Source organism: Adiantum capillus-veneris, chromosome 16 (genome assembly GCF_014529385.1).
Source record: "Adiantum capillus-veneris isolate H3 chromosome 16, ASM1452938v2, whole genome shotgun sequence".
NCBI lineage: Eukaryota > Viridiplantae > Streptophyta > Polypodiopsida > Polypodiales > Pteridaceae > Adiantum > Adiantum capillus-veneris.
This window is the reverse complement of record NC_140946.1, coordinates 112,435,149-112,507,237: the sequence shown is the minus strand read 5'-3', so window position 1 is coordinate 112,507,237 and position 72,089 is coordinate 112,435,149. Positions and strand designations below refer to the sequence as shown.

General features: G+C 43.6%; 1 protein-coding gene across 2 annotated transcripts; it reads right to left on the bottom strand.

Annotated features, from left to right (window-relative positions):
* Positions 1–27,028: 27,028 nt before the first annotated feature.
* LOC147439661 (glycoprotein 3-alpha-L-fucosyltransferase FUT11-like) lies at positions 27,029–59,137 on the bottom strand. 2 transcript variants are annotated; one of them, XM_086485482.1, is made up of 7 exons: positions 58,225–59,137; positions 53,980–54,152; positions 53,653–53,894; positions 28,449–28,556; positions 28,205–28,361; positions 27,906–28,124; positions 27,029–27,821 (listed from the first exon to the last, which is right to left on the bottom strand). In XM_086485482.1, the coding sequence occupies exons 1-7, from the start codon at positions 58,588–58,590 to the stop codon at positions 27,566–27,568; spliced, it is 1,521 nt and encodes a 506-aa protein (XP_086341608.1). In that variant the 5' UTR covers positions 58,591–59,137; the 3' UTR covers positions 27,029–27,565. The 2 variants fall into 2 exon arrangements, with proteins under 2 accessions (XP_086341608.1, XP_086341609.1); XM_086485483.1 differs by having other exon boundaries at positions 28,449–28,553; positions 58,225–59,133.
* Positions 59,138–72,089: the final 12,952 nt, after the last annotated feature.

Sequence of the window (72,089 nt, the reverse complement as noted above, 5' to 3'; positions counted from 1 at the left end):
AGCCTCTGGTCTCTATGATCTCGTGGCTCATTAGAGCCAAGGCTTCAGTACCACGTGCCATTATCCGAGCAAAGCTAGCTGGCCCCCCACTAATGGTTGAGACGCTCACCAGATCAGTCTCCTTCATACACCGCATGTGGGAACTTCCCAGAGACAGATACGCCCACTTTGCACTTGAGTCCTCTCGACAGTTAGCCATGCAGGGAGATACAACATGTTGGTATGGGGAGATGATATCATGGTTTTAGGCGCATGGGTTCAGCCTAGACATATTGCCCCCCTTCCCGTACTCACTGGATGCACCCTCTCTGACTCTTTACATAGTCTGAGATCACCAGGCCCATCCGCCAGGACCTGACTCTTGTAGACATGAGGACATGGATACAACTAACACAGCAGCTGGGCACGAAGATGGATTTCTATAGAGAGCATCTTCTCCAGCTTACGGAGGACAGTTTTGTGAGGAGTCATAGATACATGGACACCCACTTGTCTCATGGGATACGATGTGCTATTGGCCAAATAGGCACATCTTCACATCAGTTGCGGATGGAGACTGGGAGATACAATGGAGTACCAGCAGAGACCAGGACATCCCCCTGTGTGACATGGAGCCTAAGAAAGAGTTGCACTACACATCCCACTGCCTTGTCCACTACGAGATTCGAGGCCGCTTCCACTGCTTGTTCAAAGAGGGCTTTGGATCACTCTCCAAAGTCATGAGGTACGAGGATCAGAGATTCCTGTATTTGTTTCTACTCGAGTTGCGCAGACACAAAGAGAGCCTGATGAGAGGAGAGGCTAGCCAGTCTGAGAGACACATCACAGACTTCTTTAGAGCAGACCCTGGACACCTGGAGGAGCTACTACCACAGCAGAGCTTTTCGCCTCACACTAGAGGCACACTAATCGACCGAGCGACTAAGCTGGGGAGATCCAAACACCCACGACTATCAAGGACTACACAACATCGACGGAGGCTACATCAAAGGATTCGGATCACTTTGGCCCGACATGCACGACGCTCGGTCAGACTGCTGACCATGGAGGAGATTGATGAGATCCGCCAGCGATCGATGCTGGATCTCTTGTGATTTAGCTATCCCAGCTAGCTACTTAGTTCACACCTACCAGTTTAGGATTCCATAGTATTTTTATTTTGTCATTTTGTTACTCTGACTTTGTATCAGATCCACCACATTGTAACGTTCTTGTCTCATAGGTCACTTTGGCCTTTTGAAGACGTTACTATAACATTTCTCTCTCTCTCTCTCTCTCTCTCTCTCTCTCTCTCTCTCTCCCAAGTGTAGTAGATTGGTTATGCCATTGCCATCTTGAATAACAAGTCTTGAGCTGAACTCTCGTGGGATATATCGTTGAGGTCTCTTGAGATAGTTTCCCACGACGTTAAAAATTCTCTTCTTCTTGGGTGTGTGTGGGTGTGTGAGTGTGTTAATAAAAAGAGGAAAATGGTATAACCTTTCTTTCACCCAAGCGTGGTAGATTGGTTATGCCATTTCCCTCTTGAATAACAAGTTTTGAGTTCAACTCTCGTCGGATAGATCTTTGAGGTCTCTTGGGATAGTTTCCCACGACGTTAAAAATTCTCTTCTTCTTCTTCTTCTGTGTGTGTGTGTGTGTGTGTGTGTGTGTGTGTGTGTGTGTGTGTGTGTGTGTGTGTGTGTGTGTGTGTGTGTTTTTGCAAAGGACTGTAATGGAAATCTTTGTGTTACAAGCTCTGTGTGTGTGCGCTCGTGCGCAAGGGAGTAATGTCAATCATTTGTTGTGTGTGTGTGTGTAGCTCGGGTTCTCTATTCTAGCTATTTGTCCTCTTTTTGAGTTTGTAAGATGTGGTCGAGCTATAGAGAACAACTTTCTACTGGTTGAAGACTTACCACCATCACAACAAACCTACTATGGCAATCGATTGAGCATGGTAAGTGGAGTGTCGATCGAGGTAATGGAACTCACAACATATCTCAAATTTACTACCCACATTTTTATTTTGTGATTGGAGTTTGTTTTGTGTTTTTGTTTGTAGTCGTCAGCACCAGCTAGCAATAGAAGAACTCTCTTGACAAAGCTGACTTCAAATGCACAATACCCACATGAACATAGCGCTAGTGTCATTAGGTTCGAGAGAGAAAAGAAGAGAAAACTTCGGTAGGGAGGAAAATATAGTGCATGCTTCTGAGACGGTCCTTTAAAGAAGAAGATTGCTTCACAGATTGTGGAGATTTTGAAGAGGAAGATTGTTGGGTTTAATAAAGATGTCAAACAACATATTTGGACTCTAGTTGCTGAAACATCCTTGTCCCTATAGAAAAAGAAGACTTTTCTTTTAGGAAACTTCATAGTGACAGTCATGGAATCGGACCCTATGGTATCCTTGGATAACATCTTCATGCTTGAGTGGAGAGATAAAAAAACCTTCTTTGTCTACATAGCTTTTCACATGGAGCCTTAGCTTCCCAGTCAATGGAGTGGCTAAGGCCTCTTTCCCTTTGGAAGGCTCCATCTTATTTCACCACATCCCCCATCTCAAAGTCATTGATTTCTACCTTGGTAGCTACCTCAATAGAGATAAAAGTTGTGGGTACAGCCAATATCAAAAAGTATGAATGCATCATGCTCTCTTAGTTTTCTCCAAGCATGAAAGAAGGTGCTCCTTTGCAATGGCCTTCCTTTTTTAGAGCTTCCACAAGGGTAGCTTGAGGAGGGTGATTATGTTCACACCTCTTGGGGCATGCCCGTGAAACACATCCTTGCTCCGCACACTTGAGGCACTTGTATCGTTATGATAACACTACCTTTTTAAGTGAAAGTTTGCGTTTTCCTTTGTAGCCTTTATCATTTTCCTTTGTTGTTGTTATTGTTGTTGTTGGCTTTGGAAGAATTTTCCCTCACATTATTCTTCCCTTTTGCTCCAAGTTTGTTTTTTAGCTTCCATAGTCTTGGGGCCCTTCTTATTCCCTTGTTGGAAGTGAATGCTTGAGACAACCAACGTGTGATGTATGATGGATGATATGGTTTTAGGCCATTGTGAGTTGGCATACTCAATCATCTCTTCAGATAGGCTCACACAAAATTGTTGCTTTTGTTCTTCAAAGTCTTATCTTCTTGTAGACAGTGGCTTTGAGATGTAACTCTCAAAGCTTATCTACATATTTTTGAATAGACTCATAAGGTGCCTTCTTCAAGCTTTGCCATTCCATAAGGACTTTATCTTTGGCATCACTTGTGAGAGGAATTGTTTCATAATAGCAATCCTCAAGGCCGTCCATGTCTGTGGGGCTTTACCTTGGGTACGTAGGATTTCCTACCATTGATGGTGGAGAGGGGGAATGTGGGAACACACCCAACACACAACACAAGGCCTCTCTATAGATCAGGGAATTCACAGCACCCTTGTCCTCTCAAAAACACCTTCACTTCACACTTCCACTAGCAGACCTCACAAAGCAACGTGCTCGCTATGAGAAAATCACCAGTCGGTCGCACACCATCAACAGGACACACTCGTTGAGATCAGCTATCCACACACGTTTCATATCTCATTTCAATCCGCACACCGCTATCGCACACAACACCTCTCTCTCACTCTCATTCTGCACACAAAATGGCTTGTGGGCCACATCTGCTCACCCACGCTAGCACCATGACACAAAAGCAGAAGAAGTAGAGAAGGGGACAGGGGGAAATGACAATTGAGAAACGGCTACGAAAGCTCGATCACACTAAAAAAAAACACCATACATAAGCTCTTTTGCAACAAACGGCACACCCACTTGGTTGTGGGGAAAAAAACACACGTAAACTCGCTCTTCTTGGCTTTGCAAGCATACACCTTTGCACAAAGAATCCCCACACACCCACTTGGTTGCAGGGCAAAAAACACACTCAAACTCAGTGTTCTTGGCTTTGCAGGCACACACATCTGCACAAAAAAGCCCCACACAAAACACCCTCTTGGCTCCCTACGAACGTAAAAAATGCCCTTTAACTGGGGGGTTCCATTCATTTCTAGTAGGCGTTCTTTCATTGATTCATGTGGCATCCGACTTTGGCAATTTGTGGATGGTGCCCTTGGATTGATCTTTTTTCATCTACTTCTCCTCTTGAGCCAAGGGAACACTAGTGATTTTGTTAGTGCCCCTTGGAAATTTCCAAGCTTTACTTCGTTTCTCTCTCTCTCTCTCTCTCTCTCTCTCTCTCTCTCTCTCTCTCTAGTGGCCTACTGTGTCTCCGGTCTCCCTTGGGTGAGGGGGCAGCCCTAGGGGAGGCCACAGAGCCCTGCTCCCCATCTCTAGTAGCAACCCCGCCCAGCTCTGCTCACGTGCATTCTCGCTCTCTGTAGAGCTCGTCAGTTTCAGCCCCTGCTCACCCCAGCCTATCTCAGCCTCGCCAGTCTCGGCCCATGCCCAGGCCCGGCCTATCTCAGCCTCGCCAGTCTCGGCCCATGCCCAGGCCCGGCCAATCTCAGCCTCGCCAGTCTCAATCTCAGCCTTGCCCATGTTGAAGCCCGCCAGTCTCAGCCTCGGCTCACCCGAGTCTCGACCTGCTACACAGAGAGAGCTCCTTTAATTAAAGTTGATTATAGGCCTTTGAAGGTGATTTTTTCTCTTGAGAGACTACCCACCATGGCCACTCGGGCCTCTTCTCGCGTGAAGCCCACATTCGCCGGCGTCGTGGCAACACCCCCAAAGGTGGACAGCATGGCCCGGCTTCAACATGAAGTCGAAAGACTTCGCAAGGAAAATGACGCTTTGAAGGAAAGACTCGCAGCCATCGAGTCTCGCCTCACCACAGTGGAGGACTCCAACAAGGGGAAGACGGAACAAAAGGAAATCGAGCTCAATACGAAGACGGAAGTCACCCTCACAGAGAAGGTCAAAACTCAAGTACAGGATGTCATTTTTCACGAAGTCGAAGTTCGTGTGGCGTCTACGCTACGCGAACAACAACGACAAGATGCTATTGCTCTCAATGTCCGCATTGGCGGACTCCCGAGCGATTGGCAAGGAAAAGAGGACCCCAAGTTCCACAAGTCTTTCGATCGCATCCGAACAACAACCCCCATGATACAATGGGATCCAGCAACAATCACCACTCTCGCTCACGAGCATCGCACCAACCATGCAATTCTTACCTTCAAGACCAAAGCGGATCGAGTCAAGCTCCTTGAGCAATCGAAGCTTCTCAAGGACACAAAAATTTGGTTTGCCGAAGATCTCACACCCACCCAACTCAAACAAAAGAAGACCGAACTCCAAAAGATGCGAGAAGCGCGCACAGCAGGGAAATGGGCAGTTTACCGAGGAGGCAAAGCCATCATCCAAGAGTTTCGAACTCCCAAACCGGCCCCCTCCTCCTCACCTACCTCATCTTAGACTTTTGTTCATCCCACCTTATCTTTTTTCTCCCCACTCGATGGACTCTCAGTCCTTAACTGATATGTATGAGACGAAATCCTTTGTACTGTTTTGTTCTGGTCCTATAGGTCATATATGACCTCCATGGACGATAATTCAATCTCTCTCTCTCTCTCTCTCTCTCTCTCTCTCTCTCTCTCTCTCTCTCTCTCTCTCTCTCTCTCTCTCTCTTAACTTGGAACTCCTCTCTTGAACTCACCTCCAACCTCAAGCTTCAAACTCACCCTCTCACCCTCTCTCTCCCTCTCCCTCTCTCTCTCTCTCTCTCTCTCAACTTGGAGACTTTTCAAAGTCACCCTTAGACTGGATTCAAACTTACACTCTCTCTCCCTTGCACTAGCGAGGTCGCTAGTGGGGGAGGGGATTTCGGTTCGCCTTCAAAAAACTTTTGGGGCCCTTAGGGCGCGAAACCGGTCTCTACTAGCACTTGCCATGTCATCATCCATTGTCTACCAACGGTCAATAGTGGATGCCACTTGCTTCGACAAAAACTATGAAAAGCCACCCAACGGGCTGCCCAAGAGCATCGCCTACGGCCACACACAAGACCCTAGGTGCTACAAAGGAGGGAGCTCCTCCCCTCTCTCCATGTTGCTCAATGAAGTGGCACTATCCTCTATGTATGCCATGCACCCCATGTCCCATTGTGTGCATGTGGGGTTATCCCTATGCCACGTGACACCCCCATAATGACCCGCCTCTTGAGGCACTTCTAACAAACCTTCATAGTCAACCAAGAAAACCCACCAAGGTGCCATTTTGAAAATCCTCCAACCTCCTGCTCATCACAGGCCCAATGCTTAAGCTAAAAAGTCCGATTGGAAGCTCTCCCAACTAACTCCAATCCTCGGAATCCCGCCACACTTTGCCATTTCTGCGACCTCGAGCATTGCGTCCCAAAAATGGGAAAAATCATTTGATCCCCTCCTGTTTTGCCGCCAAGCACCATCTTCCATCGAGCATATCTTGGTGCACATGACTCGAACTGAGAAGCTCTAACTTCCTGCTAGCTCCACACAGTATACACTATCCTCTAGAATCCTGGGAAGCCCAAAAAAAATCGAGATTGCATGCCTACCGAGGTGGTCAAATCATACGAGACCTAGCCTCCTTGAAAACTTCAACTGGCCATAACTTGCCCATCTCAGCTCCGATTGTGCTGACACAAAAAGACCGACATGCACCACAACTTGAGAACTTCAAATCTATCCACTGACATCAGCTATATGACAACTCATCCGCACTTGCCCAATCCGTTGGGGTTCTGCAAAGCACTCCCAGCTTTGAATTGCCATAACTTTCATATTGTAGCTCCATTTGAGGACCTGTCTAGACCGGCTTGTAGAGCATCTTGAATATCACGTTCTAAGGCACAATCCCAACACTTTGCATACCTTGCCCTACCAACCTTCTTGGACCACCATGGAGCCCTCTTGGCCTAAAAAACACCTCAAGCATACATTTCTCGATCCCCTTGCCTACTCATGGCGTCCATACCTACTTTAGCATTCTGCCATGAACCTATAGGCATCCATAGCATTGCTTGGCATACTTCACATCACCAACCAACTTTGGTTGAACCAACGGGTTGACTTTTGTAAATGCATGAGATATTTTGTAGCTTTGAAGATTTCAAGAAATCTTTATCTCCAAAAGCACGTCAAATTGTTGGATGAAAGCCAAAACACTTCATCAATTGCTCCAAACATGTTGCGTCATCACTAATGGAAGTGATGTTCTTTTCTCATTCTTTAAATATTTTAAGATTGCATGAACTCTTCAATGCCGCATAGCTTCTTTGTTTACCTCTTCTCTTTGGTTTCTTGCATGGTGAGTCATTGCTATCCTTATCAAAGGATGTTGACGACAAAGAGGAAGAAGGAGAGGATGGTGACCGCTTTCTCTAATTCCCCCTTCTTGATTTTTTTTCTCCCTTCTTGGGATTGGAAAGGAAGGGAGTGTTTGATGACTTCCTCTTCTTCTTAGGAGAGGGTGACTACCGCCTTCTTGGGGCCGCATCACTTCCTGAGGTAATGAGGGTGTCACTTTCATACCTCTCCCTTGAAATTTCTTGACGCATGGCTTCTTCTTGAACAACTTTCCTTGGAGGTCTTTTTGGTATTTCGGCCTCATTACCCAAAGAGATTCCTCATTTGGATGCCTCACTAGGAGGCCTCACAAGAGCTCTCTCTTCTTGCGAACTTGGAGAAACTTGAAGAGCTTGTATTCAGCTTTGAACCTCTAATTGCAAAGTAGGATTTCTCATAGCTTCTTGAAGCTTTCCAACAAGATAGTTGAAAACTCTTTGACCATCATTAGTGGTTACATAATGTGTGAAATCCAGGTTGTCAATATAAATTATATTCCCTTGATGATGTTGTGTCATGATTAGAGTTCATTGTATGTATATGCTCGCTCTTTCCCTAGCATTTTCAAAACCTTGGCTACTACTACTCTTAAACCTTGAAAATAAGCACTCAAGTAATTATACATGTGGTTTAAAATATTGTTAATTTCAAAGACAAGTGCAGAGTGCGTTTAACATTGCCAAGTTGACATTGGTTTCTGTCAAGCGGCTAATAGCTTAATAATAGTTAAGCCACAAGCAAGTCTAAAAATATTCCAGTATTAAGAATAGTTTTTTATTCTATTATTATTAGTGGAGTGGGTTTAACATTGCCAGGTTGACACTAGTTCCTATCAAAGTGACTATTAGCTCAATAATAATTAAGCCACAGGCAAGTCTAAAAATATTTCATTATCAAGACAATAGTTTTCGATGGTATCCCCTGTATCCTTCAAGTAAGCATGCCAATCGAGATAATAAATCCCAATCCCACTTACCCTATTGCAATGAACAACTCCAATCTTTCAAAGATTACTTAAGGACCTCTCTTCGTTGACAAGAAAAGAGAAACCTTGGCTTTGATACCAATGTCAGAGAACCTAGTAATTTCTTTTAATCATAGTGGTAATAGATTATGAAAGGGAATTTTTTCTTAAGAAAGAACCATAAATTTTTTGTTGATTTTATTGCACCAGTTACTCACATTAGAACATTAAATCATGCACATAACTTGAAGAAGATAACACAATTAAAATTGACAACTTGTTGAAGATTGGATTTTCTTAAAGCTGCCCCCCCTTCAGAAGGACTTTGTATTATAGTTCTCTCAAGTCTCAAAGAGAGCTTTGATTACAATACAAGTTTGTGCTCTTGCGTAGCTTTCCAGAAAGCAAGAAGATGATGAGCTTCATGATTTCATGGTGTAACCTCCTTCCCAAGCCCTAAACACCCCAATGGCGAGAAAGAACTGCGGGGTAAGAGATAGATCAGGATTAAAAGAAGTATTTCTTAGCAAAGAAATAGTATTTAGTATATGCTTACTTTATGGGAAAGCTCTTAGCATAGCTATCATAGTAGAGAAGAAGAAGAAGAAGAACTTTCATGCAATCACTTGCTTGGATTTGCATCTACATCCAAGTTCTTGTGCTAGGAAATCCACTCTCGAACTTCCATGTGAGAGGGAGTGTGAAAACGCTTGGTTAACCACCTTGAGCTCTTGATAATGAGAGAAAATGAGAGGGAGAGTGTGAAAATACCCCATGAGCCCACTTCTCAAAAGTGAATTCTTGTTACATGTACCGATCAAAGCGAAGGATTAAAGAGCAATTTTATGCATATACTAATACTTGTCTATTACCCTCCTTGACATTCTTGAAAGACCTCCCCCCCCCTTTTGGAATTTTCTTTAGCTAGGAACACATGCACATATTTGCCTTCGATCCATTAAGCATATGCAAGCTACTTTGGACATGTGGCCTAGCCAAACTTGGTGAAGAAGGATTAGAGCCAACTTTCTAGAAATAGTGGAGCTGATCTAATCTTAGAATTTTAAATTTCCCTTGCATTAATTAAAAACGATAGTCTTACCTTTCATTTACCTAGCTCCTGTGCAAGACCTTTCCAATATCATTTGGAGCCTTTATGAAGTTGACCCAGGCTAGAGCCTGTAATGGAAATGGCCTATGAACTTTGAGAGTAGCGGAATTAGGAAAATTAGAGAAATCACTTTTGTGAGATTACTTTGAGAGCATAGAGGGTGAACTTAATTGATGGTAGCAACATAAACATAATACTTAATTAACTTGGCATGAACAATACTTTTGCAAGAGAGAGAGTTTAGAGAACATGACAACAATTGAGGACCGGATTTATGTGGAGCCGGTCCCCCCTCCAATAGGCATTTGTATCATAGCTTCTCCTCCCATCAAGAGAGACTTGTTACAATACAATCTTTGTGTTCCTTGTGACCTACGTGATGCTATGAAGATGGAAAGATTCACGCATCATGAGCATGACATGAACTTTGCAAAAAGCATTAACTATCCCAAGCCTCAGTCCGAAGGCCTCAAACACCTTCGAAGGTGGAGAGGGTAGGGAAGAGGAAGAAGAAACTTTCCATGGGAGAAAGAAGTAGTTCCTCACTTATTATTACTCTTCTTGCTAGCATACATAATAGAATAGTAATGAAGATGGAGAAGATGGCAAGCTTAAGCATTGAAGCATGGCTCTTGGTTGGATTTGCATTCCTTAGCCAAGAGTGTTGGTGTAGGCTCTCAACTTCTCTACTAGCTTGGAGAAGGAGATGGAGCTCTTGCACTTTGCACTTCACCCAATGAGAGTGTGTGTGAGTGTGTGTGGTAGAGTATACCCCCCAAGCTAGCCCCCTTTTCTTGCTTTGGTCGACCCCCCCTTGTAGCTCAAGCTTGAAGCACATTGAACCCTTGCAAGACTGGCCAATTACATGCAGGATGCATTACAAGCAACAAAGGTAGTCTTGGGACAAGTGTCCCCCATTCCCCTTTAGAGAGAGGACTTGATAAATGCAAAAACAATAATTTAAATCTACTAAATTATCATTGGAACCCTTGGGGGGCAACATGAAGAGGAGCTCGACAAGTGTCCTAAATGCTTTCTTCGTACCAAGCTTGCTTTGTGTGAGGGTGTGTGTGTTCTCTCTCTAGCCCCCTCTTGTAGGGCTCGCCCCCTCCTAGTTGGGACCACCTTACCCTCAAGCACCTTAGTCAGCAAGCATAACAAAGCACCTCAAGCTTGGGTAATGTTCCCAAAAGAATCTCAAGTTCCCTAGTCGGAAAGCACGACAAGCACCTCAAGCATCTTAGTCTTCACAAGCAAGACAAGCACCTTAGTGATCACAAGCACCTCAAGCACCTTAGTGATCACAAGCACAGCAAGCACCTCAAGCTTGGGCCGGGTTCCCACCTCAAGCTCAGTCCTAGCTTATGTTACCATATACATGTGGTAGTGATGTGTGTGAACACACTAGGACCGCCGGGGCATTTTTTCCCCTCTTTAGGAGGTTTTCTCCCCCGAGCATTGTATATATGCCCATCACTCTAGGGCTATCTATCTTTCCATTGCATACTAAGTAACACACTCTCTATTGTGTGCCTTGAGCTTCCTTCGTCTTCTCCAAGCTGTGTGCGTTTCTCTGTAACCCTAAATCCAACAATTGGTATCAGAGCAGGTTGCGTCCTCTCGGGCTTAGTCGACAGCTGCTCCAGCACATGCCTGCTCACTTTCTCCGATTTCAGTGAGCTTTGGCAAGCGTTCGCAAGTCAACAAATATTTCGGGAAAGCTTGTAGAGCTTAGTCTACTCATATTTTTTATTCGGGCTCAATTCGGCCTCCGTTTCCACTACAGGCAGTACTACACAAGCTATTTCGTCATTTTGTGCAAAATTTATGTCAGTGCCGTTTTCTGTATAACATATGCCTCATAGTTTTCTACGGTTTGTGCTATATAGCACGTGTTGTTTCCGCTCCGTTTCTCCTATTTTCAGGCAGCTTTCACATCAGGTGCAACATTTACCATGGCTGACAACAACACAAATGTGTTCAAGATGTTTGCTGCCGAGGACAGGTTGGATGGGGACAACTACCCTATGTGGGCTTATATGATGCAACATGTTCTTGTGTCAAAGGGCTTCTGGAACATTGTGCAGGGCATTGATATACGTCCTAGTTCTGAGGATGTAGGCGATGTTGAGGATGTTGCAGGTCTTGCTGCAAGGATTGCTACTATTAGAGTTGTTTTGCCTACGGCAGAACAAGCTCGTTGGGATGTAAAGGATGCGCAGGCTCATGCATTGATTGCTTTTTCTGTGAAGTGCACCATTGTTCCTCACATTCGTTCAGCAAAATCTGCAAAACAAGCTTGGGATATTCTAGCAGGTCTTTATGCAAGCCGCAATGAGGCTAAAATTGCTTTGCTGCGTAAAGAGCTGGAGTCAAAGATTATGCATGAGGAAGATGATATGGAGACTTTCTTTGCTGGTGTCAAGGATATCAATGAGCAGCAGGTGAAGTCATTTCAGAAAGTTCCCTTCTGCAGACTGCTCTTGATGCCTTACCAGATTCCTACCAGACTTTTGCTAGTACTTGGAGACTGATAACCCAAGGAAATCCTGAAGTTGTCAAGTTTGATGCATTATGCACACTGCTGTTGCAAGAGTCACTTACCAAAAAAAACAAAACTAGGCAGCGTGCAGTTGAACAGGCTTTTATTGCTTCTCAAAGAAAGGGTAGTAACAGCAATGCGGCCACTTCTTATGGTTCGGCTGCGAGTGGCAAAACTTATGTTCCTAATGCTTCTGCAACAATTCGTCTGGAAATTTTGGTGATAAGGGCAAAAAGAAGATGCGTTGCCATTATTGTAAAGCTAATGATCACTTGATCAAGTCGTGTCCTAAGTTGAAGGCCAAAGAGGCTAAGAAGAAAGAGGGTGGTTCCACTGCAAATGCTGGTTCCACTACAAATGCAGCCATTGTTGAGTCTTCTGTGAAAGGAGACTGTTGTTGATGTTGATGCAGAATGGGCTTTTAGCGCAGAGTGCACTTACAATCTTGTTGTCCATGATGCATGCTTATCAGTTGCTGTAGATTCACATGTGTGGTATTTGGACACTGTTACAAAGCACATTACCTCACATTGTCAATTGTTTACCTCTCTAGAGTCTGTCCCTCATGGGAATTTAGTCACTTGTGCCAACAATGCCTCTTATCCGGTTCAGGGAGTTGGAAAGATTGTGCTTACTCCTGCAAATGGCAGTTCCTTCACACTTGTTGATGCACTTTATGTACCTAGGATCAAGAAGAATCTCTTGTCTGTATCCGCACTTGCTAGACTTGGACTTGTAGTCAAATTTGTGGATGACAGATGTACAGTTCATGATCTCAATTTTGGTGATGAAATTGTTGCATTTGGACTTTTGTGTCGTGGGCTGTATAAGCTCACTTTGTATGACAAGTGTGGACAAAATTTTGCAAATGCTATTGTAGATTCAAGGGCTATTTCAAATGCAAAACTTTGGCATGCACGTTTTGGTCATCTGTGCCAGTTTCCTGCGTTTGTAGAAATCTAATATGGTTGCTTCTTTGCCGCCTCTTGAAGCACCTGTCAAACATGTTTGTGAAGGCTGTATTTTGCATAAGATGCAGCTTTTTAAGTTTCCAAAGGATGGTTCAGCTCGGGCCACATGCAGGTTGCAGCTTGTGCATAGTGATGTTTGTGGGCCCATCCGTCCTTGGGCAATTACCTTTACTTCGTGACTTTCATTGATGATTACTCCAGGCATGCATGGGTATTTCCCCTTAAAGCGAAGTCCGAAGTTTTTATGTGCTTCAAACAATTTCTGGCTATGGCTGAAAATGTCTTGAAATGTACTATGGGCACCCTCCGTTCCGATCGAGGGGGGGAGTATATGTCTCATGAATTTAATGCATTTCTGGCTAGTCGTGGGATAAAACACCAATGTACAGTGCCTTATACACCTCAGCAAAATGGTGTTGCTGAGAGGAAAAACAGGTCACTGAAGAAAATGGCACGATGTATGGTCAAATATCAAGCTTTGCCGCATTGTTTTTGGCTTGAGGCCATCATGTGTGCCACTTATGTACTTAACAGGTGTCCTACGAAAGCTTTGCAGTCTATTACTCCAATTAAAACATGGCATGATAGAAAGCCTTCTATCGAGCACATGCGTGTTTTTGGCTGTTTGGCATATGCTTTGGTGCCACAAACACAGCACAGAAAATTGGATGATAAGGCTATCAAATGTATTTTAGTTGGTTATAGTATTGAAAGAAAAGGTCACAGGTTATATCATCCGCAAACAAAGCGTAGTGTTTGTGGACGATTCTGTTCAGCCCTTGCTGTCATGTACTAGAGACAATAATGTAAGCTCACAGGACATTTATGACACTTTATTGCCTCTTTTCAGTGGTGGAAATACGAATGTAAGTTCCAATGAGGCAAATGTACAGCCTATGGGGGTTTATAAAATGTTACAGATCAGCCTATTACTGATGCAGCTGTACATGATGTACTTGATGAGGAAAGGGCTGAAAATGAGTAGGCTAGAGGTATGCCAAAATGGTTGGTGCACACTTTGCGTGACAGTAAATTGGATGCACCTTTGTCTAGTCGTACTCGTTCAGGCTCTCACCATGCATCTTATGCATCAGATTGTTATGCTTTGTCTGTGTCTAGCTTACATGATGTTGAGGAGCCTCTGTCTTTTGATGAAGCATAGAATTCAGAAAATTGGATGGCTCCCATGTAATTAGATTATGATGCACTTATAGAAAATGACACATGGACTTTATGTGATTTTCCTCCTGGCAAAAAGGCCATTGGTACGAAATGGGTTTACAAGTTGAAACGCAAGCCGGATGGTGAGATCGATCGCCATAAGGCTCGAATTGTTGCAATGTGCATTGGCAGCTCATTTTGGTTGGGATGTACATCAATCAGACATTGTTATTGCTTTCTTGAATGGTGACATATTTAGGAAGTTTATGTAACACGGCCTCGCGGTTTTGTCATAAAAGGACAAGAGGACAAAGTGTGCAGATGTAAGAAGGCTTTGTATGGGTTGAAGCAATCTCCTCGTGCTTGGTATGAGAAAGCTGACACTCATTTGGTTAAATGAGGCTTTCATAACAGTCCAACAGAAAGCACATTGTATGTAAAGCGTGAGGGTGATGTACTTCTCATTGTGGTTCTTTATGTCGATGATTTGCTGATCACTGGACCAGATGAGAGACATATTGCTGAACTTAAGGCTGATTTGAATGCTACTTTCAAGATGAAAGATTTGGGGCTGTTGCATCATTACTTGGGTATACAGTTTAAGCAGTGTGGTAGTGGCATTGCCTTGTGTCAGAAATGTTACATAGAGACATTGCTATGTAAGTTTGGACTTGAGGATTGCAAACCTATTGCCACTCCCATGGAAACAGGTTTGAAGTTGAGTCTACATGATGCTGGCGATCCTGCTGATGTCACTCTTTACCAAATTGCCTTATGGCTGATTTGGGTGTTGGACAGGACACTGCCAACACTATCTACATTGACAGTCAGAGCGCATTGGCAGTTGCGAGGAACCCAATTTTTTATGCTCGCATAAAGCACATTGAGGTGCATTACCACTATCTCAAGGAGAGGCTCTCAATAGGAGAGATCAGCTTGGCTTATGTGCCAACACAGGACAACCTTGCAGATCTTTTCACAAAGGCATTGTCTCGTGAGAAGCTTGAAGCTTTCCGCAAAGCTTTGGGCTTACTCCCCTTTGTGGATTGATCATGTCCTCAGGGCTTGGCACTTCCCTTTACTCATGTGCCAGCTCTCGTTCACTGCATCACTCCAGGGGGGATTTGTTACCATATACATGTGGTAGTGATGTGTGTGAACACACTAGGACCTCCGGGGCATTTTTTCCCTCTTTAGGAGGTTTTTTCCCCCGAGCATTGTATATACGCCCATCACTCTAGGGCTATCTATCTTTCCATTGCATACTAAGTAACACGCTCTCTATTGTGTGCCTTGAGCTTCCTTCGTCGTCTCCAAGCTGTGTGCGTTTCTCTGCAACCCTAATTCCAACAGCTTACCTAAGGTCAAAGGACTTTTTAACACTAACCTTTGGAGGTCTTTAATGAAGCTAACCCTAAGTTCTTTTAGCTCCATTGGCTAGCCTTGGTCTTTGACAGATCATCTCTCTTCTGGACCCCTTTACCATTGGCCCCGTGTTGAGATAGACCCGTAAGAACATGTCTATATTCTAGCCCTTGTTCTCGTTTATTCTCCCACATTAAATGATCAGTTTAATATGAGAAAATAATTTGGGTTGGTTAGATATTAGATTTTATGACATTATCTCTCTCTTGAAATCATAGTCGTCCTTGACTATGAGGTAGAAGAATAAATCCTTAGTCATTGGTCAATCTTTCTTAGTAGGTAGAGGATCCCTCTTTACCCTACTACAATTTTCCAAGATGGATGACTAATCCATTTGGTGCTTGGGAGATATAGCTGCCGCAAGCATGTCCACTCTTTAGTCCATTTCATTCTCCCAAGTAGAGTCACAAATTCTACTTGGTGTTTGAGAAACGTCGTCATCATAAACATGATTCTAAGCATGCATACTATTTAAATTTTGCACAATAAAAAGAGAACTAGTCTTATAAGACAAAAACATGGTTCATTTAAAAGAAATTTGTTCATTTGCTTACTCTAATGTAGCATTGTAAGCATTGACAAGGTTCATACTATCCTTAAGCTATATTTCTTTCATCCATCTAGCATCTTCAAGAGGATAATTTTTGAACTTAATAAGATACCGTCGGATAATCTTACCATGTCGTAGTACCTTGTCTTCATGCCGAAGGATAGCTTCGCGTTGTAGCACCTCTTTTTGGTCTTCGATTTTGGGAGGGTCTTTATTAATTGGTTCACTTGGTGGCTCTCCTTTGTAGGGCTCAAGTATACTCACATGAAAAGCATTGTGTATGAGCCAATGGTTGGGCAATTTGAGTTGATAAACCATCTCATTGATTGGCTTCAAGATTTAAAAAGGACCATAGTATCTTTTTGCTAATTTAGCATAATACTTTTGATGGCCCGTAGGATTTTTGCCCGTCGTTTGCTTCAATCGAACCTTGGGAAACTTAAGTAAGACCCAATCATTTTCTTTGAATGTTAAGGTCCTTCTGTGCCTTTGTTGAGAGATGGATATAGCTTCCTTAATCTTTTGAAAATATTCTTGTAGGTTGCGGCTATACTCATCGGCAACGAAGATCTTCTCATGTACCTTAAGTAGCAAGGGACTTTTAGGTCTTCCCTCAATGATTTCGAAAGGTGCTTTACCTGTAAAAGTATGTACAATATTATTGTACACATACTCTACAAGAGGTAAGTACTTTTTCCATTTTGAGCTTTGATCTACTTCTGTAACATAAGTCTTTAGTAGATCGAGTACCAGATTGGTTATCTCACTTTGGCCATCCGTTGGTGGGTGATAGGCTGAAGAGAAATTCAATCTTGTACCTAGATCCTCAAAGAGATCTTTCCAAAAATTAATGGTCATTCTAGGATCTCTATCTCACACAATGAAAGTTGGAAATCCATGGTGTTTGAAAATCTGTGATATGAAAAGAGTTGCCATTTGGTGTGCCTTAATAGTCTTTTTGACATGAATAAAGTGTGCTTGCTTGCTAAACCTGTCGACTATTGTCCATATTCCCGTATTCCCATGGATAGACTTGGGTAATCCAAAGATGAAATCCATGGATATACTCTCCCATGGTGAATTTGGGATAGGAAATGATTGGAGTAATCCAGGTTGCTTCCCTCTATCATACTTGGTCTTTTCGCATACTACACATTTTGAAACATACTCTTGTATGTCCACTTTCATGGTAGGCCAATAGAAGTGTGTTTTTACTCCTCAGAGAGTAGGTTGAATGCCTCTATTCCCCGCATAGGGAGGATCATGGGATTCATACATGACATTCTCATGAAGGGAGTGGGTAACACATAGCCTATTACCATGGAGAAGATAACTATCTTGCAAGGTGAATGATTCCTCTTTCTTCCCCAAAGCAAGGACTGCCATTATGTTTCTAAAGTTAGGGTCAGTAGCATACTCATCTATTATAGAAGATAGATCATTGTGAGTTGCTATAGACACCGCATTAACTTTTGGTTGTCGTGAAAGTGCATCGGCCACTTGATTATGCTTACCAGCAATGTGAGCAATATGAAAATTAAATTGTGAAGAAAATTTTCCCACCTCATTTGTTTGTTGGAAAGCTTCGTTTGCGTCATGAAGTACTTGAGACTTTAATGGTCTGTTCGTAAAATGAATGGATTCCTTAATAAATAGTTATGTGTCTAGGGCATGTAGAACAGCTAAAATCTCTTTCTCATAAATGCCCAAGACGCATTCATCCGTATTGAGACTTCGGCTATCATATGCTATGGCATGCCCTTCTTGAAGCAAGACTGCTCCAAGGCAATCACCACAAGCATCACATTGGACCTCAAATGGCTTTGAGAGATCCGGCCCAGTATGAGGAGTGGCTGGGAGGTAAGCTTCTCTTTGAGCTTGTCAAAAGCATTTTTCTCCTTAGCAGTCCATGAATACTTAATGTTCTTCTTGGTAAGTCATGTAGTGGTCCTGCTATTTGTGAAATTTTTTCTATGAAGCGTCTATAGTTTGCACACATACCAAAAAACCTTCTTAGCTCATGTAGATTAGGCCATGCTTTTATTACCTCTAACTTCAATGGATCCATACCCCATCCATACGTATACCATCTTGAGAGATAGTATGACCTAAGTATTGAATCTCTTGAAGGAAAAGTTTGCTTTTCTTTTTGTTGAGAAAAAGCTTGTTCTCCCTTAGTGCTTGAAAAAATTGTGTTCCTCCAATGACTTGGAGTAGATAATGATATCATCAAAGAACACCCCAGTGAATTTGTGGTAGGGTCTAAAGATTTTTTCCATTAGACGATTGAACGTGGCTGGTGCATTAGTCAAGCCAAAAGGCAGGATATTCATAAAGACCAAACGTTGTACAAAACCTGGTCTTAAGATATCTTCATCTACTATCCTTATTTGATGATTTCCACTTTTAAGGTCAATCCTACTGAAGTAGGTAGAGCTTGGTAGCTTATCAAACCAATCTTCTACCCAAGGATGGGAAACATGTTTTTGATAGTAATATGGTTTAGTGCTTGATAGTCCACACACATGCGGTATGTACCATCTTTTTTTTGCACTAAAAGGACTGGAGAACAAAAGGGAGAGGAGCTAGGCCTCACCATCCCTTTGTCACAACCAATTCTTGTACTTGCCTCATGATCTTCTCTTGTTGAGCTTGGGAAACTCAATAAGGAGGATTGTTAGGCGGTGAGCTTCCTGGTAGGAGCTCAATTCAATGGTCATCATACCCTCGTTTTGGAGGTAAGTCCATGGATAGGGATATCATCGATGAACACATCTTGGAACCCTTTTAGAAAATTAGACAAGTCTAACTCTTCTTGATTCCTATCATTTAAATTTGATGAAACATTAGGACCTTTTAGGGACTCTTTGACAAAAATCATGTACCCAAAAACTAAGCTCTTCATTGATTTATCAAAAGCATGTAAATTTACAAGTGGTATAGTACGACGAGACTCACTAGCATCTATATACATGCTCTTTCCCTTGTAGGTGAAGTAGATTCTCCTTTCACGAAAATTCATGTTGGCAGCCATGCGGTTGAACCATGATGCCCCTAGGATAGCATCGTCATGTTGGAGAGGAGAGATAAAGAAGTCTTCTTTGTCCACATAGCTTTGGACATGAAGTCTCAACTTCCCAATCAAGGGAGTAATAGAGGCTTGTTGTCCCTTGAAAGTTGTGTCAATCGTGATAGTATCTCCCATCTTGAAAGCTTGAATGCCCAACTTGGTGGCCAAGTTCATTGATATGAAGTTGTGAGTAGATCCAGGGTCAAACAAGATGAAGGCATCATGCTCCCTTACATTTCCCCAAGCATAGGAGAGAGGTGATCCTTTGCAATGAGCATCTTCTTTTGGAGCTTTGATGGTAGAAGCTCTAGGAGTCTCATTGCAAGCATTTCTCTTGGGGCAAGAACAATAGCCATGTCCTTGCTCCCCACACTTAAAACATTTATGGTCCTTGCAAAAAGCTTCAAGCTCTTCAGGAGAGGGTTTGTTTTTACCTTTGTAAACTCCCTTCTCCTCGGATCGATTATTGTTGTTGTTGTTGTTGGAATTGCCTTGGGAGGAATTTTGGGCATTGGTTTCCCCCTTTGCATCACTCTTGTCTTTGTTTTCCATGGGCTTGACATTGATTCTAGCCCCTTGTTGGAAATTGATGCGCGAAACAACCATGGTGTGGTAGATTACTTCGATGATAGAACTGGGCCGTTGAGAGTTGACATATTCGGCCATCTCTTCAGGTAATCCCGCACAGAATTGTTGCTTTTGCTCGGTGAAGTCTATCCTTTGGAAGATAGGAGCCTTGAGATGTAAATCCCAAAACATGTCTACATATTTTTAATAGACTCATGAGAGAGAAGCTTCAAACTGCACCATTCAATAAGCACTTTGTCCTTTGCATCGCTTGCAAGGAATTGCTTCATGATGGAAACTCGTAGAGTTTTCCATGTCTTTGGGGCTTCGCTATTGCCACAAAGGCTAGCCCACCATTGACGAGCTGATTTTTGAAAGTGTATAGCTACATGGTGTATCTTGGAGGACTCCGTGAAGCCCTCCTCTCCAAAGGCCGCATCAAATTGTTGGGATAAAGGCCAATACTTTGTCGGTGGCACCAAAGGTGCCATCATAGGTGAGAAAAGAGATAGTCTTTCCTCCCTCTTTGAACTTCTTGAGCTTTTGTGATCTTCGCCATGTAGGGTATGCTTTGCGATGTCCTCCCCTCTTGTATTCTCTAGGAGAATAGCCCTAGCTTTCATTGGAAGAAGGGGACGGTGAAGAAGAAGGATAAGAGGGTGATCTACTTCTTGCCCTTTTCTTACTTTGTTTCCTCTCTTCCCTTTCAGATTGACGAGGAGAAGGACCGTGGGTTGACCGTTCCCTCTTGGGAGGAGTTGGCGATCGTCTAGACCACTGTCTTCATTGCGAGACTTCTTCATAGCAACTTTGGGATTCATTGCTTTCTTGTTCTTTGGATTCCTCCTCTTATATGGGAGAGAGTCTTCTTTTGGGGGTCTCATCAAGAGGCCTCATAACCTCTCTCTCCTCTTGGAGAGGAAGGGAAATCCCATAAGCACGACATTGTTGAGTAACTTCGACTTGGAAAGCAGGGTTTCCCATAGCTTGCTGCAACCTAGTAACATGATAATTGACAAACATGGGGGCATCACCATTAGCACCTTCATGTGAAAAATCAAAGTTGTCAATGTTCATTCTTCTCTCTTGGTTATTGTCAGAGCCATGTTAACCAAATTTGTGTGCTTACTTAGTGTATTCTTTGGCAATTTAAAACCTTAGTTGCGACTCCTTTTAGCCTTTGAAAATTAGCTCTTAAGTATCTACACCCACGGCTCGGATTGGTTAATTATAGAGAGTAGTGGAGTGGGTCTAATTTGCAAAGTTGCCAAGGGATAGCTCCTTTTAGACTTCTTATGGCTCAATAATGGTAAATCCATAGGCAAGTCTAAAAAGAATCCATTATTAAGACCAAAGCTCCCAAGGTGTGCACCATCTCCCACATAGTGGGCTCAACAAAACCAATAATAGATCCCAGTCCCACTTACCCTAATATAATTAAAAAAATAAACCATTAATAGACTACTTAAGGACCTCTCTTCTTAAGCAAGAAAGAGAAACCAAATGCTCTAATACCAATGTAATGGAAATGGCCTATGAACTTTGAGAGTAGCGGAATTAGGAAATTAGAGAAAGCACTTTTGTGAGATTACTTTGAAAGCATAGAGGGTGAACTTAATTGATGGTAGCAACATAAACATAATACTTAATTAACTTGGCATGAACAATACTTTTGCAAGAGAGAGAGTTTAGAGAACATGACAGCAGTTGAGGAGTGGATTTATGTGGAGCCGGTCCCCCCTCCTATAGGCATTTGTATTATAGTTTCTCCCATCAAGAGAGACTTGGTACATTACAATCTTTGTGTTCCTTGTGACCTGACCTAGGTGATGCTAATGGAAAGCTTCATGCATCACGAGCATAACATGAACTTTGCAAAAAGCATTGACTATCCCAAGCCTCAGTCCCAAGGCCTCAAACACCTTCGAAGCAGGGAATGAGGGTAGGGAAGAGGAAGAAGAAACTTTCAATAGGAGAAAGAAGTAGTTCCTCACTTATCACCACTCTTCTTGCTAGCATACATAATAGTATAGTAATGAAGATGGAAAGCTTAATCATTGAAGCATGGCTCTTGGTTGGATTCGCATTCCATATCCAAGAGTGTTGGTGTAGGCTCTCAAATTCTCTACTAGCTTGGAGAAGGAGTTGGAGCTCTTGCACTTTGCACTTCACACAATGAGAGTATGTGTGAGTGTGTGTGGTAGAGTATACCCCCAAAGCTAGTCCCCCTTCTTGCTTTGGTCAACCCCCCGCTCCACCCCCTTGTAGCTCAAGCTTGAAGCTCATTGAACCCCTGCAAGAGTGGCCAATCACATGCAGGATGCATTACAAGCAACAAAGGTAGTCTTGGGATATGTGTCCCCCTTTCCCCTTTGAGAGAGAGGACTTGATAAATGCAAAAACAATAAATCAAATCTACTAAATTATCATTGGAACCCTTGGGGGGCCAACCAATCGGCTTTAGGCACACCATGAGGGCAACATGAAGAGGACCTCGACAAGTGTCCTAAATGATTTCTTTGTACCAAGCTTGCCTTGTGTGAGGGTGTGTGTGTTCTCTCTCTAGCCCCCTCTTGTAGGGCTCGTCCCCTCCTTGTAGGGATAGTTGTTGACTTTGTGGACCACCTTACCCTCAAGCACCTTAGTCAACAAGCATGGCAAAGCACCTCAAGCTTGGGTAATGTTCCCAAAAGAATCTCAAGTTCCCTAGTCGGAAAGCACGACAAGCACCTTAGTGTTCACAAGCAAGACAAGAACCTCAAGCACCTTAGTCATCAAAAACGACAAGCACCTCAAGCTTGGGCCGGGTTCCCACCTCAAGCTCAACCCTAGCTTACCTAAGGTCAAAGGACTTTTTAACAATGACCTTTGGAGGTCTTTAATGAGGCTAACCCTAAGTTATTTTAGCTCCATTGGCTAGCCTTGCTCTTTGACAGATCATCTCTCTTTTGGACCCCTTTACCATTGGCCCCGTGTTGAGATAGACAGTAAGCATATGTCTAATACAGATCAGTCAATTGATTGTTTAGCATTTGGACTTGCCTATGACACATAAAGGTTGGCACTTAGGTTCTAATCTCATGGGTACATTTACCCTCAACATGTGGAGTAAATCCCAGAACTAGTGCTATTCTTTGGAAAATAAGAAGAGCCTTTTGTGGCGTATCTCTGCTTAACTTAATGGGATCCCTAAACTTCTTAACTCCACAATCCGAGGAATAGTATAGTGTGCCCAATCATGGCTACACAATACTTGAACCTACAATCTTGTGTGCCACCTTATGGCTAGGTGTTGCCCCCAATTTGAGGAGCCAAAATTGATCCTAGGTATGAAAATTACACACTAATAGTGTCTTGTGGTAGTTATGATAATAAGAAAACTCAAAATTAGCCGCAAAACTTGTACTTTCTCATAGCCATAAATGCACCTAAATATTTTGAAAGAGAAACATTGACGTGAAGGAAACTAAAGTAGATAAACATCTACTGCACACACATGTAGTGCCTTGATGTAGTGAAAATGATCTTGGTTTGTACATTGCTCAAGATACACTCAACATACATCATATCATCTCATAGTATACTATCCCGTAGATATATGGATAATATTCTGCAATAGAAGTGCTAATAAGTAGAGATAGAAGCACACATTCTAATTGCTCTTAGCCATATAATTAACCCAAATTTATTGGGAAATTGGCAAAGACACTGTAATAGATGTAAGATGCTTATTTTCTCTCCATCTTGGGACATATTGTGACTACCTTGTCCTTAGTCCATAAACTACTATAAAATCAAGAAAAATAAATGCCACTTGATTTGGCTAGTTGTGGTGGATGACTTTATCTTCTACAGATAATAAAAAACATCAATGTTGCATGAATATAGAATAATCAAACCCCACCATAAACGAATCATTGCTCATCCATAGAGGCAAAACAAATGCCTAAAAGAGAATATCCACGTCCAAAACATAATAGAAATTGCGTATAGGCAAAATAAATGCCAATCAAAAATCTTGTGGTCATCTTTAGTAATAATTCCCATAAGTACTCTTGTGCTAAAATTCATAACTGAAAACCTGCGTACTTATGCATCGTTGTTTTTTAAAATGTAAATGATTTTCATTAGGTAGGTATGGCTTTTTCCTACATGGAGAATAAACTAGAAATAATGAATATACTTCATGAAATATAGTGTAAATCAATATTTTGGAGTCCAATTAGTTTACCTTGGTTGGAATTTGCATAAAATATTCAACTAGGGTGTCAAGGAATACCCCTATTCTAGACTAGTTCAACTTGATTATTTTGAGTTGTAGGTTTTACTGACCCGAGAAAGCTCAAAATTGAGTCAGAGATATGTGACTAGCCCTATTTTGGACTAGTTTGACTTAATGATTTTAAGTTGTAGGTCTTACTAATCCAAAAAGGCTCAAAATGTGCAGCTCACATCTTTGGGTTGTGGTACCATATGTCTCTTTACACATAATTGTACACTACTTGGTTGAATTAAATTTGATTATGATTAACTATAAAGGTGGGCTAGCTGCAATTAAAATTGTGGTAATTTGGTGATTGAAACACCACTTGGTAGGAAAGTCTTCTCAAAAAATAATGGATGAATGGTCTATTCATTTCCTCAGGCATTACTCCTATGTTGACAGTTTTTTACTAAACTATAGTATGGTTCCAAGGGATATAGATTGTAGGTAGTCCCTCTTTGGGCTGAAAATTTTTAGATCCAAAGGATGTTAGGTTGTAGAGATGTTTTTTTCTTTTGGATAAGTGTACTACTATACCTAAAAACATTGGTTCAACAGTTGGTATTGATCCCATATGTTGAATGACATCTGTAAATTCATTGGTTTCTTCCTACTGAGAATAGCTTACCTTACTAAATTGGTATATTCTTGTTGTTGAATAGATGCTACATGTGATTGCTTACTAGTCTAAAAAGTTTTAGATTATATTGGCTTGCCTAGGGGCTTTCTGGTGCTGGTACTTTTTGGTATTAGTTCTTGTTGGTAGAGAGAGCAATAGCTAGTGTGGCTTTTTGTCCTGAAGAATTCAACTTGGCCAATTGAATGTTACATATAGAGTATTGTAGGTGGATGATGTAAAAAATAAAGTTATATAGACTAAGAATACTCAGCTTATGAAATCAATTACACATCCTTCAATGGTCTTCAAACATTGGAGCTATACTTGGGGGGACTGACATTATACTGGTGTGGTTATTTTGTAGCATAAAGAAGCCCACTACCTGTTAGCCTTTGGAGCTATACTTGGGGGGACTGACATTATATTGATATGGTTATTTGTAGTAAAAAGAAGACCACTACCTGTTAGCTTCTGGTTTACCAAGATCCCTTTACCTCCTTAAGAGCTCTAACCAAGTTTTCTTGAGTGATTCAATGGAAACTTTACAAATAAATAAATAAAGTGAACAAATCTAATTTCTTAGAGTGCTTCAATGGACACTAAAATGAATAAACATGTACAATAATTTATCTTTTGGTTTAAAAAATGACATGTATAACAAACGGATTGGGTCTATTAACTCATGTCATACACTTCTAAGTCTAACATGATGTTTCATTGTTTAAATGGTATCAGAGATTGGGCTACGCTCTGATTGTTGCTTTCAGAGTCATCCTAGTCAAAGCTCATGCACGTAGATGCCCACACACACACCTCATCGGCAAGGATAATTTCCATGCATTTCCCTTCCTTCAATTGTTGCTTTTGGTTTGAAACTCTCATAGCTTTGGGCTTGGTTGTACGGATGCAAGTGAGGACACTCCTTTTTTTTTAAAGGAGTAGTTGATGTACAGATGTATTTGTTGGATAAATACAAATCTACCTCCTCAACTTTGAATGAGGTTTTGGTTTTGTATAGTCATCATCATTGGCTTTGGTCATTGGTCTCTTAAAACTATTTGGTGATCTTTTGTGTTATTTGTATATATAATTAAAGAGTAGCATGACATGCACGTGCACACACATTAAATTGCAAGATCACCCCTTGATGAACCCAAGGCTTTTCTAATTTAGAAGCACAAAACTCCTTAGAATCAATAAAGGGAAATGCAGAACTGATAAACAAGGCATAATTTTCATTGGAACATTTCTTTCCCCACCTCAAGTTGTATTAGATATTAAATATATGAAATAAAGGGTAGTATTCGTGGTGGAGGATTTGGTCATGATGATAGAATTGGGCCAAAATTGGTATCTTGTGGGTGTCTATAAACAAGTGACACATGTTGTTTCCTCCTTTCTCTATTTCCCTCTTGCTTAGTGTCTTCTTGAAGAATTTCTATCATAGAGCTTCCTCTTGTGGTTGTTTCCACTCCCCTATTTTCAAAGCACACAGAGAGCTTTTTTGTTTTGCCTCACAATTCTTGTGAATCTAAATTTTTTTAGATGTTTTCACTATTTTTTTATAAAATTTAGAACGGTTTTTATTTCTTTTTTAAAAAAAATTAGTTTTTTGAAAATCAAAAAGTTAAAACAAATATATAAATACACACGCCTATGTGCGTGCACATGCATGCACTCGCTGATGCACATTCCCACCGGGCTGGCAGTCCCTTGCCCCCAATCGTACCTAGCTAGGTATGCAGTGCCTCCCTCACAGAAGCTCATGATGTTGAGGTAAGTCACAATGTGGGAATTATTGTGAGAATTTGTCCAAAACTTCTTGTGTTTATAAGGCTTGTACACCGAGTGACCCGCTCTGTACTCTGCCATCTCTCTTGAGGTTCGTGTGCCAATGATATTTTGAGGTCGAAAAATTCAAGCTCATTCAGCATCCCAAGTGTTGGTGTGAATTAAAAAACTGCACAATGAGTTTGTGTGTGTGGAGAAATTCTAGGGGAAATGAAGAGATAACTTTTAGGGATTTGTAAGAGGAGAGAGAGCATGAACTGCCTTTGAGACATACTGCATAGGCCTAGTTTGGCATGCCTGCAAAAGAACTAGGTCTATTGTGAACCCACGTACAATTTTTTAAAAAAATCAAGTCTTAATCTAAATTTGAAGCTAAGAAAAACTGCAAGTCAAGGAAACTTAGTGTTAACCCTTGAAAGTAGAGTCATTTTAACCCTCTCTCTCTAACATACCATTTTTCTTGTGAATCTTCAATAATATAGAGATAGTTAGCCTGTGCACAAAGAGCTTAATAACATATGCACAACAAAGGGAAGTTCAAAATCTGTACTGAAGAGTCTGCTTTGCACGCCAAAAGGCACAATTAAAAGGCAAAATTTTTCGATAAGACAACCAAAGAGATCGAATAGCCAGTCCAAGTGAGCATAACATGGCTTTTTAAAGGAAAATTGTCGCTACATACAAGACATGTCCTGAAGTAATAAACAGTATTTTGATTGACAATAACCATCTTACAAGACATTAGTCTTCAAGAGTCTTTTAGTTACATTCTAGTCACCAAACAATTTAAAGGTGCTCTGTTAACAACTGTATACCACCAAGGCTAAAAACAGCTTTTAGCCGGAACACACACAAACAGATCTCTGAAAATTCTTGCAGACGGGCTTATTTCATGTACTCAGGGCGAAAATTTGATGATCTGATGCATGTGTATCTATGCCCCAAGAATGGGCTGTGGCAAAATTTGCTAGACACTGTCAAATACAATGAATGGTATTGCTACTTGGAGCACATGGGCTGTCCACAGACAATGAATGAGAGAGCCACGGACGCTTTTCAACCAGCTTTGAGCACTCCAAGGTAGATGAATTAGCCATATTGCAGTACACCGCACGGTGGAGGCTGGGAAGGGTCTTTCTTGACAGCTTGGTGTTCTAATGCCAACGGTCAGGGTGATTGCCAAAGATTACTCCAGCTTCTGCCAACAAACAGCTGCTTACAATGTGGAAGCTACACGAAAATAACTTCAAGGTTTGCACATGGACTTTTCTCCACATATGCTTGAAGATGTCTGTTGCTTTCAAATTTCCAAGAGTACAATGCCTGACGTTGAGTCATCCCAACAGGATAGACCTTGTAAAGCTTCAACTTGTCGTCACCTTGGATAGCTTTCGGCCGTCCTGACTTAAAAATGGGCACATAGTTTAAGGATGCAAATTTTGAAAGAATAGCCTCATGAAGCGCAGCCACAGTGAGATTGCTGGACCTGAATACACGCAGAGACCCATCATTGGAAACACATTCGAGGCAAATAACATAGCAAAAAGCAACCAAACAACAATGAACTTGCCTTAAAAACACAGACTCCATCTTGAACTTGCCTCTCTCTCTTACAAAGAGATGGTATGTGGTGACTGATTCACGTTTACATTTACAAGGTCTCTTATGCTGACGGTCTTCTTCCAACCTCAACTTTGTACCTAGATGAATGCATAGACGACATGAAGAGTGCACCACCGCCATATCAACCAAAGCCTTAAATGCATCTGAGGGGCCTTCATATTTCCAACTGCTCCAGATCCATCATTTTGTTGTCAGAAGTTAGGCTTCATTGAATCCTCTTAAAGATAAAATGAAAAAATCTTTTACCTTACAGAAGCATTATATGCATCCTCGTGACTTGCAAGGTGCATAATTTGGTTTGCTACATCCTCAATGTCATTGACACTCTTTATGTGTAGAATTGCTTTCGGAGAGGGTGCAAAATCATAAATATTGGGTGCGCCAATCACAACCGGTATTGATCCTGAAGTGCTACAAAACTATGACTCAGACACGTTCCTTTCTCATAGAGATGGCATAGACTTCACAAGCAAGATAATTATTAGAGTACCTGCTACAAGAGACTGCCAAAACTTCTCCGTAACATAATCATCTTCATTAGAGTTCTCGAACGCCAAACTGAACTTGTAATCACGTAAAGTCTCCAACTTATTGACTGCTAACCATACAAAATGTCTCTCAATTCTCAGACCTCTCTCTCTCTCTCTCTCTCTCTCTCTCTCTCTCTCTCTCTCTCCTCCTTGTCTCCCCCAGCCCCTAGCGGCCCCGCCTATTCAGGGTAGCACACCTGTGTGAAAAGATAGAAGCAAAATGATGGCTTCTCCACATGACAAAACACCCCCTAGGACGCTGAAGGCAACTTTCATGCTCACACACAAACGGCTCACAAAGATGGAAAAGAGATGGAGTGGAAAGCGGAGATGGAAGGTTGCAGGGAGGAAAAGGCAGGTCTCCTCCAAATGCAAGCTAGCAAAGAGGAACAATGGAAAGAGGAGAAAGAGGACATGAGGGCTGAAATCGACGTGCTCAAAGGGGAGGTATTATTGGTCCTTAAAAAAGAGCTGGCTGAAGTTAATACAAGAGGGGCACTCGAAGAAGGAGAACTTCAGCCCTCAGTGATTGAAGAGCTCAAAGTCATCAAGGAGCAAGCGCAGGCGATCAAAGAGGATGAGAATCAACATGAAGCAAAGACATCTACATGGGTGGAGGTGATCACCAAGACGCAAAAGAAGATGGATGAAACAAAGAAGCGGATACAGGTCGCCAAGAAAGGAAAAGGGAAGGAGGCATCAACCCCCACACCAACCATCATTAACATGACACTAGAGGAGGAACAATGGAGATGCTCACGTGCTGTACATGTGAGAGTTAAAGGTCTAAAAGATCGAGATAAACTAGAGCAAGAAGTAAGGGAGCTCATGGAGTTGATGGGAATAGATAAACCAACGCACACAAAAGCATGGAGAGTTGGTAAAAGAAGTGGAGGTGTTGGAGAGACATTTTGCACTTTCCCCACTATTGAGGCGAAGAAAGAGTTTTTGAAGAAAAGGCCCACATTAAAGAAGACTGGCATATTCCTTGTCGATGATCTCACTCTATCACAGCTTGCCTGCATGCAGGAAGTTATGCCAGAGATTAGGGGGGCAGGGGAAAAAGGAAAGATAGCCTTCTATAGAGAAGGGAAGGTGGTTATTATGGAGCGACGCTCCACATGACGGTTGGAGACCTATGGGACCGAACTTAAAATAGCAGTGTGGAACTGCAATGGGTCTCTCAAGCCTGATGTGGGTGCCTAGAGGACACCTTTCGAGACAGGGATATTGTATTCTATTTAGAGACTCACCAAGCCCCGAATATAGATGGGAAATAGCTCATTGAGTACATGTCGGGGGGGAAGGGGGGCGATTAGCAATCCTTTTAAGGGAAATTTGTAGTCACTTGTACATATTGTTCAGAGAGACGATCATGCCATGTACATGTACATGAGATTGAAGGCTGACACAAGTAGATTTCTCTATATTTCCATATGCTACTTTGCTCCAAGTACATCAACCTATGCGTCACCTAAAGGAGAGTCTCCTTTCTCTGTGCTTGATGATGACATATGGGAGTTCTCTAGGGATGGGCTGGATTGCCGCTCACAAGATACAGAATGTACAGATACTTGCTAGATATGGGCACCGCACATGGGTTAGCCATACTTAATGGCTTACAGAGATTCCCATCAACCACCTGGTTTACTTGCTTCCCACATCGTCACGGGGCTAGCACAGTGGATTATATTATGGCCACACCGAGCTTTCTTTCCCATATTGAGGACTTCAAAATTGGACCCCGGCCCATGGGGGTAGCAGTGGACCATGCCCTTTTGACATTAGACATCTCCTTCCAATTCACCAAGATATATTGTCACTTCGGAGACGGACTCTATTTACATGGATGGGATTTATAGACGCCTATACACAGAGGATCCACGGCGACCTTTGGAGGAGCTCACCCATATTCTAATAGAGGCTCTACGGGATGTGGCTAGGGAGGCTAATCCACATACACAGCCCGAGCAGAGACGCCGTTCTGGGACTATGCCCCAGAACAGTTGCTATGATGAGGAGTGCAGAGATTTGAGAGCCCGACTACAAAGACAGGTTTCTCTAGGAGTCATCACTCATAGACAACCACGTATTGCCTTCGGGCGTTTAGTACGTCGAAAGAAGAGGGCCTTTTTGGCTAGCCTTGAGCAGGAGTTATACCAGCTATTTTTGAGTCAGGATTCTAGCGGCTTTTTCATGAATCCTCTCCAGCTCTAGCTATTACTTCTCCGGAGGTGTGGGGCCCATATGCAGCATCCCTATATACAATGTCAGGTCAGCAACCTCTATCGGATACACCAGAGCCATGCCCACATGCATATGTTTTCTTTACAACGGAGATGGAAAAGAAAGCCATTGACAGGATGAAGCATGGGAGGCCTTGTGATCATGAGGGATTAGCGGCCGAGCATTTTATTCATGCCACAGATATGCTTGCAGAGCTTATGGCTATGATGTTCAACCGTGCTATGTGCGAGGGCCTGCCTGAGACTTGAAGTTTGTCTACTATTGTGCCTATCCTAAAGGTAGGAACCCAATGGAGCTTGGGAACTACCGTACTATTATGATCGGTCACACATTAGCATGGTTCTACACATCCATTCTCGAGCAGCAGCTAAGCAGATGGGCAGGAAGACAGGATATATGAGCAGCAGGACAGGCTAGTTTCAGGCACTTGATGCACAACAGAACACCTCAAGAGCCTGCTCACACCTGTGCAGATTGGCCTCCTGGCCCTCCAAGACTCAAGTACAAGGCTAAGTCGTCGGCAAACTCATGGTCAAGAAGCTCATCTGCCCTAATAGGAAGCTTAAGACCATACAAACCAACCTGCTGAGAAGTCAAAAATCTGCTCATTGCCTCAGCATAGAACAGAAAGAGAAAGGGGGCAAGAGGGCAAAAGCACCTGACTGTGTGCACGCCTGTAGAGAGCTCACACACCTCTGATCCAAGCATCTAGAAAACCCATCTAGAAAACCCATCTTACTTAGAGCTCCTTGACAAAACCTGTGTGGGTCCCATGTATAATGCTCTCTAGGAGTGGCTGGATCCTCAACCTCAGAGCCTTTGCTAGAATTTTGTAGGATGAGTTAAGGATAGTAATGGGTCGCCACTATCGAATCTCATCCAAGGAGCCTCCCTCCTTGGGAATCAGGTAGATCAAGCTCTCACTCATGTTGTCAGGCATCTCGCCAGTGTGCAAAACGTACTAGAATGCGCTGCAAAGATCTGAACCAAGCAACTCCCAATACTCCAAGAAAAAGCTCGGAGTCGACCCATCCTCCCCTGGGCAGCTACCTCGGGGGGTGCTTTGAGGGCTTCATGGAGCTCCTCTAGTTGGAGGGGAAGCTCAAGTCTCTATCGCATCTTCTCAGTAACAAGGCAAGGCAGCTGTGCCCAAACTTCCTCTCTGCATGCATCCTGGCGCTCTGACTGAGGCTCAGCTGACAGCAGATTACGATAAAAGTCAGTAGCAACTGCATGCATATCCTCAGGCTTTGAAGCAACTGATCCGTCGGGTCTCCTCAACTGACTAATACTGGTGTGCACATGGTGTGGCCCCACTGTCTCAAAAAACTCCCCAATAACTCTGTCACCCACTTGGGTTCACTATGATGCCCGCTGATGAAAGGCAAACTCATAACGCCACTCCTCAATGCTAGCCAACTCATGTCTAGCCTGCTGCATCTGCTCCTCCAACCAAGCACTGTCTGGATGTTGCTCCTGCATCCTCTACAAGGAAACAATGCCCCGTCGAAGACGCTTCTCCTCCTCCTGGGCTACAGCCAAGCAAGCTGCAAACTCTTGAAGGTAGAAACGGCTAAGCTGTGTTATTCCAGAGGCCACTCTACCAACAGGGGTATCCTGCGTGTCCAGGCTCTCTGTCCAAAGTGCCTCCACCCGCTCTCTAAACTCTAAATCGAGCAAGAACCTCTCGGGGATGCGTAGCGTCGGACACACCTCCCCCCCATATCTGTCTGTCACAGTGAGACTCAACAACATGAGACCAAAACTCTGCTCGTGCACTTGCCACATTGAGCGCATATATGTTCAGGAAACCCATGAGGCAACCCTGAACCTGCATAGTAATCCACTAAGCTCTACCTGGCACAATAATACCTCTGCCCTCAATGGCCTACTGCCAAGAATCCACAATAGCCATACATACCCCTCCCTAGATACCTCTAGGTCCAAATGTAGCTGACCAAAATGTCTCATAGCGACCACGCAAAATCTGATCGTCTAATGCGGCTCTCACAAAGATGATGCTCCTCTAGTATAAAAATATTAATTTCACCACCCACAAGGCATCGTTGAAGCTCTTGACGCAACCGACCCCTCCTTTGACGCTAAAACTGGGGCCCTCCTAATCCCTGCACATTCCATGAAAGAATTTACATGAGTCTTCATGGAATGACGCTGAAAATGGGGCCCTCCTAATCTCTGCACGTTCCATGAAAGAATTTCCTCCTAATCCCTGCACATTCCATGAAAGAATTTACATGAGTCTTCATGGAATGGGACAATCCTCATAGACTCGGTGAAAAAAAAATAGATGTTGCAGCAGCAGCTCACCTTGCTATCTTTGAGGCCGGTTTGGATGGGGAGTAATCCACACCGAACGACCTCTAGACAAACGCGTCTGAAGTGACTGTCCCATCCAGGCCCAGGCCGAGCATGCAGCCCGTAGGGCTACATCCTGTGTCCAAGAATCCTCATGTACAAATACATAGCAAGGGGGGCTCTGAGTGTTAGCAAACAAATGCACCACAATGTGCTTGCAACTTGCTGCATCCGACGGCGTCACACTAAACTTGGCTAAAGGCCAAAGTGTCTGTATCACATCTGTCACCCCCAGGTCCCCTGTGTGGTGTGAGAACTCAATGGCCTGGACCTGGAGGCTGGAGTCAATCAAGAACTGTGTGCAGGGTCCACTCTATATGATCCCTGCCGCAAAGCGGAAAGGAGAAACCTACTGCTGTATCTAGAGCGTCAGTGCCTCGCACTGCTAGAAAGAGAACGTAAACTCGAAAGCAAGCATCCTCCAAGTCGGGAGAAGAGTCACCCAGGAAGCGTGTGAAGTTGTAATCGAAGAAGTCCCATCGTCAACGAATGTCAAAGGTGGTCAAACAACGAGAAACTGCTGCAAAAGGAGAGGTCTGAACCAGAAGTGGCATCCTCAGGTGGGGCTGTCCCTCCCGAGCCATGCCACTCCTAGCGAAAGCACTACCAAGAGATCATCTCGTTGTAGATATGTGTCCAATCTCTTGCGTCTGAGGAGTGTGGGATGGGTCGGGTGATGAGGCTGAGGGTCCCACCGGGGAGAGAGGAGCGGGAGGTGGGGGTGGGTGGAGGAAGGGGAGGCAGAATGGAAGCGTCTAAAGGTGTGTGTGGAGGGGGGGGTGTGGAGATGGCGAAGCTGAGGTGGAGGGAGCCTCCTCAGGGGGGTCCTGTTGGAGGTCAAAACGGTTCCCTGCCGGAACCCAATGATGTTGAGCTGCAGGAGGTCGGCCACCAAGGGGGCACTGTGGCGAGCACGCCCCTGTCGACGATGGTCGGGCACTTGCTGCCAACCGTCAGCTATCCGATCGCTGGCCTCTGTTGAGGTACCAGCCTGTGTGTCCTAGGTACCTGCGCATGCGCTGTGGGTCGAGATCTCCTAGAGGATAGGCCTTTGCTAAGTGGCCCATCTACCTGCAAATGAAGCATTGGTTCCGGAGGGGAGACCCGAATACTCCACACTCTGTCTAATCCAACCGCCACTCACTCGAAGCAACAGTATCACCTTCAAGAGGGAGTGTGTCTCGAACAAGAACCCGCACAGTAGGTAAACCTGCAGCCTTGGCCGCAACTGAAGCTGCAGTGCGCGGTGACTCCAGAATTGTCCCGAACATGGAACCAATCCTGGGAAGTAGAGGGAGGTACTCTCTCCTCGAGCCTGGGAAGCAAACCGAAATAGGCAAGTCGGCCTCCTCCTCAAGCACACAAAACCATGATGCCATTGTCTGAAGTAAGCTTGAGCTGCTCGGATACCAAGTGGGCTCATTGATATCACCGTGGTCGACATCTCTGGAGACTCGAACTCTATCTGATAATACCCTCTCCCGAGGATCTAGACATCGGTGATCTTGCCCACATCGGAGAGGAGTCGAGTCTGAAGTAAATCCCGAACCTCGCCTTGGCTGGGTGGAGTACCAATAATCTTGCAGATAACCGAGGTGGCTTGCAAGCGTTCCACCTCGGCCATCAAGCTCGCTTGCTCTTCTCTTGAAAGAGCAAGTTGAAGGGTCAGCTCCGAGGGGTCGGGCGAGGGGGCTTTTGAGGAGTCCCTCTGTAGTGGAGTAGGGCCGCCATTCTGTGTCTGCTGCAGTCGAAGAGGGGGCGAATCTGCCAAATCCTTCACCAATAGGCTGCAAACAGCCCACAGCAAAGGGGGCAGGTGAGCAGGCCGAAAGAAGCGCGAGGCGGGAGAGGGGGGGTGGCAGGCTGCTAATGGTAGCGCGCGGGAGGGGGGGGGGGGGCAGCTGGAGGTAGCAATGGCGAGCATGAGGGTCAGCAGCAACGAGCACGATATTCGATGTTGTGTGTTACACAGCCTTTGAGGGAAAAGGTTTTGACAGAGTGCCATTGTCCACCTTTTTCGAGCCATCGCGGCATAGATACCACCTTGAAGGGTGTTGAGCGTTACTGCCGAGGCTCAAAAAGGATGTGGACGAGTTTGTTCACAGATGCTTAGTATGCCAAAGGTCAAGTTTAACAGGCATGAGGCACCAGGTCTCTTACAACCTTTACCCATATCCTCCCGTCCTTGGGAAAGCATCGCTATGGATTTTATTTTTTATCTTCCCAAGACTCAGAGTCGGCATGATGGCATTTGGACAGTCATCGACAGATTCAATAACCAAGCCCACTTAATTCTAGTAAAGAAGACAATTAAGCCCGATCACTTGTCGAAACTGTTTGTTTCACAGATTTTCCGATTACATGGTATGCCTGAGTCCATTGTTTTGAAGAGAGATCCCCGATTCACTGATTTGTTTTGGAGGGCAATCTGGGAGAACATTGGCACGCGATTGCAGTTCTTGTCCTCGTTCCACCCACAGATAGACAAGCAATCTGAGATAGCCAATTCAGTGGCACGCCTACGGAAGCAAGGGGAAGGAGCGGCTTTTTCCAAATATGAGTATGGGATACTATAATCTTTTCCAAATTCAAGAAAAGATTAATAATGTATCCTTTATACTAAAGTTGCCAGATACTTGGAAGATTCACAATGCTTTTCATATGAGTCTGTTGAAACCTTTCAAAGGTGAGGTACCAGTCAACAGAGAGCCCGAGGAGCAACCTGAAGTAGAAGAGAGCGAGGAGATTCTCGTTCGAGAACAGACAAGGAAAGGAAAGTGAAAGGTAAAGTGATACGGCAGTTCTTAGTTAAATTCAAGAACTATTCGGCATTGGATGCGAAGTGGATGGAGGAGGACCTAGCAGATACTCCTCAGATACTGGAACTTTACCTTGAGGCTATTGGTCTAGCTTCGACTATTCCGAGAGATTCCGACGATCATTAGGGTTGAATCAGGTGCAGACAGGACTGCACAAGAGGGAGTTACTCTGCTCCTTTGTCACGTCACAGATTACCTATATGGATAAAGTCACTGATTTCCCTTTGGATTTCAAGGATACTAATGGGCTGATACTATTCTGATGTATGACTTTATGAAAGAAGTACTTCCAACTTGGAATTCCCGAAATGAATCTGATATATGTGCTCTCTCATGTGAGTAGTGTTTGAGTGCTTGTTTGAGAGACGGAATGACTACAGCATTTCGGTCTTGTTTTCCGGAGAGATGGGATTGACATGATAGTAACAAGATTTAGTCAATCGAGACATCTGTGGAGATCTGCGATAGATTTAGATGTGATTGCTAAATACATTGCCGATTAATCATGATTCTCATCCAAGATCTCAACACAAGTAGTGATTTGAATGTTCAGTAATTGTCGCCTTTGTGCGAGTGCTGGATATGTGGTGTCTAGTGCGTCAGTGCTTAGAGTCAGTGTCTATTGAACTGGTTTCTGGCTTACGTTTGATTTTGCAGGCGTAATCAAGGGCGATTACAATTCTTTCAAGAGGGGGGTATGTCACAAAGTGACGACGTAGCATGTCTACACGGACAAACCCTAAGGAAACTGGCAGATAAAATAATTTAAGTTGTTCCAACTTATGAGGTCTCGTCTGATGGGGCCAAGGGACACAAGGAACTTAAAAATAAAGCAAGGACCTCAAATCGCATAGGAACTGCTGACGTGGCAAGCTGTACGATAACCCGCGAATACACTGAGTGCTGACATGGTACAGTTATATGGTATTTCCGCCAATTGCGGCGTTGTTTACGCTTGCAGCATTGGTGCTTTTTGGGGCCAGTGCTTTTGAAACTTGAAGCTTTTCATATACTGCTTTTGGACCTGAGGCCTTTATAAGAGTTGCCAAGGACTCTCTTCCTCGGATTGGCTTGGGAGCACTGAGCAGACAGAGGACCTCGGACATTGTACTTTGCTCAGAATCAATATAAAAATAAATATTGAAAGGGGCGCCGGGGGCCAATACCTCTCGGCATGGAACTACGCCGGGCCGTGTCATATCTCTCCGTTGTGATTTAAAGTATTAAGTGTTTTTCAGTTGCTCTTACGTGTGTCGTGCCAGATTCTCAACTTGGGGTATCCAAGTTAGTTACAGTTGTTGCGGCACGGCTGGCAACACTAATGGATGGAAAGGGATAGAGAGGCCCTTGGTATCTATGATTTCCCGGATGATTAGATTCAAGGCCTTAGTACCTCATGAGATTATTAGAGCAGAGCTAGCTGCCACTCCAGTGGTGATTGCGGCACTTACTAGATCAGTCTCTTTCATACATAGCTTGTGGGACCTTCCCAGAAACAGATATGCCCGGCTTGCTCTTGAGTCTTCCTGGCAGTTGGCCTTACAGGGAGACATGGCTTGCTAGTATGGATAGATGACTTCTTGGTTCCAGATGCATGGTTTTAGCATGGACAGACTCCCTTCCTTCCGGTACTCTTTGGAGGCCCTCTCTCTCATTGTGACACGGACAGAGATTACTAGACTTACCCGCCAGGACTTGATTCAGATGGACACCATGAGGACTTGGATAGAGCCTACTCAAGAGTTGGGCACGAAGATGGCTTTTTACAGAGAACATTTTCTCCAAGTCACGATAGCTGCCTTTGTAGTCAGGCCCAGCTATATGGATACACATTTATCATATGGGGTGCGGCGTGCTATTGGCCAGATACACACATCCTCACACCAGCTTGAGATTGAGACTGGCAGATATAGAGGAGTTCTGGCTAAGGCTAGGGTATGTCGTGTATGCCATAGGGAGCCAGAGACAGAGCTACATTACATATGTCATTGCTCTGCATACTATGAGATTCACTGGCAATTCCACTACTTATTCATAAGGGTTTTGGACCACTTTCCAGAGTTATGGGTTACCACGATCAAAGATTCTTGGGTCTGTTCTTGCTTGACTTGAGGAGACATAGAGATTGCTTGTTGAGGCGACCAGAGAGCAATCTCAGCGGCAAGTTACAGACTATTTCAGGCCAGCCATCAACACTAGACAGCTAGACAAACAAGTCCTACCTCCATCAAAGGCAAACTGATTGACCGTGTGATGGACCTACGGAGATCCAAGCATCCACGATTACAGAGGAGGGCATCCCAGCATAGACATAATACAGAGGAGCATTCGGATTATTTTGGCATGCCACGCACGATACCCATTCAGGCTTTTTTGTCCATGGAGGACATCGAGGAGATCCGACACTGACAAATGCTGGATTTACTCTGAGTTGGAGGATTATCCCCTTCTTAGTAACTTAAATTTCTTGCATCCCTCATACTTGTGTACCTTTGTATTGACTATGAGAGTCTCTAGTCTTTCCCCCACTTTCACTTTCACTACAACATTTTGTTTAAGATGTTAGTCTTTCTTTCAGCACACGGACTTTTATTAGATAATCATGGACGAGTGGCTACAGGAGTTTTCAAACTGGAGGACTGAAGAAGAGGAGACTGTCAAAGCACTAAAGGCCTTCAACAAGGTGCTACTGCCAGGTTGTAGAGTCATCGATATCCAAGAGGTAAGCTCCCCATCTCGCATATAAAGACTACACTTGCCTAGACCACAGTATCGGCATTGGACTCCTTGATATGCAACAAAGATTTAAATGCACGGCACAGTGAGAGAAGCAGCGTCACCGGATCTCCTTTTCAGTTCTCCTCATAGAGGCCATCTCACCCTATCCCATGTATTTTATCCTTAACTCTAGCATATCTTCAAGACGGGAGTAGTTTCTTTCATAATGAGCATATTGTACACTTAAAGGATATTAGGCTTCGGATGCATTGCGAGAGCCCCTATACACAATTTTAGTAGAGTCCACCGGTGTAGTATATGCCCCATGACCCGTTATCATTTTACCAGTTTTTTGTTTTGAGAGCCCCTATAGTTTAAGCAAAGTCCACCACCGTAGTAAATGCCCCACCGTCCACTCTCATTTACCAATTTTTCTTTTAGTTCATGCATGATATCACATGAACATGGACAACATCAACGTTCATCATATATTTTTCTCATAGGTCAACATGGCCTTTCACAAACATTAATACAATCTCTCTCTCTCTCTCTCTCTCTCTCTCTCTCTCTCTCTCTCTCTCTCTCTCTCTCTCTCTCTCTCTCTCTCTCTCTCTCTCTCTCTCTCTCTCTCTCTCTCTCTCTCTCTCTCTCTCTAAGGCACAAAGCCAAAACGGCCAAAACTACGCACGGGGAAAAAAAAAACCTCCTGGTGAGGGGGAGAGGCTATCCACCAAAGCTTGTGAATGATAGGCACCTCCAAACTGCGAAAAAGAAGCAAAGCACCCAAAAAGGTATGAGGTGTAACTCAAAAGCCCTAGACACCATCAAAAGATGTCCTGAGAAGCAATCACTGCACAGAAGGGTTAAGGATGAGCAAGAAGAGGCTGAAGAGGATAAACAAAACTCTTGCTACAGAGGAACTCATCCACGAGGAAGAGGAAAACCAAAACTACTAGGGAATGCTATAAAGGAAAACGAGGAGACCGCAGGTAATCACTAGGTAACCGCTAAAAAGCACCAGCTCTTGCGCAACTCATTGAAAACTGCGGTTAAGTGATCCCTATGCTCCTCTTCAAACTTTGAGTAGACAATCATGTCATCAAAGAAGGTACCCACGAAATTTCTCTGTAGTCTAAATATTTGTCCATCATTCTATTGAACGTGGCAGGAGCATTTGTGAGACCGAATGGCATGACAAGAAACTCTCAGAGACTAAATGTTGTCCTGAACGCAGTCTTATGGACATCTTCTGGCCTAATGCGTATCTGGTGGTACCCACTCTTTAGGTCTATCCTTGTAAACAGTGATGCTCCCTCAAGCCGATCAAGGATGTCATCTATCCTCGGTATGGAGAACCTATTATTGATGGTATTATTATTCAAGGCGCGATAGTCAATGCACATGCACCATGAACCATCCTTCTTCTGCACTAGGAGTACAGGCGAACAAAAAGGGGATGAACTCGGCTGAATCAGCCCCTGCTCTAAAAGCTCGTTGACCTAATCTCTTTCTGTTGAGCTGCACTAACCCTGTACGGTGGTCTATTCGGTGGACTAGAACCTGGCACAAGATCTATGGTATGATCCTCAGTTCTCTCAGGAGGTAACTCCCCTCGCAAAGAGTCTGAAAAACAATCACTGAAACCACTCAGAAAAGTTGACCTATCTTTATCTAAGGTAGACAAATTAGATATAACTTCAGGTACTTCTTTTGCAAAGATCAAGTATGCAGAAAGATGATTCTTTATTACAAATGAAATAGCAAAAGTAAAAACAACTGCAACAGACTCGTCTTTAAGCTTTACATCAAGGATGTGAGTCTTTCCCATAGTTACCCGGAACGCGGAACGGGAACGGCGACGGGATCCCCGCGGAACGGGGGAACGGCTAGGGGTCCGGAACAGGAACGGCGCGGAACGGGAGGTATAAAAAACACCCAAATAGTGCATTTTTTAGCTCCTTGTGTTTAAATACAAGGAGTATTAGAGTGCTTTGACTTTAATACTCACAAAAAACTCATTTTGAAGACCATTCAACCTTGCTATGACTAGATGATGAGAGAGAGAGAGAGACTCGAGAGAGTGAGAGGGAGAGGGAGACATTTGAGAGAGTGGGAGGGAGAGGAAGAGAGCTTGAAGGCCTAAAGCCTTGAGCCTTGAGAAAGAGAGTCTTGAGAGGGAGAGATCTTGAGAGTGTGAGAGGGAGAGAGCTTGAGCCTTGAGGATTAGCTTGTGGAGAGAAAGGGGGAGGGGGTGCATTTTATGAGTCCTTGAGGCCTTGCACACTTCAAAAAGAAGCCCAAACATTTACTTCAATTTTTCAATTTTTACCAAATTTGTTTGTAGCCATTGGCCGTTCCAAGGGAATTCCGGAACGTTCCGGGGCTTTCCGGAACGTTCCGGAACAGCCGTTCCGGTTTGCACTGGCCACCCGAAACGTCAGACGTTCCGGGACGTTTCGGAACGTTCGAGAAGGGAACTGCCCCCCGGAACGCCGGAACGGGGGCTAGGGGGCGTTCCCTGGTAACTATGGTCTTTCCTCTATGTACAAGGGTAATCTTTTTGTTGTAAGTATCCACCATAGCATGCAACCTGTAACACCATGGGTTACCGAATAACACATCACAGCCCTCAAGTGGCATAATATGAAACTCTTTCGCATCCACACAGCTCTGAATGTGCAAAGGAAGCTTCCCCAAAATGGGAGTAAGGAATGACCTGGGCATGCCAAACCTGCTTCACCTGTCATACCAATCTCCTCTGCACGAATGCCCAACTTGATGCCAATTCTAGTGATATGAAATTTGCACGGGCTCTTGGATCAAAGAAAAGCAGCACTATTTAGTCTCTAACTTTGCCCCAAGCTATACACAGTTCCATGGCATCTATGTTTGGCTGGTCACCAACCAAATCTGAGACAAGTCCTGCACTAGGCTTTGGCTTCTTTCCTTTATGCTATGACTTGTCATCCTTATCCTGTGACTTCTTTTGTGGGCATTCATTAGCAAAATGTCCCTCCTCTTCACAAATGTAGCATTTTTTGGCCTCTCTTAGAGCTTTCCTTTCTTCAAAAGATTTGCCAGAAGAATACCTCTTTTGATCTAGACTGCTTCTTAAACGTGTCAGCTTCATCAGTGGAGGGGTTCTTTGTGGGAGGTACATTGTCTTGGTTGAAAACAGTTTACCTTGGGACCCTTTCTTGTAGCTATTAAATCCAATAAATTTCCCTTCAACAGATTGCTCGCCACTCTCGCATTCTCAATCAAATGAGCCATATTCATGACAGCAGTCTTTGTGCAGTAGTCCCTGATTTTCTTGGGCAATCCGAAACAGTTATTCTTAATCTGTTCTGACAATGGCACAAACCTATAGGAGGTTACTCGCAGCGTGCGGCCCATAACTGTTTATTGTACTCTTCCAGATTCGCACACTGTTTAGCATTCAACTCGTGCCATTCTCTCATCACATCCACTTCAAAAGTGTTGTATGAAGGTCAAAGCCTTCAGTTGATCCCCAGTTCCCCTGAAAGTTTCAAACTTCACTCCTTGCCCACTTTCCTTGTAATCCTTAGGCTGACTCAAAGGGGTCACTTTGTCATAAACAGGTGCCTACATAGTGGTGCTCCACGATTGTCCATTCTAACACTCGCATCACCTGTTTTACATGTCATATCTACATTTTGGGCAAATGACTGCGAAAAACCAGCCATACCCAATTCTGTTCCAGGCATTTGAAATTGACCATAGGCACCCTGAAAACCTGGTTAAGGCACTTACGTTCCATACATAGGGTTACCCATGCCTGTTTGCATTGTCCCAAACACGTTCCCTGGTTATTACCTGTGGGAGGTCCAGCCATGGCTTGAAACATTGAGCCACTGTCACAAATTGTTGACATATCAAAGCCTTGAAGAATGGAGCCAACTTGCAGATCCCGGTCGAGGGGCCTAAATCCTAAGAAGAACAAGTAACAGAAGAAGAAGTCCTACCAACTTATGGGGACCCTGTCCAATGGGGCCCCAGTGACATAAAGGAATTAAAATAAAGCACGACCCACACACACACACACCAAGACTTGCGCAAAAACTGGGACGTGGTAGCTGTACAGACACTCCGTTGACTGTTGAAGTGGCAGTTGTACGGAATTCCATGATTTACGCTGACAGCTTTTTGGCATTGCTTTTGGACCAGAAGCTTTTGAGTTTGAAGGCTTTTCATGTAAACTGCTTTTGGGGCCTAGGGCCTTTAAATATGAGGCCATGGGCTCATTCTTTGGCATGCTTCAAGGAAAAGGTGCAAAGTCTCGAGTACCGGCTTGTACTGTGTTGATGCAATATAAAGAAATACCGAAAGGGGCGCCAAGGTTTGGGGCCAATACTCTCTGGGGTGGAATTCCGCACTTCGTGTCGCGTGTCGTCTCTTTCTCCCAGTTCAGTTGTTATTGAAGTGCTAAAAGTCTGTTCAATCTATTCTTTTCTATTGGCACGTGGTGCCCGTCTTGTGACGGTGGTATCAGAGCTCCTTTGAGCTCATGGCCCGGACCTTTTTAGGTTATTTACGAAGGGAGTATTAAGAAGTCTGAGCAGTTCTCACTCTCAGCACCTCCAAACGACGCAAGCTACGGTCTGGGGGGCGTTTGGTTATCAAAGGCCTCTATATCTCATGGCCCGGACCTTTTTAGGTTATTTGCGGGAGGAGTGATGAGGGAGTCGTTGAACAGCTCATGGCCCAGACCGAGATGGTTATTTGCAGGGGGGGTGTTCATCGGCACCTTTATGTTTCTATCTTGTAACATGCATATGTGAGCACTTGTGTTGCATTGTGATGTGCCATCTGCTGAATGTTCCTGATTGGATGAGATTGCATGGGTATGTAATTTTAGTGCATCAAAACACCTGTGGAAGATTAGTGCGGTCTGGGTGTGATGGCTAATTTTACTACGCCGAATATCAAGAGTTCCGATCTGGACGAAAAGAGAAGCCAACTCCTTGATCAAAAGAGCGGAAAGGAGAAGCAACCTCCTTAACAACAAAAAGAGCAAATTGATTGTCCCTCGGAATGAACCGCTAACTTGAGTTGTTTTGCAGATATGCTGTAATCGCGGAAGATTACTTTCTTTCAAGAAGGGGGGGGGACGTCACAAAATGTTGACGTGTCAAACTCCTCAAGAATGGAGCCAACTTGCAGATCTCGGCCGAGGGGCCTAAACCCTAAGAAGAACAAGTAACAAAAGAAGAAGTCCTACCAACTTATGGGGACCCTATCCGATGGGGCCCCAGTGACATAAAGGAATTAAAATAAAGCAGGGCCCACACACACACGCACCAAGACTTGCACAAAAACTGATGACGTGGCAACTGTACAGACGCTCCGGATTTTCCGCTGATTACTGACATGGCAGTTGTATAAAATTCCGTGATTTACGCTGGCAACTTTTTGGTATTGCTTTTGGACCAAAAACTTTTGAGTTTGAAGGCTTTTCATGTAAACTACTTTTGGGGCCTAGAGCCTTTAAATATGAGGCCATGGGCTCATTCTCTAGCATGCTTCCTGGAGAAGGTGCAGAGTCTGGAGTACCGGCTTGTATTGTGTTGATGCAATATAAAAAAATACCGAAAGGGGCGCCAAGCTTTGGGGCCAATACTCTCTGGGGTGGAATTCCGCCACTCCGTGTCGCGTGTCGCCTCTCTCTCTCAGTTCAATTGTTATTGAAGTGCTAAAAGTCTGTTCGGTCTGTTCTTTTCTATTGGCACGTGGTGTGCCCGTCTTGTGACAGCCACCTCCAAAACAACCAAGATATATAGTAGGTAACGGAAGGGTTTGACGCATGGCCTGCTCATTACTCCCTTGACCATTCACAAATGGTTCCTGTCCAGGTAAAGCAAATTGCCTTGAATCAATGGACACAGTTGGTTGCTCAACCACATGTTTCCCTCTAGCATCACGAGTCCTCTGTGCATTGGAAATCTCCTTTTCCTGCAACGGCTCAGTCATGCCCTGTATCGGAGCCTGTAAATCCTATGTAAGAGCCTGCAAGAACTCCTGCATCCTTGGTTGTTAGCCAACTGCTAAAACATTTCCATGCAACTACGCAGTTGAGCTCTGAACAACCTATCCTCTTCTTGAAGAGTTGAAGGAACTTTCTCTGTGCCATGTGAGGAAGATCCCTCTTCAAGTACTTGGTCTCTCTTCTCTACCATAACAACAAGCTCTATGTTGCTTTCACCCACAACAATCCACGCTGCACTTTTTGGAGAAAAAGTGACCATCCCGTCGATCAACCATATAACCGGCTTGTACACCTGTAGAGGGTGGTACTAATTCAATTACCTGTTAACTTTACACAGAGCACTGGGATGAAAAGAGAACACGGATGCATCCAATGCCTAGAGTGTCACTGCGCACACGAGACCGACACCTTGTAGGCCCCAAAGACTGGCACCCCTTCCGGTGTTTCTTTATTCAATTGAAAATAGACGATCCGAACACGTAGATCAAAGTCTCACAAAGCCGTCTAAACCTGGCAAGGGCTGAAATTGCAGGTTTTTGGCCCAATTTTGGTAACATAACGACGGCAAAACCCCGATAGGTTGAAAGCACATGTCCAGGATGGATTCCCTCGCAATTTAGAAGCAATCTGGTGAGCTGTAATAGAATTTCAACGTGTTGTAATTCCTTGTTTTGCCATTGTTGGGTGCCCAAAACCCTGTACACGCATCCCAAGGCTTTCCTGGGGCTCCTCCGGTGTCTCCTTGCACTTTTAAGTGCGAAACCCTAAACCTGCAGAAAAACACAACAGGATCGTTTTTAGTGGAGCGAACACATCTAAGCGTGTCCCAAGGGCTCCCGCACGCAATGGGACAGTTCCCCTGTAATTTGGACGAATTCTCACACAGAAAACTCTCCAAATTCACAATCTTTCACGATGGAACTGTGCGTACCTGTGAAGGATTAGCAGTTAGCTAATCCGGTTCCTGTTCAGAAGGCTCTTGCCTTGGCAAACGCGCATAAAACCTTCAGAGCTGTACATAATCATCTAAGTAGCCCAACTAGTGGGGCATTACTATATGTGCAAAGGGGAGAGAGAGATGCATGAGTGAAACCGGCTCGTAGGGCGGTAGGCGTTGGCTTTCACCCGAAATTCTTTACTTTAGACACACACACAGAGCATTTTGCAAAGAGAACCTGCGACAGGAATTAACACTTGAACACACACACGGCTCGGAAGCTAGAATGCTCCGAGCAGACGCCGACAACCTGTAGGCCCCAAAATTGGCGCCCCTTTCGGTATTTCTTTATTCTTTAGGAGGGTAAATTACAAGGTAAGGTCCTGGGAATCCTTCACGTGTATCCACCTAGATACCATTTGATTTGGCCAAATTTCGGTAACATAACAGCCCCAAAACTTGCGCGGAACCAATTCCCCTGCTAGAACTCACTTGCACTGGCGTATACCCTCTGATTCCTGTCCAAAAACAGTAAATTCAGCACACTGTATTTACTGGTTTTTGCCCTATTTTCAGCCCCAAACAGTCCCCTAACTGTCCTCTGCCCAGTGGGGCACGATTCCCAATGGTCCTGGCGTCCGTATGGCTGAAAAACAGTAAAATTACAGCGCATACACAGCGCTGATTTTGCACCTGTATGGTGAGGTTATGACCCTCACTAGTGCCTGCTTTGGAGCAGTAGCTAGCTACCCCTGTTCCTGCTCAAGGAGGCTCTTGCCTCAGCACAAAAGCATGAACCCACACAACTGTACATCAGTCAAATGAATAGCCCTCTTGTGGGGCATCACATAACTGCACGTAGGGGAGAGAGAGAGCAGTGTGTAGTGTGCAGGGCATCACTCCTAGCACCACACTGTACATGAGAGGGAAAGGAAGCACTCCATAGCTCTTAACCTGTGACAAACTGCAAATGAAGGCCTCTCCCAGCTTAAAAATCAACGCCCATTTTTCTGTAGGAGGAAAGTTCACGAAAATGTGACACTTGGCGCATTTACAAGCATTTTCCCATTTCGGGTTCGCCGCTTAAAAATATCCTGACCGGTTGCCCAGTTGACTTCGCGGCAGAGTTGTAAAATGTTCCCCTAGTCATACCGGGGGTAATGACGCGAATACATTTCACGGCCCAAAATAGCAGTTCCCTAAATTTTAGGAGATGCTTCCGTTGGGCTCCCACTGGTCTTCTGACCATCTATCCTCATTGGGACCGCATCCAAAAGTGCAATGTGGCCCAACTGTCGGATACTTTTTGTTGGTAGTCCCACCTTGACTTTACGCCTTAATTGAGTTCACTTCCTAGTATCCACCAACTTGCTAAGTGCGACGGGGGGACCTATATGATCTTGCTCTGAGCCTAGACATCCTCTTACCATACGAATTCCAGTGCCAACCACTTCCCGTCTGCGGGTGAAACTACCGTTCACATTGGCCATACAATGTCCGACCGTTTGCTACTTCAAAAAGAGGGTCTCAAAACAAATAAAATAAACCCCATTGGAAAGAAACCAACAACCAAGGTTAGCAATTGCCACATCTTTGTGACATGGTTAATAACTACCACGTCCTCGTGACATACCCCCCTCTTGAAATCGCAAACGTCCTCGATTGCATACCATAAATACACGCCACTGATGATCTTGTGCTATTAACACTCTTTTATCATCGCATGTATCCGCAAGAAAGGTCGTAACATACATAGATACAAATGACTTAATGAGGCCTTCATACTTTTGCCATTTCCATCTATGGCACTGAACTCATATGTACATTTGATGTACTAGCTCTATCATTACCCCTCCTTTGCACACGTTGGGTTGGGGCATAAGTAGGCTGTAACCCAAAGGCTTCAAGGTAAAGCTGCAATACATTTGGTGACTCTGACAGTTCATGCTCTTCCATCCACTTTGCATCCATAGGCGGATAGTTCTTGAACTTCACCAAATAGTGTCTTGCAACTTGTCCTTTAACTTTTCTGTCCTTATGTGCCAAAACTTGCTCAGGTACCAGGATCTCATCAAGTTCCTCAACTTCTGGCTGATCCTCAACTGGCATATCTTCTGGCACATCACCCACGAAGGGTCTTAGAAGACTCACGTGAAACGCATTATGAATCTTCCATGCATCAGGCAATTTCAGCTTGTAAGCCACATCGCTGATCTTGTTAAGCACTTGAAAAGGCCCATAGTAACGCATGCTGAGCTTAGGAAACAACCGTTCCTTGCCCTTCATCTTCTTTAACCTTGCCTTTTCGAACCTTAACAGAACCTAGTCACCAGGTGATAGAAGCAATTCACGACGGTGACGATCAGCAGCCTTTTTCTGCTTTGCCTGAGTCTTCTCCAAGGCAAGTTTAATCTTCTTATACATCTCATCCATGTTCTCAACATATCGATCTACCTCAAAGATCTTGTCCTTTGTATGCAAAATGGGAGGAACCTTTTTGCCGCCTTCAACAATCTCAAAAGGTGCTTTGCCAGTAGACGAATGCACCGTATTATTGTACGCATACTCAAGCATAGGCAAATATTGTTCCCACGTGCCCTTATTATCTGACACGTAGCATTTCAGCAGATCTAAGACAGTAGAATTAGCCTCTTCTGGTTGTCCATCAGTTTGTGGATGAAACGAAGACGAAAACTTGAGCGTAGTGCTCATGTTCTCAAACAATCCTCTCCAGAACAAACTGGTCATGCGAGGATCACGATCACTGATAATCGATTGTGGCATACCATGGTACTTAAACACATTGTACATGAACAAGCGTGCCATCTGATCAGATTTTATCTTGTTCCTGACAGGGATAAAATGGGCCTGCTTGCTGAACCTGCAGATAATGGTCCATATACCATCATTCCCTCTTGGCGTTCTTGGAAGATCAAAGATAAAGTCCATAGCAATGCTTTCCCATGGCTTATCCGGAATCGGCAGTGGTTGTAACAACCCTGGTGCCTTTTGCCTGTCAAACTTGACCTTTTGGCAAACCATGCATGCTCGCACAAAGGCATCCACATCTCTCCTCAAGGTAGGCCAATAGAAGAACGTCTCTACCGCTTTAACTGTTGCATCAATGCCACGATGCCTTGCATACGGTGGGACATGACTCTCTTCCATGACCTTATGTCGCAGTGGCCTAGTGACACAAAGTCTGCCATGCATCATCATAAAACCATCTCTGAGGAGGTAGTGCTCGTGATGTTGCCCCTCTTGTAATTGTTCAAAGATCCTTGCAAAGTCTTCATCAGCAATATATTGTTCCTTCATGTCATCTAACTCATGATGATAAGGAATTGACACAGCTGAAATTTGTGGCTTTCTTGATAACGCATCAGCCACAACATTCTTCTTGCCTTCCACATGCATAATCTGGAAGTGGAACATGGAAAGAATGTTTTCCCATCACATATGCTTTCGGATAACTTTGACTGTGTCAAGAAGTATCGCAAGGTCTGATGATCTGTTTGGACAACAAAATCAGCACCTAAGAGGTAGTGCTTCCAACTAGAAAGCGCATGAATCACGGCCAAGAGCTCTTTCTCATAGACTTGCATAGTCCTCTCTGGCCCTTGCAAAATTCGGCTTTCATAAGCTACTACCCGTCCGTCTTGCATTAGCACTGCTCCAATGCTACTGCCACACGCGTCACACTGGACCACAAATGACTTCCTGAGATCTGGCAAAACAATAACTGGATCTGAAGTCAACTTTTCCTTTAAGAGACTAAAAGCTGAAATCTCTTTTTGGGTCCATCTGAAAGTGACCTCTTTCTTTTGCAATGCGTGAAGAGGCGATCTTATCTCTGCAAAATTTCTGATAAACCTTCTATAGTAGGAACACAATCCCAAGAAGCTTCTGACATCGTGCACAGTCTTCAAGTCTGGCCATGTCTTGATAGCTTCGACCTTTGCGGGATCCATTCTAACACCATCCTTTGAGACTATGTGGCCCAGAAAGTGGATCTCTTCGAGGAAGAATTCACTTTTCTAAGGATTGACAAGTAACCTGTGACTGCGCTGCTCTTCGAACACAATGGTCAAGTGACGCCTATGCTCCTCTTCATTCTTCGAATACACTATCATGTCATCAAAGAACGTTCCAACAAACTGTTGATGCGAGCGGAAAATCCGGTCCATCATTCTGTTGAACGTGGCAGGAGCATTTGTTAGCCCAAACGGCATCACTAGAAACTCATAAAGACCAAATGTCGTTCTAAACGCAGTCTTGTGCACATCCTCTAGCCTTATACGAATCTGATGGTACCCACTCTTAAGGTCTATCCTGCTGAAAATTGCAGCACCCTCTAAACGATCGAGAATATCATCAATGCGAGGAATAGGAAACCTATTCTTGATGGTATGCTTATTCAACGCACGGTAATCAATACACATGCGCCATGAGCCATCCTTCTTCTGCACTAGGAGCACTGGGGAGCAAAAGGGTGAAGAACTAGGCTGAATCAGCCCCTTCTCTAATAACCCCTCAACCTGGCCCATAATCTCTTTCTGCTGCGCCGCACTAACCCTGTAGGGAGGTCTATTTGGTGGGCTACACCCTGGCACCAAATCTATCCGATGGTCCTCAGGTCTCTCTCGCGGCAATTGCGACGGTAATGAATCAGAAAAACAATCACTAAACTTTTGCAAAAATGCTGACCTTTCTTTATCTAACACAGATAAATTTGACTGATCACTATCTAAGACATCACGGGCAAAAATCAAGTACACAGAAAGATGATTCTTTATTACAGAAGTGATAGCAGAAGCAGATACAATAGGGACTGACTCTCCTTTAAGCTTTACATCCAAGATGTGAGTTTTGCCCCTATGTTGTACAGTGATCTTTTTGTTGTAGGCATCCAAGACTCCATGCACTCGGAACATCCACGGATCCCCAACAAGGCGTCACAACCTTCCAACGGCATGATGTAAAACTCTTCAGTGTCCACATACGACTGAATATACAGACGCAGTTTTCCAATGATGGGAGTAACACACTCTGAGTGGCCAGGACATGCCAACCCTGCCTCTGCTATGTACCCCATCTCTTCAGCTCTGATGCCCAGCTTCATAGCTAACTCTAGTGAGATGAAGTTGACTTTGGCACCTGGATCAAAAAAGATGAGTGCCATCTGATCCCTAACTTTACCCCATGCCTTGCATAACTCACTGGCATCTGTGCTGGGCCTGTCACCCACCATGTCTGGCACTAAACCTAACGTGGGTTTTGGCTTCTTGCCTTTCTAGTCTTCTTTATCCTCTGAGTCAGCTGGCCTTTTCCTTTGTGGACAATTGATAGAAAAGTGACCAGGTTGCTCGCATATAAAGCATTTGTTCTCAACCATTAGGACCTTCTTTTCCTCGAGCGACTTGCGCACAAAAGGCTTCCTTTTTTGTTTCTTTGCCTGCGCTCCAGAAGTCCCGGCTGAATCCTTGTCTTTGGTGGCCTTTTCTGACCCGTGTGACGCATCAGGAGTCGTTTTCACAAAGGGCTTCTTCGCTGAATTTTTCTTTTGCTGCCCTCCTTTGTCACTGCTCGGAAATCCACTATCCTCTCCTTTCAACAAGGCAAGACCAGTGTTCGCAACTTCCATAAGCTGAGTAAGGGTAGCCACTCTGTTCTTTGTACAGTAATCGCGAAGCCCTTTAGGCAGCCCACAACAGTACTTCTCTATCTGCTCGGTCAATGGCACAAATCTGTAGGAGGTCAGTGAGAGTAATGCTTTACAAAACCTCCTATTGTACTCCAGCAAGCTCTTGCACGAAGCTGCAGTAAGCTGGTGCCAATCTGTCAGGACGTCGGCTTCAAATTCATTTGACAGCCAAGCGGATGCCTGCCTTGCATTAACAATGTCGTCCACCATGTAAGCGCATTGTCCTTTAAGAAAGTGGCAGCTTTCTTGACCTTCGAGGCCTCTGTAAAATTCTCTCCCGCATAAGCTGTATCAAACTGCTGGAGGAAAGTGAGTGCCTTTGTCTTATCCTCGAAACCACTGAAGGTACTAAACTTTACCGCTACACCACCTTCTTTGTAAGCCTTCGGCTTCTGTAGTGCCCCCAAGTTGTCATATGGAATGGTCTGCAACATGGGCACTGTACTAGGCATGATCGGCACGTGTTGGCCATTCACATTTTGCGTCAGAGGTGCGATATCTAGCTGCTGTCCAGAAAAACCAGCCATGCCAAAATGACCCTGTGGCACCCCAAACTGGCCGTGGTTGCTCTGAAAACCCTGCTGCATGCCGATACTACCATACATGGGGTTTGGCATGATGCCTTGCATACCCCCGAACACTGTTCCTGGCATGTACGGCTGACTTCCAAGCGCATAACCAGCCATACTTTGGAACACTGATCCACCCCCGAAATACCCAGGATGTACCGTGGGTGGTGGAAAAACTGAGTGCATAGCCTGGTATCCAGCTCCCTGTCCATTCAAGACAGCATGCTGGCTCTGAAAGGTGGCGGGCTGAACTGGCATAACCTGTGGAATAGGCGTTCTAGCCACCTGTTCAAGCACGGGAGGAACCTGCTTTGGAGCCCCCGACTCCGCAACATGCAAATGTTCCCTTTCCTCTTGCGCCACATGAAGTACCTAGGCTTGAGCATCAACAAACTCCGTACGCAGCGTAGGTTGCCTATTTTGTTGTTGCACTGGTGGCGCTTGCAAGAATTCCATAAACCTCGGATTCTGCACTAGCTGCGAAAAGACATTCACCGCGGCAACTAACTGAGTCTTGAACGCATCATCCTCAAGTTGCCCTGTCATAAAGCCCTGTACTACTGGAGGGACATTCACGTTGACAGGAGGTACAGACTGACGTGGCCGTGAGCTCTCGCCAATCTCAAAAACCATAGGAATCTCCTGCCTGTCCTTTGAAGAGGAACCCTCTTCCATAATTCCCTTCCCCTTGTCGGCCATAGTGTAATCCCCGTGTTCCTGCACTGTGTGTCTTTACCCTGAACAATCCAGGCTCACTCTTTAAGGAAAAAGTGATTGATGTTCTGGCAACAGAACCATGAAACCGGCCCGTAGGGCGGTAGGCGTTGGCTTTCACCCGAAATTCTTTACTTTAGACACACACACAGAACATTTTGCAAAGAGAACCTGCGACGGGAATTAACACTTGGAACACACACACGGCTCGGAAGCTAGAATGCTCCGAGCACACGCCGACAACCTGTAGGCCCCAAAATTGGCGCCCCTTTATCTTTGAAACTCAATACCCGCCCTGAAAACTCAACCAAACCAAACCCTTGCAAGTGTTGTGTGTGCGAGTGTAAGAGGGTGTATGAGTGTGTGTGGGTCAGAGAGGGTGTGTGAGTATGTGTAGCGTGTGTGAGTGTGGATGACAATGTATGTATGAGTATGAATTACATATTGCAGCCAAGGAGAGGAGCCAGATTGATCAAAGGCAGGATTCTAGGTTGGCCATGCAACGAGAGGTTGTAAGACGCTGTGTTTTTCAACAGGTGTATCATCTTAGAACCTGTATCTGGAAACAATTGTCGAGGATGGACACCAACAAGGCAATGGAGACAAATCTTAGTTGCTCATTGGCAAATGAGACCAGAAACTCTTCAAGGAACACTTAAGGGTTTGATAATGATGAGGCTCCGCAGTAGTTTATAAAGAAGAAATTCAAAAGCTGTGTCAACTTTGAAGAGCACCTCTCAAGGGTTTGATGATGATGAAGTTTGGCAGGAGTAAATGGAGAAAAAGATCCCAATGTTACCTACTTTTCTGAGAATCAAAAGCTGGACTAAAGTGTCCAGACAGTTGAGATGAAGGCTGCATTAAATAGCTACACCCTCACTGAGATGTTTTGGAAGATGTACAGAAGAGGCAAGTGGGACCAATTGAATGCATGGATTTTCCTCATTCATCTTCTTGAATTGCAATCCCACAAGAAAAAGTGCTTCTTACTTTTTGTAGTTATGGGTCGTTTTGGCCTTGCGAAGACCTTTCTACCAACGCTTGGAAAAACCAGGTGAACACTCAAAACTCACCATGTCCATCTTGATTACGAAGACAAGCTCCATAAGAATCAATCGACACACCAAACTCTCTTAATTTTGTAATTGCCTCAAGCCGAAAGTTGTGACCTCCACAATTGGAGATGAAAGCTGCTGCAAGCACTGTTTTGTTCTTTTTCTTTGGAGGAGCCATCAAATCATACTCAGCCCAAGAAAAGTATCCTACAGGTACATCAGAAGCAAGACTTGTTGTCATGACCACAGTAATCCCTTTCCTGCAGCAAAAGAAAAGACAGCATAAACAAGGGGTTTTACATCCAGCCACAGAAGCATTTGAAAATTTAAAAGACATTCAAATACCCATGCGCATTTTCTATGTTGTTCTCCGGATAATATTGGGCAGACTCCATAGATCGCACAATAGACTCTATGCCAGGGTCATTGCTCAATCCAAAAATGGCATCAGCTTTATTTGCACCCTCTAGGGCAACGGAGCCTTGAAATTCACAGTCAATAGCACAATCACTCCATCCCTGTACAAAGAAAATTTATTGCACCATAAAAATACACACCTTGGACACGACAAAAAACGATACATATACCTAAAAATCCAAAAAACTCACTCAGTGGAAAGGCAATCCCTTGAATTGTGAGGTAGTCATACCAACACAACTCAACAGAACGGAGCAAGTAGATACAATTTCAAGAGTAGAACTGAAACATTTAACGGAATCTTGATAGTTTCTGAAACTCTACTGAAAAAATTTGCAACCCTGAAGTCCATTTGATCATATCATAAATAGAGGTAGCCTTAATGATCTGACAAACCCTAATGTGGGAATGAGGAAATTTAGACACAAAGCTCTTGAAGATAGCATGCATGTCACATGTGCCCGTGTAGCAGATAGCATTTAGGCCCATGTCTAGCTACAAATGTGTACTACTGTTCACTAAGCAAAGTGAAGTCTTCCTCCTCGCTTCATATTCCTTTTGTTGCAAACATGCTAAACTCAAAACTCCTTCGCACATTTGATACAAAGGTTGACAAGCTACTCAAATATTATCCGAATGAAACTTTATGTTTCAAATGAGATGTCACAAGCTCAAGACTTCAATGAAAGTATATCAAGTCATGCAAGAATAATACAAGCTAAGAATCAGGAACCGACCTTCAATTCGCTTTGAGTTGCAAAATAAGTGGTATACGTGGATTGACACTAGAATCATCATAGTTAGGAGATGCCTCCACTATCTGGCTATTCTTGTAAAGGTACAAACCGAAATATGTCTGCATTATGTGGGATACATACTTTGGTTGTAACATATAAGAAATCATTGCTAGGTATTCAAAGCTATGTCTCTAGGGGATAGGAGCCTTAAATGACTACGAGCCAGCATCTAGGTTCTTCGTTCACATGTCCACCTTCAATAAGTTCCTGAAGCTTGCAATTCTATCAAGCAACACAAAGCCTGCTTGAAAGGTCACGTAAAAAGTGTCCAAGAGCCACGCATGGAATGGAACCTAGCCCATCATGCGAGTGCATACATCCTAGCATAGTATGCGTGCATAGAAGAGACAAGCATAAACTGTATGTCATAACTCCAATAAGTGTATTCACATATCCTGACACTAAGCTTGAAGAACAGCTACAAGAGCACAATCCTTTCCTAGAGGCCAGGGTGAAAAACCACTAGCATAGCCCTAAGCTTGTGCATATATGTGGAGTCTTGCATAGGAATGTCATGCCAAGGGTTGATAACTGTTAGCAATGTCATCTTCATAAGGAAGAGCACCGCAAGATGAAATGGCGTTGGAGCAGATTGAAGCGATAAGAGAGAACATGCAACCGGTCAGCACCACGTGCCAATGGGAACGACGAATAATACTCACTTTAATAGAACTAGGAACCACTGTAACAGGGAACGGGGGGAACACAGCCCAAACGTTATGAAATGGCGTTCCGGATGAGTCCCGTTGCCAAAACGGATTCGGAAACGGAACGCCGTTCCGAAACGGGGTGTAACTGGAACGGTGTTCCGGAACGCGGCGGAACGGTGAAACGCGGGGCGGAACGAGCAAAAGTAGGCATTTGGGAGCAGATTTGAGGTTGTTTGGGGAACTCATTTGGTGCAGTTTGAGGGGAGTTTTGGGGTTGTTTAGGAGTTTATTTAGGACTAAGCTGAATGGAGGTAATTCAAGCCTTACTTTAGTCGACCGTTCCGACCCTGTTCCCGTTCCGGACCCCCCTCCTCCTTCCCATTCCCGTCGCGTCCCGGACTCCTGTTCCCGTTCCGGGTAACTATGCTAGGAACAGAATTTAAAGAATACACCTGGAACACTTGAAGACTAGTTGACACGGAAGAGGCAGAGTTCTTCTTCAGAGAGTATTGGACCCTCACTAGGCACCTCTAGCAGCATTTCTTTATTTATTTACAAACTGTCGAGGTTACAAATGTCGAACTGCACACACACTTCCTTTAATTCTTCCACTAAGTTGCGATCTAACAATAATGGTGCCCCAAGCCTCACCAATTCCAAAAGCTCAAAAGCAACTTAAAATCAATGTTCTTTATACCAAGTGCTGAAAAGCACGTTTAATCATCTGATATCACTATCTCAGGCTCAAAAGCATAAAAATCATATGCTTCCTATAATTGACGCCAGAAAAGCATCTCCCAAAACAAACTAGCCACATTCTCGCTGACCCTACGCTGCCTTGGCACTATCCATACAATCCTGAGTCGGCGCAATTGGCGGGCCATGCCACATCATGACACCCCCCCCCCCCCCCCCCCCCCACACACGCACACACACAGTTAAAGAAGAGTAATCACCCTCGATTATGCCTGCAAAATAAACATAAAACCAATTCACTAACTCCAGGCAGACATGCCAATGACCACCCCCAAAAGATAGTACATTCTCAAAGCATGTATATGCACAAATCCAAGTCTACAATCACACAATTCACATGGAGCATTCATATCCTAAACTATCTAGTCATCTCACGCAGACCTCACTGATCATCTATTTAAGCATCTCAACCTTTTGGCACTCTTGATGCACTAGAACTTTCTTAAAATTTTCAGAATAACTACTTCCAGAAACGTAGTGCAATTCACCAATGAAATTTATGCAATGCACATTTCACAAGACAGAATTAATGCATTCACTGAACAAGAACACATATAGTGCCACATATACTATGCAGAGCCCGTCCGGGGACATGTGTCCAACCGCTCAGTAAAAACCGTCATAACGGGTCCTAGACAAGTGTCCAACTACCAAGTGGCGTCTAAGTAGAACGAGTCCAGGACTTAACTTATGTCCAACCGTTCAAAGGTGATGCTCGTACTGGGTCCTAGGCTCTGTCCAACCGTTATGCTAGGTTTGCGTATGAGTCCTGGACTCTAGTCCAAACACACAAATTACTTTTATGACCGGTTCTTGACTCGGCACCAACCGTTATACCAGGTCTAGACAAGACATAATGGGTCTCGTAAAACAAGTCCAAACAAGGTCAAACACGTTTAAACAACTTCCAATTAGATCCAAACAAGTTTACTCAATATCAAACAAGTTCATTGCCCATGTGGCACGCCCAGGTGGCAGCGTCTATGGAGACTGATATTGTGGTGCTCTCCATCTGGACTGCTCATGCGGCGTTGTCCTTGTGGCCTGATTCACACTGGCTAGCCATAGCATAGGTGCCCATATTGATATCTAGGGGCCTAGCAAGGCAACCCCTATGGCTGATTCCTCCTTACTTCATTTGTTCCTTACCCAAAAGTTACTCACTAGAACCAAGTATAACTGGAGGTTTGTAAAAAAATCCAAATCCCTTTAAATTTTCTGCCCAGGCTTTATCGGTTTGACCTCAAAAGAGAGTACCTACAAAACAAGCTCGATTAATGCATGCACTTCCTTGTACACATTCTACTCTGTGATTCCTACCCGTACACCACGAAAACCATGTGTCATAATCGCCCAAACCTACATGCCAACGTCATTGAATGCCGCTTAAACAACTCGAAAAATCATCTACACATTGTACGATTTGTTACGCAAAGAGGGTCATGCAAGGGCGTAGCTAGTCTAATGGAAATGTTCAAACCTACGGGTTTTGCAAACACACTCACACAAGGTGCCAATAGCAGATCCCCTTGGCTTTGGTGGTCTACCGGTTGGCTAGTAGTAGCACGTCCGCATGGCTCTCTGAGCCCATGTGCAGATGACATCCTAAGTGAGGCTAAGCCATGTTGCGGGCCAAATCCAAGGAGACTTACCTGTTCCTAGAAGGGGGGCAAGGAGAGGTCACCAAAGGCCATGAAGCTCATCAGAACTTTACTATACTGCCAAGCCATTACAGTGTTATCACATATAGCTTCACTTCTCCTCTACAATTAGCCATCCACATCACCTTCCACACCTAGCATGGAGCATACTACCATGGACAAGTGTTACACACTCACACACAAACACGCACATGTAATACTTGTAATATACAAAATACTGTGCATGTGTGTGTGTGTGTGTGTGTGTGTGTGTGTGTGTTCACAAGATTAAAAGAACTGTGTATCATCAAGAAACCAGGATAAACTGACCGATGTCTCTCCATGGCCAACCAGAATAGGGCGAGCAGAAAAATTTCGAGAATACAAAATTTGATCTTTTTGTTCAAGCCATGCTTCGCAAAAAGAAGGCTTGGGCAATAAATTTTCTGAGCTGTGAATGGATGCTTCTGTAAGAGGTTTGGCCTTCGACCCATCCTCCATAGGAGTCTCCCATATGCCACCAAAAAGCTCAAGGGCACGCGATAGGCGGTTAACACCCACTGCAGATCGGGTCAGCAGATCTGCCTGGAAGGAGAAAAAGACAAGAATAAGCAGCAGCCATGGAGCCCACCTGATTATGCTCCTTCTTCTACTACTGTTTGCTGCCGAGACTCTGAGAGCAGTGGACCCTTTCATGGAAATCTAGAGAGCATATCAAGCAAAGGTTGGCTGGCGTGTTTGCTTTCGTCTATCTAGCAAACACTTAAGACACTGGATTTCTTCCTCTCAGACCATTCTTTTTCCAAAGGCCTGATTGTCAAGTGGTTGCTTTTTCCTGCCTCAGAAATGATAATGCTGCTATTCAACCTTCAATTGCTACTCAATCTTCAATTGCATAGTCTCGCCATTGTCAACAAGCGCAAACTGCTCAGTGCAAAACCATGAGCAATTACACAATCGGTACCTGCTCAACAAATATGGAAGCTTCAAAATTATTTGCGAATCATCAATAACCAAGAAAGTAAGCCCTTGGGTAGAGATCTGGGATCCGGAAACTCCCTTATACAGAACTCAATTGTGTTCTTCTTTGCTATGTGTTTTAAGGACTCATGTCCGAGTCATGGGGAGGAGTAATGGGCAAGAGAGAGGAGGGGATTTGATGGGCCGTCGGCTTTCGTCAGTCTTCGCAGACCGACTCTGAGAGAAAAGTCCTATCTCTGAAAAACGTGAACTTTGCACTGATTTTGAATGTCTATCTATTATAATTTATTTATCTATATCTGTATTAATTTAAAATTTCTGGAAATGCTACGATGTTTAAACCTGTCGGGCGGGGACAAAGTTCAAACCAGTTTATTTAGCTACATGTGAGTGGGGGGGAGGGGAGCGGACGGGGGGGGGGGGGATTGTAACTCCGCCTCTTTTGGCAGAGTTATGGAGAGTAGAGAAAATTTTGGGTGATGTGGGCAGCAAGGTTAACCCCCGCACTGTGCGAAACGCCACTTAGCATTTAACTTCATAATTCTCTTCACTTTTTCCATAAGCCTAACGTACCTTATCTGGTAATAAATTGGTTGATACAACCCAAATGATCGTCTCAAATGGTCCTCTTGTTTATACTAATGTACTTTTTTCCTACACCTATTTTTGCCTAAGGCAACATGCACATGATGGTCAGAGAGACACAGAGGGAATTTCTTGATTGGGGGGGGGGGGGGGGGGGGGGGGGGGAGGGTGGGTTTGGAGAGAGAGAGAGAGAGAGAGAAGCAGTTGCCAAACTATGTTTATTTAAGCATGTGTGAATAGTTAAGCTCATGATGTTTTACTTAGTAAGTCTAAGGTGGTTTTATCGAATGAAGCCAATGGATTAAGTTGCTTGGCTCAATCCCAACCATCGATTGGAACTCGATCCAATGTTGATTGCTATGTTGATTGTTGCCAGTTGATCACGCAATTGCTTGCTTCCATCCGCTTTTTCTTGCTTTGCTCATGATGACCATCTCCTATGTTGATTGTTGCCAGTTGATCACACAATTGCTTGCTTCCATCCGCTTTTTCTTGCTCTGCTCGTGATGATCATCGCCAAGGCGCCATGGCCAAATTGCATGTCTAGGAGCCTCAGGCACATTCTTTTAATATTATCCCCACGATTTTTAGCACGCAAACAACAACGATGGGTTGAAAGCACTTGTCCCTCGTTTTGAAGGCCTACACAAAGCTAGAAGCAAATACCGACTATTCTCACAAAGTGTTAACAAAGATCATCATCATCAACCTCGACCGTAAGAGCCAAAAATACGAAACACTTGCCAAAAGCCTCAAAAGAATGGACTTCCTTCTAAAAGCAAGACCGCAGATAAGGAGAAACACAGGCTTCTTGTCCCTGGTGGCAAAGGGAGAATCAAACATCTACAAAAAGGAGCTTGAGCATGAGGCTAAGTTGAAAGAAGTGGAACAACATAGAAGCAGTGGTGATGGTAGGCAAGATAGCAGAAGAGAACATGATAGTCAACACAATGGCAAAAGTCAAAGAAGAGATGATGATGGAGATAGTAGTAGACACGATCGACACAATGATGGAAATCACAATAGACATGATCAAGATGAGAGAAGATATGAAAGACAAATAGACCATGTCAATAAAGATAAATATAGAAGGGTTCATAGCCACAGGAATGGTGATCAAAGGTCACAGAGAGCATGATAATAGTAGGGATAGATACAATGGATATACTCACAGTGATGATGATGAAGATCGGAGCAAGAGGGATTGAGATGATACAAACCCTAACTCTTTGAAAGGGGCATCAAGCACAAGAACTTCAATTCTTCAATGTTTACCTAGGTAGTGTTTCATGTGTCATGGATCATGGTTGCTTTGTGCAGCTTGCGGGCTTTCATGATCGGACGAAAGGGATTGTGCATGTGTCCCAAATTGCCACACATATGATTGCTGATGCAGCTGATGCAAAAGATGTTGTGAAGAGAGGTCAAGAGGTATGGGTTAGGGTTGTTTTCATGACTGGGAATAAAATTAGTCTTTCCATGAGGGATGTAGACCAAAAGACACGAGAACAACTTATACGAAGAAAGCACATTCTTTGGATGAGGAATCTGATACCTCTAGTATGAATCAGCCTTCAATAGGTTACGAAGGGCTTTCTGGGATTATCATCACAGAGCACGATCAAAATGGCTCTTCTAGATGACCACTAGAGAGAGTGATTTCACCTTAGAGATAGGAAGCTAAGTAGCTAATAACATCAGGGCCCTTGGATGTGAGGGATTACCCCAATTATGATGATGATGGATCTGAAATCTTACATCAGTACAGGAGCAGCGAAGGACCATGCTTGATTCCATCCCAAAGGATTTGAATCGCCCTTGGGAAGATCCCATGCTAGAAACATGATAGCGACATCTTGTCCAAAAATTCATGGTTTACAACTCGTCAGGAACTTCATGGTTTAGGACTCTTCAAGAACTTCATGGTAGGAAATCCAAATGGTTTAATTTAGAGAGCTACCATGACACAATCTACTTTATCCAAAGGAGAGCCAAAGAGAGGAGACAGTTGTGAGAGCAGCATAAATGAAGGGCCATGCTTGATTCCATCCCATAGGATTTGAATAGTTCATGGGAAGATCCCATGCCAAAAATAGGATAGCAGCATCTCATCAATAAATTCATGGTTTAGAACTCGTCAGGAACTCCATATTTTAGGACTCGTCAAGAACTTTATGGAAAGAAATCCAAATGGTTTAGTTTAGCGAGCTACCATAACACAATATGATTTAGCCAAAGAGAGGAGAGAGTTATGAGAGCAGCAGCGAAGGATGATGCTTGATTCCATCCCAAAGGATCTGAATCATCCTTGGCAATATCCCTTGCAAGAAAAAGGTTAGCGGCATCTCTATAAAGCTATCAATGGAGGATCAAAGACAAAGTCTTTCCATTTACAAGTTGAAAAATGCTCTGGTTAGAGCAGTTCATAAGTACCAAGTTTTAGTTGTGAATGGAGAAACTGGTTCAAGGAAACAACACGGGCTAGAAGAAGTAGGGTACACAACAAAGGAAAGATTGGCTACACACAACTGCAAAGAGTGGTTGCAATGCTCGGGGGGTGCACTATGTAATCATGTTAATGTATAACGTGGATTGATAGGAGGGGTTTTAAAATGCAAAAATCTTAGGCAATTTAACAAAGATACATTAAAATAAAGGGTTTTAATATTCAATTTTGAAAAAATTTCCTAAAATAAGGGGTCATTTTATTCATTTAGACATGTTAAAAGAGGGGTTTTTTTAATACCCCACGAACGCACCTTATATAGGGGAGTACTAAACGGTGAACCCCCCGAGCTGCAATGTTTGTAGCCAAGAGGGTTGCTGAAGAATTTGGTTGCACGTTTGGTGAAGAGGTTGGTTATGCAATAAATTTCAAGGATTGCACGAGTCTTGGGACAATCATCAAGTATATTGCACATGGAATGCTTATGAGAGAAGTGCTTGGTGGATAGCCAGCTCTTGGCATATTTTATTCTCATGCTTGATAAAGCACATGAAATTAACAATACACGGTGATGTCCTCTTTGGGCTATTGAAGAACTAATAAGGGGGCGAAAATATTTATGTCGTTACACACACCTCAACTACATTCGATGTTAAGGATCTTTCCGGGTACTTCTTTTATTGTAGTAGTTTTATGGGGATTGATATCAAGCGATCTTTTCGAGCAAGCTTTTCTTATCTTTTTGCCTGCACACCACAATTTCCTAAAATTACTCGCTCAAGAGGTAATTGAAGAGGTCTTTTGGTATAGGGATTGGGGCAAGCCTTAAGGGAAGACTTTGTTACCATCTTGTCTCTCAAGGTGGGCGCTCCATCATTCTTTCCTCACTCCCCTTTCCCTCTCCTTCTCTCAATGGAAGCTACATTCATTGTGGAGGATGCCATAAAATTTGTCTCAACCGCATTATATCCCTATCTCAACCTCTGTCACGTAAGATTGGATATCCATCCCCCTTTCCTCAAATCTCTCAACAACACTATCTTTGTATCTCTTTCTCTGTCCACAATTTGATTGAAAGTCACACTCACTAAAGACCCCACTACTGATCACAAACATAAGCATCAATTGAACCTTAACACTTAACGACAATGAACCGAAGCAAAATCAATTCAACATCGACACATTTGACAATGACTTGAAGCAAAATGTCTCACTCATCCAATATGATAAGTCTCAGAAACATGGATTGATTGTTTACGGGATCATAGACTTAAAGATTGCTCATACTATTTGACTACATTGTATGACGACAGTTGAACACTCTAAGCAAATCCTCATTAGTGAGCTTGCTTTGATAAATAGACAAGTTATGATTAACATCCAATCCAAAGTAGCCAAGGAAGAGAAAATAAATGTGCTTGCAAGCCATGTATGGGTTGCTCTGTGCCATGTGATCATGAAGTCTCCAAATTAATAAATCAGATTGTTTGTGATGTGAACTTCATAAGACTCGCCCTGAACCTGAGAAGTAGATGTTTCCACCAGAAATTTTTCATGCAAATTAGGCATAACAATATTGTGATCCACTATCTGAGCCTCCATAGCAACATATGAGTCGATTCTCTGTGATAATGCAACCGGCACTAATGCACTTGTACTTCCTTTGAACACTTCTTGATTGTGTATCATGCAGCCTCCAAACTCATCAATTCATCAAGTTTGTTCCTTTCTCCACGGGCTACGGTAGGCACATTTGCAGGACATTGTGTTATTGTGTTGCAAAATGTGCCAAGTGTGATCCACATTGTCATTGCAAAACCACAATAATTGAGCCTTTGTGCCTCTTTCATACACACTATCAACTCCATTATCCCAAGTTCTAATCCCCCAAAATGAGAGAGCTGTCATACTTTAACCAGTGTTTTTGATGATCTTTTTGCACTTTCTGTCTTGTGGGCCCAGCCATCCTTGGCATTGCACCCTACTGCCTTTCACGATCCAACAAATTACCCACATTCGGGATTCGATGAATCTCCCACATTATTTTATGTATTTCACACTCCTTTGCGACCAATCCCTCTTCATATTCATTGCATTGTTGAATTGCGAGTTCACTTGTGCTTGCACACCTCTTCAATTCTTTGCAACATTTTGCATAAGAAACTCTAAAATGTGAAGCATTTTCTTCCTCATACATGAGCTATTTGTTTTCTCTTCTTAGAAATTGTAACATTATCCCCTTCAACAACTGGGTATTGATGAAGAGGTGGCCCCCTAAGTTCTTTGATCACCTCTTGCATTGGTTGGATGCTCACCCTTGCGTTGCCTGATGAGTCAACTTCTTTGCAGAGGGTCCCACTCCATGATGTCTGCCCTCCACAAATGCTAGCATCTTCACAATTTGAAGCAAGGAATTGGATAGGTCAGCCACATGTCATCATATAATCTTAGCGTCTCTTTACTGCCCTCCCCTGTTAACCTGCTCGCATGCTTGGTTTTTGCCAAATTTGTCGTCGGTATGAATGACAAATCATCCACTTCCTGCACCAATGGTTTTGTCAATCACGATAGAAGGTGTTGCTTTTAATTCAAGCAAAGAACATTCATCAAGAGTATTTACCCCAAGAAAGTGTTTTCTCCAACATGGATACCACATATGCCACCAACTCAACCAACAGTCCATTTGTGACAAATTTGAGTCAGCCACTTTGTCAAAGGTCCACCGAGCTTGTATATTTCTATACAGAGCTATGGCTTCATCCTCACTCCGTGCACAATTCCATAATCATAAAGACGCTTGTGCTTATCTTAAAAATTCTTGTTCACATATTGACTAGTGTGAATCTGCATGCTCTGCTCCCAATGAAACAGATAAGAATGTTCCCTACCTTCCATTTTGTTTTTTGGTCCACCGTTAAATATTATGTGGACTACTCTCCAGTTTGCTCCTGCCTCATCGGCCATGAAACCTCTAAAATCAGCTTGCAGATGACCATTGTCGAGGAGCACGACATTTCCCAAAACATGAGTTGTGCTTGGGTATCTTCTTCTTACATTTCACATATAGCAATGGTTTGCATTTCTTGAATCCTACATAATGGTGATGTACACCTCACAAATGAAGCAAATGGTCAAAAAACATTATGTTTCTTGAATAATGAATACTTATGCATGATAGTACACATGTGCGACCATTGTTTTCCACCCCATGATCCTACGAACATGGTCAAAGCAAACCCAACTTTGTCGCAAGTCTCCACTTCCATCTTGTCACATTTTGTTAACAAGCTTGACACCTGAGCCGGGGCCAATGGTAGACATTTTGAACACGTAGAATCTTTTGCACGGATCATTGCACTTCCCAAAAATCAACATTCCATGGAAATACATATATTTGTAGGTGGTATTTAGCCAAAGCAACCAAAACTCTCTCCCCACTCTGATTCTTGCAGAATTGGCTTCTTTCATCATATGCTTAAACGTGAAGGGAGTAGACATCATGTCAATATAATATTCTTTGCACAATGACTCTCTACTCACAAAAACTCAAAGTTTACCTTTGAGCATGGACTAGAGTCTCATCTCCTCCAAGATCGAGAGAAATTCATTGTTGTTCAATTGTTCTCCATTTTCATGAACAACTACTCCCATGACCATTTTCTTAGCAATATTCAATTGCAAATGTCTCAGTCCATTAGTAGAAACTTCAATGGCCACACGAAAAATAAGCTCTTTTGTACGGTAGATCAAAGCTCTCAAAACACCTATAGCTTTTTGGGTGAATGTGAGTATCAAGGTGGATAAGTAGATGTGTCCAGTTGTTGTCAGCAAGCAAATAATAAACAATGCAAGGCCATTCTTGAAGCAGAATTGGACTTCTCTCACGGTGGAAGCATTTCAGGGTTTCGTTTGTCAAGCTTAGAATACCCACAAAATCAATTGATGTCATCATTTTTCCTATCCATGACGTTTCATTTGGACATTCGTTTAATGCTCTAATTGGACATGTAATGTTAGTGCAGATGAAGTGTCCAATGCAATTACTACGCCTAATGATAAATCACCTGAAAATACATTTTGATAATGAGAGAACACTTGATTAAGCTCTCCAATTTGAGAGACAAAATCAGAATCGGTATGACCTTTCACATAAGAATGAATAGAGGAGTGAGGCAAGCAATAACATATATATATAGGTGTAGGACGGGTGTCTAACCTCACTCCTATCTTATTGCAGATGTAGCGAGAACCACAAATAAATTGTCAATCCATGGGACGAAGCTGACTCGACTAGTGCATAGAGGCTATAAGAGGTTGTCAATCTCTTGGAAAACAACAAACAACTCGCATCTAACTCAAGCTACACTCAAGTGACTGAAATCACCAAAAGCCAATCCTCATTGGCAAACAAATCACATCCATTATAGCATCAAACAACATCCAAATGTAACAAAACTTCTAGGACATGTTTATAAGGCCTAAGCACACATGCTTATGGTCTCAATTACCACTTTAGATCAAGTGAAAAATCACGATTATTAACAACAGTTGATTTTTGACCTAGTCGTTTTCAACCCAGAATGCATCTAAATGCTTAGCAATGATGCCCCAATACCCGCCCTATGCTTAGTTTTTTATTTTGAAGTGTAAATTTCTACTTATGATGAGATTAGGCCGTGGGTCGCGGCGACGCCAAAAGCCACGAAATACTGTGAAATGCTTATGTCAATGCGTAGAGCTCTTACCTGTAGTTGCAACTCAACAGACGCGACTGCAATGTGACCACCGGAGAGGGAGTAGAAAGCGCGAGAAGGAGAGAAGTGAGCGCTGTTAGATCACACTGTGTATTTCATTATCCAAAACTTAATAATAATAACTTACAGAAATTGTCTTTTATACCTTAGCCAAGGTTTCTGGTTAATAATATGGGATCTCTAACTAAAGATAGGTTGATACAATCTGGAAGCTTGTAGCCCTGGCTTATCGATCACAAGGTTACACCGAAAATAGGAGTTACAATTTTCCTGATTCATCAAAATAATAATTATTTTTACAATGAGAGCTCCAAAAATGGTCTCCGGGTTAGCTTGCTGCTAACATTCCCACCCTCCTCCCTTAATACAACTTTATGGGCTGAAATAATCTTCGGGTTGACGGCTAGCGAGGCGGTCTTTAAGTGCATGGAGTGCCTTCTCATATCTGATCTTTCTTTCTTTGTTTGGAACATGCAAAAATTGCATAGTGACTCTGTTCTTGAGCTCGATGACCGAGTAGCCTATGAATCTGGAAGTTAGGTTGCTAATCACTGGTCCAAAAATCTTTCGTTCGCCAAGTGAAAAACCCTGTGTAGAACGCTTCCTCAAACTCCAACACATTATAAGATGGCAAGAACATGCAGTGGGCGTAGAAGCCATAGAGGACTTCTTCGTAAGGTTGGCCGCTTAGGTCGTAGCATAGATCCTGATTGCCCTCAAGAAAGGACATCCACGGTGCTCCTGCTTGCTCTGGTTCATGAAAAACTTCAATGCATGTCATCAGCATTCGGCAAATTTCGTAGAGCATATCACATGAAGGATCAGGGAGACTTTTGAAGAATGTTATGGCACTCGTTAGGGTTTTCACCATGTATTCCTCTGTCGGCGTTCCCTTATCTGGAGCTGGCAATCTCGAATAATTCAGCCAGGTAGGCCGCTTCTTTTTCATTGCCTCATGTGCTTGCCACGTCCTTACTCTTGGTACAGGACAAAAAGTTGGGTCTTTTTGAAGTGCCGCAGGTGCTCTTGTGAAAAGAATCAAGTATCTAGGATTCTTGTTCAACTTGCTCTTTCTCCACCCCTGCTCTTTCTCCACTTGGGGTGGACTTCATCTGCACCTTCTGCTTGCATGTCTTTATATAGTCGTTCCTTAACCTGTAAGCAACTCTACCTTGATAAAGGGATATGGCAATTATTGTTGATGCCATTGTGCATTGATTTGGTTGGGAGTGAGTTGAGTAACATTGATAGAATGGAGAACTCTCAACTCCCAATCCATCGTTGCTTTCCATTGCTCTTCCGTCTCCTGGGAAACCTTCTCCTTAAGTGCATCTTCTTCAGCTTTTGACAGCTGGACCATTGGCACTTCATCAGCTTCTGTTAATGGTACCTGAAAGTCATCTTCTCCGTCTAGAACTTCTGCCGGCTGTGTTTCCATCTCAGCAAAAGAGGCTAAGGGAATATCAATGTGGGGTTGTTCTGATGTACCGGCTTCTTCCTATGTCTCTTGCTGTCCATCTCACAGTAGCTGGTTAACTCTCTTGAGCTCTGCTATCTCCTTGAGCAGCTCTTCTTCTCTTTGTATCCGCATTAATGCAAGGTCTCTGCGTTGTGACTGCTCTAGCTTTAGCTCTAGCTCGATATCTTTATTCTTTTTCTCCAGTGATTTATACACTTCGTCTATATCTTTGATCGAGGCAATTGTGGGTTTTTCTCTTATCTGTCGCAAGAAGGTTGCCTGATCGTTGATCCTCTACTCTGTATATTGCAATGAAGTGTTTTCCACGTTGAGCTGCACTTGGATCTTTTGAACTGACAGAGTTGTAGTTGAGAGTTCGTTGGTAACCTCTATCAGTTGTTCGTCTTTGGTTTTACAGGCATCTGTTAACTTCGTGAGAAGTTCACGTAGCTCTTCCATTTCCTTTTGTTGGTTTTCTCTGACCAACTGGTGTTGTTCAGCTTCAGCTTTCAACTCCTGGATTTGTCTCTACAGATCAATGATGACATTCATCCTGTCCTCCAGTTCTCCTTGTAGAGCATCTATCACCATCTCCAACTCTCTAGCCTTAGCACTGCGGCTAAGTGTTACTGATCACATTTTCTCTGTCATCTCCTGCATCTGCTTTTCATATTCATTTACTTGGAGAATTACTTCATCATTTGTTTGCTAGTCTTCAGTTTCTATGAGCTGCTTAGACGTTTTAGCAGTCTCTTGTGGTTCCTTTGGTGGGTCTATGGCAACTGTTTGTGGTAACGACCGGGTTTGTTCCTCCCCTTGAGGCTGTGCAGTTGCCTCTACTGCTTTACCTTCTTGAGGCTTCCTGGTTGCCTTGTCCATTTCCTGCTGGGTGGTGGTAGACGGTGTGGCCTCGGTTTCTTGTGCCTTTCGTTGCTCAAAACTTGTTGCCTCCTTTGGTTCAGGACTTGCTGCTCTTTGTGGTTCTGGCTCTTTTGCTTTGTTTTGCTCAGAAGTAGTTGGTGATGGTGGAGGGCTTGGCATGGGGTGGTCTTGTTGTTTTGTAGCAGGTGACGATGGTCTAGGAGACATCTCACTTTGTTCGTGCTGGGCCTCACTTTGTTGTGTCGCTTCAGCTTGTCCTTCTTGCTCGCCTCTTGCTCGGCCGCATCTTCTCAAGCTTTTCTTTCAGCTTCTTGAGCTTCTTTTAGCTTTAATGCTTCTGCTTCCGCGTACATTCTTTCCAAAAAATCCGTGGGGTTTCTGCTTCTTTCCTTGTAGAGTTCTTTGTTCTCAGCCCCTTTAACGCTTTTGGCACCCACTTTCTAGCATCCTCACCTGCAGCTTGGTGGCTTCTTTCGTAGGTTTCTTTTTCCCTTTCAAACCTCGCCTTTTTTTGTTGAGACTCTTCTTGATGTGCGGCCACTGATTTTCTTTTCATCTCTTCAATGCGGGCTCTTCTTTCCTCATTGAGCTTTCACTGCTATGTGCTTTAGGAGAGCTCTCAACAAATTCTTCATCGGATTTGTAAGCTCTTTTTGTGGACCTTGTGGTTTGAGGGGATGGCTGTGCAGACACAATCCATGTGTTCTGATCTGGGGCAGGCGGCAAATTGTCTGCCATGCCGATAGCATGGTACGCTATTCTTGTGAGTACCTCAGGTGCTCCCAAATAGGTTATCTTTCCCTCTTTCTTTGTACCCTTCAGTGTGGATAACACATACTGTACGTGATCAATGGGTTGCCTGGTTGTCAACTTCAACACTTGTGTGAAGGTAGTTGCAACTGCATGATTGGGTGTCGTATACCTTGGTGGTCTCTTTGCTAGAAAGTGGAAGTATTGGTGATACAACCGTGCTGGTTCTTCCACTTGTTTCTGGATGAGATCAACAAATGTTGCTGCAGCAGTCTCCTTGGTGAAGGTACCTCCTGTCTTTTTAGCCCTCATGGTCATCCCTTCTATCGGCAATTTGAGAGCCTCGGCCACTATTTCTTTCGTGATTACCACTTCTACCTTGTGCCCTTGCTGGTTAGTAATCTGGGCTGTTCCATCTTCTTTTATTGTAGACAAAAGCTCATAGGCTTTCTGAAAATCTACACCACATGGCTCTTGTTAGAATTCTCTGAGCCCAAGCCTTCTGTTAGCTTCTTTCGTTTTGGGCTTTGCCGCGATATCATAGACCTCTTTTGGCAAAAGCTATAGTTCTACCTGATGTCCTTCTTCACTTTTAAATCTACTTGTGAAAACTGTTGTGTTGTTCTCCTCAAGCCGTTCTTTCGACAGATAGGTTGCTTTGGCTGTCTTTACTGAACTGGGGTCCAGTTGGTATGGTGGCAGCTCTTCCAGCTTCTCTTTTTGAGTGACCCTCTTCTTTGCCTTCTCCGCAGCTTGCATGGCTCCTGTTAAGTGCATAGAGTGCCAAAGTTAGAAAATTTGGCAAATTCCGCTCTAAGATGTCCTTCCGTCTGAATTGTTGACAATTTGAGTCCAATTTGATTCAAATCAACTTTTGAACATGCATAGATGCATAAAAACATGTAAAGATCAAAATCATGAAGTTCAAGGAAAAATTTGTAACAAAAGTAAATAATCGTGATTATTTACAGCTGATGAATTTTTTCAACTTTTTACAATTTTGGTATCATAGTCTTGAAATACATATCAACTAGATACTCTGAGTGAAGTGTGGGCTCATTTGAGTGCACAAGGTGAGAATGGTGCCAGATTTAGGCTTCCAGTCTTTGAAACATTATATATATAGGAATTTTGAGATTTTGAGCTCCAAATTTGTTCAAACTTGGTTAGTGGGCTTAGGACATCATGTGCTTTGGTCCCATGAGGGAAAAGTTGCAATTTCCCCCATCTTGGCAAAAAAGTAAATAATCACGATTATTAACTTTTTCATCGAAATGAACTTTTTTTGGTGCAACTTGGTTATAAGCATGATGTAGAGCCTGTTTATGTGATATGAGGTGATTTGGATCAAAAAATGTGACTAATAACTCAGAAATTGGTTTGAAAGGACTTATTTGCGTTTTTTGACAATTTTCCAAGTTATCATTGATCAATTTGGCTTTTACTTGAAATGTGACATGTAATAGGCGTGCACAAGTGATAGGTGACGTGATGATATCATTTTCAAGCCAAAATATTGCAGAAGTAAATAATCGCGATTATTATAGCAGTCAACTTTTTCTTGCAAAACTTGAAAATTTTGACCTAATCATATTCTATACACTTAAAACAAGTCCTAAATTGAATTTGATAAAGTTTCGTCTTGTTGGCATCACTTCGTGCTTTGTCAACTTTGCAATCACCGATTTTTGTGACTACATGGCCTGTAGAGTTGGTTAGTCACTTTTGAGGCTATGGACTTGTCCGCTATATAGTCCTGAAGCAACTCACCCAATTTTGGCCCATTTGGAGTCAGTTTGACCTCGTATGTCAAATTTGAAGCTTTATAGCCTTCGAGCTGTTTTCTGCTTTCCAAGGACTTGGCTTGATTGATTTTAAGAAACCAACCATATACATTGTATATAGACCCAGTCTATAAGCTGTCAGTGGAGTTAGAATCCAATTCTGGCATCTATCAAAAACCTAGCTTTTCTACTTGGGACCCCTCTCGACCCTTGCCGAATGGTCAATTGTTGATATAGAAGTGTTCTATCATCTAGGGGCATGCTACAGCTTAAGTCTTGTCTAATTTGGTTGAGCTGACAGGCCACTATTGTTACCATATACATGTGGTAGTGATGTATGTGAACACACTAGGACCGCCGGGGCATTTTTTCCCTCTTTAGGAGGTTTTTTCCCCCGTGCATTGTATATACGCCCATCACTCTAGGGCTATCTATCTTTCCATTGCACACTAAGTAAAACACTCTCTATTGTGTGCCTTGAGCTTCCTTCGTCTTCTCCCAAGCTGTGTGTGTTTCTCTGCAACCCTAATTCCAACAATTGGTATCAGAGCAAG

What these genes read in the sequence shown, in the direction of transcription:
- LOC147439661 (XM_086485482.1), bottom strand. Translation starts at nt 58,590, where the DNA reads ATGAAAGGGTCCACTGCTCTCAGAGTCTCGGCAGCAAACAGTAGTAGA. An exon ending in TCGTAATCAAGATGGACATG is followed by an intron (nt 28,557 to 53,652) that starts GTGAGTTTTGAG and finishes TTGTATGGTTAG; the next exon opens with CAGTCAATAAGTTGGAGACT. An exon ending in ATGGAGTCTGTGTTTTTAAG is followed by an intron (nt 27,822 to 27,905) that starts GCAAGTTCATTG and finishes GCGTGTATTCAG; the next exon opens with GTCCAGCAATCTCACTGTGG.